The 72,089-nt window shown below is 39.4% G+C and overlaps 1 protein-coding gene across 1 annotated transcript; it reads right to left on the reverse strand.

Annotated features, from left to right (window-relative positions):
• Positions 1 to 5,551: 5,551 nt before the first annotated feature.
• Positions 5,552 to 60,228, reverse strand: LOC136872512 (calcium and integrin-binding protein 1). The gene is made up of 5 exons (XM_067146326.2): positions 59,903 to 60,228; positions 54,274 to 54,308; positions 53,939 to 54,186; positions 40,648 to 40,846; positions 5,552 to 6,339 (listed from the first exon to the last, which is right to left on the reverse strand). The coding sequence occupies exons 1-5, from the start codon at positions 59,951 to 59,953 to the stop codon at positions 6,318 to 6,320; spliced, it is 555 nt and encodes a 184-aa protein (XP_067002427.1). The 5' UTR covers positions 59,954 to 60,228; the 3' UTR covers positions 5,552 to 6,317.
• Positions 60,229 to 72,089: the final 11,861 nt, after the last annotated feature.

A 72,089-nucleotide genomic window follows, 5' to 3' on the forward strand; every position in this document is an offset into this window, starting at 1 on the left:
GGATCTTTCCCTTACACTAACATGTCGTGAAGTGCTTCATATTGAGCTTCAGTTTCCAGGTGTGTCCCTAAATTTACATAATTATTTAACCATTATGGCAGTTTCTCGTCCATTTCATTGTATTCGTTTATGTTATTTTGACATGCAGACAGTTGCGCGGTGTACTGACATTTGTATTTCATCAGGAATGTGTATTTTAAAAAGGAGTGAGTTACATCACTTTTTGTTGCACCTGCACCACCTCATCCGAGGACGATGATACCCAATACAGGACTTCAAAATTTCAATTTTTAATTGTTCAACTGTACGTCTAAATGAACTAGGAATGTCTGGACTTGATTTCAAAGGAGTTATGTTTGCTCCAAGAGACAACTTACATTAGGTAAACTGATTTAAATTAGGTGAAGTAAAAATGAAAGAGACACATGTGTATGCAAATTTTCCATTAGTGGGCTAGAAAAAGTAGGTTCAGACAAACACAGGTAATAGGACAAAGAAATAAAAATTAACCCTCAACCCGAAAGATTAGTATATTACACGTTATAATTAGTATATCACGCTGCTAAGTTATTTCATTTCTCCGATATTGGCAACAATGATTGAATGTTCTTCATTCTCCTTCAAGCTGTGTGTTCTCTGATCTTTTGTCTAATACGCTACAGTGTGTTTGTGGTCTCAAACTTGCTTAGAGCATTATTATTGCTGTTATTTTTCAAGTCTGTCATTTTTCTGTACTAAGCTTGTCTGTCTTACAGACCGCTATGTCGTATAACATAGTATTTTATCAATCGCAACATAGCTGTAAGTTCTATTTAGGATTGATTTCTCTTAGGTATTTGGTACTTATTATATTCCACAGACATGGAAAATGTCTCGCAATATTGCAATGACAACAACTTACGTTGATTTTTGCACGAGGTTGGAAGAGGACAACGATGAGGAGCAAGTTAACGATTATTCAGAGATTGACGATTATGACCAAGACACAGATTTTATCATCAACAATACTGGTGACAGTGTAACATCTGATTCAGATACAGAGTTGTTAGAAGATGACATACTGAACCCTGAAGAAACCAGCCGTGAGGAAGATGAGACAACAACCATTTCACCTGACACTCTTCCAACAAATGATGTGTATCTAGATAAAAATAACTTTGTCTTTTACAGCCAACTGCTGACTCAAAATACATGCACACACAAAATAATATTCGTGGTCTGCCTGGCCTTAGTGACTCTGCTAAAACTGATAAAGATGCTGATGGAATAGGTCTTACAGGTGAAGAACATTAACACAGTCCACCTGCCTTGAGAGTCACCAAGTTTGTACAGAAAACCAATCAAAATATAACAGGGGACAATACTTTTTCATCTGTGGAAATGGTAAATGTTTTCAAAGGTCAGGGTCTAACATACGTGGGAACTGTAAGAAAAAACAAAAGAATTCTAGCCATCACCTTCAAAAAAGGTTAGTTCTCCCATGTATAGATTTATTTATTAAAGATGACACTACCATCTATCATACGGAAAAAATCAAGCAGTAAGCTTTGGTTTATCAATGGATCAAAGCAGAAGTGTATATGAAAATGGAATGCAAGAAATCAACAGCTACTTCATTGCAACTAAATCTGGTGTGGTACACTTGACACGAACTGTGCAAATTACTCATCTAATAGAAAAACCCAGCAGTGGCTATGACAGTATTACAATGTTTTCTTTGTTCAATATAGCTATGGTCAATAGCTATATTCTATTTTTGTGCTACTCAGGGAACAAAACTGTACATAAACTTTGGATGGAAATGGTGAAATCTTTGTCTTGTGCAGTGAATTCCCATTCCAAACCTCTTACTTAAACTGAGGAACAATATCTGAGAAGTTCTTAACCTCGAAGATGAACTGCTTAATGTAGAAAACACAAAAACTGACAGACTTGAGAAGACGAAAACTTAAAGCACTTGCCCATAACAAAAGAAGAGGCAAATGGAACATAAGTGCGCTAGATGTGCAAAAGCAATATGTTTGGAATATTCCTTCAAATTCTGGCATTCCTGGTCAAAAGATCTAGGTGACATGTTGATTACAGTGCTAACTGTGCTGGAGTGAATGGATGACATCAATATGTAAATAATTTGTAAAATAGCACTATGTATCTCCAATAACCTTGAACTTGAGGTCTACAACTTTGACCATTTTGTGTATCAGTTAATTCCCTTAGAGTGTTGACACAAGCCCATTAACTCAGAAAATCACAAACACATACACTGACTGAGCAAATGTCATGGGATAGCGGAGCACTGATGCGCAGGTGTGTTTTCTGCGCACCACGCGCCCCCTGTGCCAGAGGCAGTTGTATTGGAGACCTTGTGAGCAGTGGCTGTGCATGTGACAGGTGTCATGAAGTGATGGATCCCGTCTGCCTCGAAGGTGTGGTCCAGGGCGCTGGTGTCTCTGTTATGGTCTGGGGTGTATTTTCCTGGTGTGGAATGGGCCCCCTAGTTGTTCTGGAAGAGACTTTAACTGGTACGCGGTTTGTTGAGCTGCTCGAAGACCATCTCCACCCATTTTTGGCCTTCCAGCACCCAGACGATGCTGTTTTAAGATGACAATGCGCCGCCACATCGCTCACACGTCGCCCGGAAATGGTCCCAGGAACATGCAGCGGAGGTCCAACGACTGCCATGGCCACCCAGGAGCCCCGATATGAACCCTATCGAGCATATCTGGGATGTCCTGGAACGCAGGCTCCATGCCATGGATCCTGCACCCACGAACAGACCAGCATTGGCGGCCGCTCTGCAAACAATTTGGTGTCAGCTGCGTCCAGAGGACTACCAGGGACTTGTCGACTCACTTCCACGAAGTCTCACTGCAGTTCGCAGGGCCAGAGGAGGCCCCGCCGCTATTAGGTAACTATACCATGACATTTGCTAAGTAAGTGTGTATGCACTTTTATGGTTTAAAATATATTATCATGAGCTAAACATGCATGAATTTTACAAGCTATCAGTCGCTGCATAACCCCAGTCTCTGAGACTGATCTTCCTTTAAGTGTTATTTAGAGAGGTCTTTCGAGTAGAGGGTTAATTTCAAGCAGATTTTCAATTTGCTAGGTTGTCATGAGTGTACATCAGAAGCAAGTGAAGACTCTCACTCTTCCATACCCTTTGATTAACATAACATGATTAGCTGATCAATATTCACTGCTAATGTTAACAGAATTTTCACTGCATTAATAACTACATGATTTAACTGGAATTTCATAGTTATTTCATGAAAGTACATATTTTATAGGTTGTTTTTTTTTTTTTTAAGACCAAATTATAGGGCCAGTGTTTGCACTGGGATTAAACCTTTGAGAAAAATTCATTTACACACATATTTTCAACATCATAACTTCAGTTTTACAAATACTGTATAATGTTCACAGAAATATGACAGGAAGACAAGATAACTCTAGGCCCCAGTATCAAGTGCTCTTTTTAAAAAAAAAGGGGGGGGGGGGGCACAGGGGAGAGATAATTTAATCACTAAAGCAGGTGTTGACACAAGCCCATTAACTCAGAAAATCACAAAAAGTATTATCAGAAGTCAAACATCATAAACTGTTAATTTGCCTAAAATCTTTCCCAAGTTAATTTCTACAAATTAATACTTTCTACTTACATGGTAAGTTAAATAACTGAAACATGCTAAAATTTTCAAGGTAAGATTTAAATAGAAGAGAGAAATATACACAGATGGCTATCAAAATAATGGAAACACTATGTTCTGGAAGACTGCATCTCTGTGAGGTGGTAACATTGATCATTCGTGTGCTGAGACTGTTATCTGATAGTGCAGAAAAGGCTGTTAGGCGATACAGTACGTATTCATGACTGCAATCAGCCAGGCATAGATGAGGCAAAATGGGAGACCTCTCTGACTTTCAACAAGGTCAGATTGTTGGATTGTCGTTAGTTGGAGCAAGTGTATAGAAGATAGCCAGTGTGTTAAGTGTATCAAGGTGATGATGGCATAAGATAACTTGTGGCAAGACAGCAAAGAGTAACAGTGGATGGAAACCAATCCTCAGTAATGGGGATTGCTAAACAGTGAAGAAGACTGTCTGAAAGAATTGTAGAGCTAACGCGACACAAGTGAGGTCAGAACTCGGCATCTGTTTCTGCATTCACAGTCCGACAAAAGCTGCACGAAATGAATATTCATGACTCTGTGGCAATATCCAAACCTCTGATCAACACCAATAACACTTTGGCATGGCACAAGTGGTGTCAAGACCATACGACATGGACCAACAATGATTGGAAGAAAGTATTATGGTCCAGCGAGTCATCCCTTACCTTGTTTCAAGCATCAATGTCCGTTTTAGAGCAGAGAATCCCACGTAAATTTCTTCCCCTACCATCATTGACAGAACAAAGTGCTGCAATGCATGATGGTTGGCACAAAATTCCTCTAGAAAAAAGTGACGAGTAATATGTACCCATTCCGCAATGAATCACAGCTGTACTACAGGCTGAAGGTGGTCCAACGCCGTATCAATGATGTTCATTAAAGTGTTCCATTATTCTGATAACCATATGTATTTATTGTATTGGAAATGCAATCATGTGGAAATATGCAGCAACTACATACCGATCTTAATATGCTTGATATGTTACCACCAACATTTTTCAAGTGAATCCCACTTTCTATACATGAACAAACTGGAACTAAATTAAAACCATGTAAATAAGGAGATATGTTCAAGATGGACAAATAAAAATTAAATGTAAAACATTCAGAACATCACAAACAACAAGCTAGTGGCTTTACGTCGCACCGACACAGATAGGCCTTATGGTGAGGATGGGATAGGCCTAGAAGTTGGAAGGAAGCAGCCGTGGCTTTAATTAAGGTACAGCCCCAGCATTTGCCTGGTGTGAAAATGGGAAACCACGGAAAACAATCTTCAGGACTGCCGATAGTGGGATTCAAACCCACTATCTCCCGGATGCAAGCTCACAGCCATGCGCCCCTAACCGCACAGCCAACTCACCCGGTGCACACAACAAGAAAAGAAAAAAGATATCCTGATCCAAAGACGATTTTAGGTGGTGGTGGTGGTTGCTGTAGTAATGTGTACTATTCACATGCAGTTAAGAATGACATCTTCAGCCTCTGGCAACACAAAATTATATTACAATACAAACTGCCTCCGTAGCTCACGCGGCAACGCATTGACCTCTCACCGTTGGGTTCTGTAGTTCAGATCCCAGTCACTTATTGTGAGATTTGTGCTCGACAAAGTGGAGGTGGGACAGGTTTTTCTCCGAGTAGTCTCCGATTTTCCCCGTCATCTTTCATTCCAGCAACACTCTCCATTAACATTTCATCCGTCCGTCATGAATCATTGCCTCAGAGGAGAGCAACAGGCTTCGGCGTATGGCACAATTCCTATCCTCGCCACTCGATGGGGACTTCATTCATTCCATTCCTGACCTGGTCGAATGACTGGAAACAGGCTGTGGATACACATGTACATAATGATGGTTCAAAGGCAAAAATAACTTAGGAACATAGGCTTGCTTCATATGAGAAAATAAAAAGAGAGAAAAAATTATACTGGGAGGTGTGGCCATGGCTATATAGCCAAGATCTGCATTTGGGAGACGAGGTAGTTTGAGCCCCACTGTCAGCTGTCCTAAGAATGATTTTCTGTGGTTTCCCATTTTCAATTCCAGACAAATGCTGGGACAGTTTCTATTCATAGGACACAGCCAAATCATTGTACCTCCTTACCCAATTTCATTCAGCATCACTGATTTCATCTTTAGCCCCTCAACTGAGGTTAGCGTCAGAAAAGGCATCAGGCCATAAAAACCTGCCATATAATTATATCTTACCTCATCCCCAGTCCCATATCAGGAACCAGGACTAAGGGGGTAGACATACGTACTTACATACATACAAATAAGTAAAAAATGATAGTGCAGTTTCAACACCTCAATGATACAAAATGAATAATCTGAAATATTGTCACTTGATTCTGGCAGAAATTAAAAGACAGGTAACTATGACATTATTATTACACATTTAACTGCTTACCGCAAATTTACTGATACTGTAATCTAATCGTGTAAATAAACACAAGTGGAAGCACTTTTATGCTCAATTAGTGTTGTCGAATATAAACTGAGTCAGGATGAAATGGTTACTTACATAACTACAAGACTGGCCTTGTACTTAATATCATGTTGGGTAAATTAGATTTGTGTCTTTTTGTACACTGAATATTGAGCATTCTTCTTATCACCATCATGGCATAGATCTTGTTCATAAGCGAATTCTAAATGCACTGTAAAAGTAAAAAATAAACATGAACATAAAAAATATACTGATATTAAGATAATCTGAATTACAGTGACCATATTGATCCAGTGCAGCCAAGTTGGCTTGGTTTTTGATTGGCCACACCTGGAGCTGCGCTTGATCTGCCATATTCCTCCCTAGTACTGTATTGTCAACACATTGTTTTAGAGCTTGTAGTTCAGAGAATAGATGAAAATGCCGACTGATATGCAGTCACTGTACCAAAAGGCCGGAGAAAGGATTTATCATGAAGGTATTGTGCTAAACAGGGGGGTTGATGTTGCTTACATCCGTAGGTTTAACCTCAAAATACCCTACACGTGACCCCTGGGTGGTGCTAAGCGAGCAACAATATATTTGGCAGCCAGTCTATCACTGCGATCTCCTGGCAATTACATACAATGACATATCAAACATGTCACAACAGCTCTTTTAAGAGCTCCCTAACAAGAAACATTGGACCAACCATTCGACTCCTCCAACTAAATGTCGAAAAGTATCAGCAAAGCAAAGTGTGACTATCTATCTAAACTTTTATTGGACAACAATATTGATATTGTCGCCATTCAGGAAACGCATGTTTCTAATGCAGATCAGTTTTGAAGCAGAGGTTGTATCCCTGGTTATACTGCTCTTGGAGTGACATATCACGATGTGTATGGAATAGCCACCTACATCCGCAACAACATAAATGAAACTATGCTTATTTCTGAAAATACGGATAGAAATATAAATACAGTTGTCACACAGTTACATGGCAATACTATAACAAATGTCTATAAACCACCTAACATTCCTTGGCCTGAACATGTCTTACATATTGCAAAGCATCCTGCAATTTATGTTGGGGATTTTAAGTCACCATGGACTCTGGAAAATGGTAGAATGCTCGTAAAATGGGCAGAGGAAAATGACCTCCATTTAATTTTTGATGCTAAAGACAAGGGCACATTTAGATCAGCTGCATGGAACAAAGATACAAATCCAGATCTGTGTTTTGTAAGCTCTAATGAAAGTGGTTTTCCTGAAAACATCACGAGAAAAGTGATTGGTGAATTTCAATATAGCCAACATAAGCCCATCCTAATTGAAATTGGTATCACAATCCCTGTAATTAGATCAACACCACATTCTCGCTGGAATTTTCGTAAAGCTGACTGGACCAATTTCACAGCAGAACTTGATAAGTGCATCCGATGGATTCCTCCTAAATGTAACAACTATTGACGTTTTGCTGGTGCAATTATAGGAACAACTAAGAAGTTCATTCCAAGAGGTTACCACAAAGAATATATCCCTGGATGGAATGAAGGAAATGAAGCACTACATCATGACTTTCAATGATCTGGAGATCCTAACACAGCAACCGAGCTTCTGTCCAGTCTGGAATAATCTCGAAGGCATAAGTGGATAGAAACAGTTGAGAGGATAGATTTTACTCGCTCTAGTAGAGAAGCTTGGAGTCTTCTCAGAAAATTAGCAGGAAGCTCACCAGTATGCAGAGAACAGGCTGAAGTTACATCAGATCAAATTGCCTCTCACATCACTGCAACGTCACGAGTTCAAGGTGACAAGAAACACACCAAATATATTAGACGACAACTTCAAGTCTTGAAGTCAACAGCATCTCAGTCTTCAGAATATGCAAATCCCTTCGCAGTATCCGAGACTGATACAGCACTGAAAGATCTAAAACTATTTAAAGCTCCTGGCTTCGATGGAATTCATCCTGAGTTCTTGATCAATCTGGGACAAAATGCAAAGAAATGGTGGCAACATTTTTTACAGACATTTTACTAACTGGACACTTGCCATTGGAGTTCAAAAAGGCTAAGATAATTGCAATATTAAAACCTGGCAAACCCAACTACAAGCCAGAAAATTATCGCCCGACAGCTCTCCTTAGCTGTTGCTACAAACTTTTTGAAAAACTCATATTTAACAGAATAAGCAGTGCCATTTTACAGCACATTCCCATGAATCAGGCAGGCTTGAGACCAGATCGCAGCTGTTGTGATCAAGTTTTGGCACTTACAACATTCATAGAAATGAGGTTCCAAAGAAAATCGAAAACATCTGTTGCTTTTGACGATCTCACTGCTGCATTTGATACCGTGTGAAGGGAAGGTATGGTCTATAAACTTCTCCGGGTCATACCATGCAGAAAGACAGCAAAACTTATTAACAATATGCTGAGCGATAGGAGGCTTCAGGTTATCATCGGGAACAATGTGAGCAAGGAGAGGAAGCTTAAAAATGGTTTGTCTCAAGGTTCAGTCCTATTACCACTCTTGTTCAGCTTATATATATCTTCCTGAAGATACATCACGGAAATTCTGCTACGCTGATGATATAGCATTAGCTGTGCAACGCAAAGAACTGGAGAAAACTGAAGAGATGTTAACAAGGGATTTGTCCATTTTGAAAAACTGCAGGGACTGGAGACTCAAGCCCAGCACCAATAAAACAGAGGTATCTTGTTTCCATGTAAACAATCACTTAGCAAATACTAAATTGAACGTGACTTTCTGTGGGAGGATACTTCACCACAACTGGAACCCGAAATATCTTGAAGTAACCTTGGATTGAACACTAACCTACAAGCAACATCTGCTGAACACTGCACAGAAACTGAAAACACGTAACATCATCATTCATAAGCTTTGTGGAACTACCAGGGGCTGTTTGGCAAGTGTGTTATGGTCTTCAGCTTTAGGCTTGGTGTATTCAAGTGCTGAGTACTGTGCTCCAGTATGGATGAACAATCATCACACAAGACTTATTGATACTGAACTGAATTCCACCATGCGCATAATAACAGGCACAATTCAATCTACACTATCTCATTGGCTCCCGCTTTTATCTGGAATAATGCCATCTGATTTACGCAGATCCACCGCTCTCATCAAGGAATTTAATAAAATCTTACGGAACCCAAATCTACCTGTACACGAAGATCTACGAACTATACACCAAAACAGATTACGTTCACGCCATCCAACTTTACATTACGCCTTAGACATGGTTGCTAGAGGCTACAACCCAACTACAGAGTGGAAAAGACAGTGGGGAGCAGCAATGGAGATCCACCTGCACAGTATGTTCTCGAATGCCAAACTTCCAAATGGATTCCAGCTACCACGTACAACATGGTCTGCTCTGAACAGAATAAGAACAGGCCATGGCAGATGCAGAGACATGTTGTTTAAATGGAACAAGTTGCCAACACCCGCGTGTGACTGCGGAGCTGCATGACAAACCATACACCATATTGTCAGAAAGTGTGAAATGCAGGCATACACAGGCAGCAAAGTGGATCAATGATCTTGACATTCAGTTGTAAGTAGTCTTTTCTTGTTCATTCTTTTCTTGTATGTAAATATGTATATAATTTATTTCTGTACTCAACTTGATTGTATGGGCCATAAGCTAAATAAAATGTGCTAAACAACTTCTCTCAGCAGAAAGTGCAGGAACCTGATATACCTCAACATTTCAGCAAAATGCCTAAGCTGGACCCTTAGTGAAAAGAATTCTCTGTAATGTTGGTTGGGTGATTTGATTCCCGGCAGGGTCGGAAATTTTAACCATAATTGGTTAATTTCTCTAGCATAGGGGCTGGGTGTACTATGTCGTCTTCATCATCGCGACGCGCAGGTCGCCTACGGGCATCACATAAAAAAACTGCATCTGGTAAGCCGAACTTGTCCTCGGACACTCCGGGCACTGAAAGCCATACGCCATTTCATTTTATTTTATTTTTCATTACGAACATTAAGCAGAATTCCAGGCAGTGTGAGGAATGTTTAAAAAGATTAGAGTTTAGGTAGTTTATAGCCGTCTGGCTTACCTTATGAGAAGTTAACGCAAATTAAATGTTTCAATGAGAGCTTACGTTTCAGTTTGTATTAGAAATTGAAGAATTGTTTTCTAACTATATTGATACACTGAAGTCACAAAGCAAGTCTATCGACAAAGTTTTTGGTCTCTATAGTGAAGAGGTGACTAATACTAAATAAGTGTTAAAATTTACCTATGATAATGACGACATCTACAATAAGATACAAAAGTTGAAAACTAGAAAAGCACCTGGAATTGATAAGATCTCGGGGGATATACTAAAGACAATGGGTTGGGATATAGTATCATACGTGAAGTACATGTTTGATTATTTAAGTCCTGAACGATGGACTGTCTAAAGTGATCCTATGCAGTCATACAAGAAGAAGAAGAACAACAACAACACATTTTCTGGAATTCCAGTATGTACAATGATTCATCGATCACATTCTTAACGAGGTACAGTGTAATTAGGAAAAAAATTGGCAAATCTGTGGCAGCACACACGCCTGTAATTTAAATTGTCTGATACACTAAGGTGACCAGAATTCTCCTGACCAACCCCATATATATGACTTATAACACCTATTACTCCATTTATTTAAGTAGTTTCTAGAGAATATTAACAATGGTATTTTTCCTAATCATGTAACTATGTACTGTATGTTGTGGTTAAGTGTAAGAGAGGGCCGTGAGCCCTAACTTTGCCACATACAAAGGCATAAAATAAATAATAAATAAATATATTAATGTGGAAGACACAAAATAATGTGGCAAATGTTGTCCATTGTACCTGCTTAACTTTGACTGCATAACTCAAAATGGTATGTACTGTACATGCAAATAGTTAATAACATTGCGTACTCACTCACTCACTGGGAGAATTTATCACCTCCAACAATTTGAAATTTCCTTTTGTATGATCACCTCTAACACGTCATAGATCACTTTTATCTTAAATTTCCCTTTAATCACACACCTCAGTGTCAACTACAAACATTCCAATACTGGGACACGCTCTCTCCAGGGATCATAAATATGGAGCACTCTTGCCCTGGGTTATGAGTGAAGACCTCCACGGCATATATGGCAGAGAAGATGGACTTCGGTACGGTGGAGATGGCGGAAGACGCAAACCCATAGCGTTAATACTCCAGAGGAGCGGCTACAAAAGGCATCTAACTCCATGTTGGGGACCGCCTAATTTGAACCTGACAGAAGGTAATAAAATGCCTTTGGGAGTGGCGAACCAATCGTACAAACAACCTATAAAATTAGTGAAAGTGAATAGAGGACTCTGAAAATGCTAGGGAGCCCCCCTGAAGTGACGCGCAGTTCCCGGTGCTCTGCGGGAATTGTGAGAAGTGGGCTACCAGACATTACCAGAATCGGTACCATCAATGTTATAACTTTGAATGGCAAGGTAGAAGAACTGATAGAGTACATGGAGAAGAAAGACAAAGCAATGATGGGAATGAGTGAGAAAATTATGGTGCTGCTGTTATATCGAGAGAAGACTTAGTGAAATATGTGGACAAAATTGACCAGATCAGTGACAGGATAATTAAAAGTTAAACCTGGACTTGAGAGTGGAATCAAGGATTTTATACAGGTTTATGCACCCCAATGGGGATGAATGTTTAGAAGAGTTTCTAGAAGAACTGGAAAGTTGTATTGAAGACAAAGAGGTTATAATAATGGGAGACATGAATGCACATGTTCGAACAGACAGAAAAAAGAAGAGATAATTGGCCCCTATAGTTATGCAAACCAAGATGAAGAAGGAGATTTGGTAATAGATTTTTGTAGAAGGAATGGATTGATTGTTGGCAATGAGTGGTTTAGAAAACATAACTTACAAAAAATGACTAGATATGGTTGGGGAGATAGAAAGACAATGATTGATCTTATTCTGGTGGAGAACGAGAAGCGTAGACAACTCGACGATGTGACAGCAATGCCAAGAGAAGATTTTGAAGGAAACGATAAAGTGGTGGGAGCCATATTAAGATCTGGTAAAATAATGAAGTTAATAGAAAAAGGGGAAAGAAAAATAAAGGGACGGAAGTTAAAAGAGAAATTTCCAAAGATGACGTGAACCGCGTGGAAGAGGAATGTACATGTTTCAGAAATGGTTTTCTAAAGTGTGCAGTAAACACCTGTGGGGGACTATCAGGGAGGAAAAAGGAAAAGGAGACTCCTTGGTCCAACAGCAGGGTAAAGGAAGCAGTTAAACAGAAACAAATGGCTTGGAGGAATAGTACAGAGAATTGGCAGAAATATAAAAGAAGCCAAAAAGATATGCAAGAAAATAGTACAAGAAAGAAAACAAAAGAGCTGGAAAAGATTCACAGAAAATTTATAGGAGGATATAAAGTGAAGTAAAAAGGTTTTGTATGGTTTGGTGAAGAATAGTTTAAAAATAGGGAAGATACAAAATTTGTAAAAACTGAAACAGGGCAGATATTGATGAAAAGAGATGACATACTAAAAAGATGGGAAGAATACTTCTCAGAATTACTAAATATTAAATACAGTGAACTGGTAGATGAGAAGGAGCAAGAAGAAACAATGGGGAAAGAAGAAGAAAAAGAAAAGGAAATATCGATGTTAGATATTGACGAAGCCATACAAAAGATGAAGAGCGTTAAAGCAGGAGTGGATGACGTAACTATGGAAATTATAAAAGCAGCAGGATAATAGGGATACAGTGGCTGTATAGATTATTTAAAATAATCTGGAGGAAGAGGGAAATCCCAGAAGAGTGGGGAAAGGGTTTAATTATCCCGATATTTAAAAAAGGTGATAAAAAGGAATGTTATAACTACAGAGGGATCACCCTTATTGCCCGTGTAGCTAAGATCTTTGAGAGAGTACTGGAAGGAAGACTGAGAAGGAAGCTAGAGGGAGAAATGGATGAAGAAAAGTATGGTTTTAGGAAAGACAGATCAACATTCGACCTGGTCTTTCCATTAAGACATATGATTGAGAAAAGATGGGAGTTTGGACAAGACAGGGTGATGACATTTATTGATATTGAGAAAGCTTACGACAGTGTGCCCAGACAGGTGGTATGGGACATATTAAGAAAAAAACAACTTAACAGAGTGGAAGTGCAAATAATAAAAGCTATGTACAAAAATTGTTAGTAGTGTGAAGCCTAGTATAGAAAAAACAAAATGGTTTGATATTGAAACTGGTCTCTGGCAGGGAAGTATAATATCCCCCATACCATTCATCATAGCCATGGATGAAATTCATAAGAACATTAAAAAGAGACTGGGAAGGCAGGCAACAAAAGCCATGTTGTTTACAGATGATATAGTGATATGGGGTGAGGATGAAATGAAGGTGCAAAAACAAGTAGTTGTATGGAATTAAGAGATAGAAAAATTTGGGATGAAAATAAGTACAGAGAAAAGTAAAACAATAGTGATGACACAGAAAAAGGAAGGAAAGAAGGAAGGTAGGAAGGAAGAGGAAAGATAAAACTAAATGGGAAAATTCTGGAAATGGTTAAAAGTTTCAAGTACAGAGGAAGTGTGATCACAGAAGATGGAAAGATAACCGAAGTAATTGGGAAAAGAATACAACAAGCAAACAGCTTCTACCAGAGTGTAAGGGGTATTTTGTGGAACCAAAACTTCCCGAAAAAATGTAAGAAAGTATTATTTTCAACCTATTATGAACCCATACTAACTTATGCAGCTGGTTCGTGGACTACAACAAAATGAGAGGCATCGAGGGCAAGACCAGAAAAGATAGAATTCGAAAGGAAGATGTAAGGAAAAAGACAGGAATCTTGAAACTTCAAGACAAGATAGTAACAACAAAGCTAAAGTGATATGGGCATATGATGAGAATGGGAGAAGAAAGTGTGCCAAAAAAAAAAAAAAAGCTTTTCCGGAGAAATTAACAGGAAAGAGACCACGAGGAAGACCCTAAAAGTGATGGACAGATTCAGTGTTGGAGTGGATAGAGGAGAGGGGATGAAAACCACAAGATGTACTTAAAAAAGGAGAAGAGTGGTGGAAAGACAGGCAGCGATGAAGGTCTTTGATTCACAACCCAACCCAGAAAGCTGGAAACGAGAACTGAAGATGATGATACTAAAGAAATCAGCACCAGAAATGCCTGTGCAATAAAAGATAAGGCTGACCTATTACAATCTCTGCGAATCATCCAAGTCATCACCTCACAATTAAGAAAGCTGTATGACCAAGAGAATTCTTTCCATTCAGCGTTGTCTGGCATTGAATAACTTGTGAACTAGCGTTGTCATCTATTGTAAATAAAACATTTTCTCTTATAACATATGTACCGGTATATACTGCTAGTGTCAATTTTCCTGGTTACTTTTTTAAGCAATATATATGTAATAGAAACTAACATTATGAGACTCAATATGTTTCTTTTTTAATTAATGCATACTTTCTTCTCTTTCTCTACCCCTATCCTTGCCTTGATACAATCAGCTGTTTGAGTGGTTGGGAAGAATATGGCAGCCTCACGGACATGGCCACACTGTATTAATATGGTCACTGTAATATGAATAAGGAAAATAGCAAAGCACTTACAGAAGAACACACAGCACATTAGAACAACACAGAAAAAACCCAGAAATGCTATAATTCGATGCATCAGTTTCATCCAAGAAAATAAGAAGGGTCATGTGAACAGGCACAAGCTCAGAAGTAGAGGGAGAAGGATTCAGTGTTCTCCTTACGACCTTTCTAATGGGCCCAGCTATTTTCACTGACCGCCCGGCTATCATAACCTAGATATCTGCTAGTTACATAATATTTCAAGTTACTTTATGTCACATGTGGTGGAAAGACAGGCAGCGATGAAGGTCTTTGATTCACAACCCAACCCAGAAAGCTGGAAACGAGAACTGAAGATGATGATACTAAAGAAATCAGCACCAGAAATGCCTGTGCAATAAAAGATAAGGCTGACCTATTACAATCTCTGCCTAAATCATACCTTAACAGATTATTTAGAGGTCCGTCAGAAAATCTACAGATCCACTTTCCTTACCTGATTTACTGCTTATAGCGAGGCCAGCGTGATTTCCTAAGAAACTAGTTTTGAACGGGTTTTGTCGGGTTGAAGGTGGTGACAGATGGTCTATTAAAATTATTTGTTGCTTCCAGGAGTAATGTGCTTCTATGGGTAGATTTTACTTGAGAGTTACACATAGCTATAGACACTGCCACCACTGCAATAGTTGACAACACCACACCAGAAAACTTGAAACACTCAGACTGACTTGTAACATGTTTACACAGCATTTTGAATGGCAAGTCTTTGCACATTTCTTATAACTCAAAACCATTCATCAAGCCACGGAATTTTGAAAGAGAATCTTTGAAGTATTCTGCCAATTTAAATGGGGTTTTTTTCAGCTTCAACTAAATACCGGTCAGCTGGTCATTTAGCCATGTCAGAAACTTCCACACCTAACAAAGGAGTACTAGTATCAGTAAACCTTTTCTTACGATATATTTTCCATTGTTACTCATGTTTTTATGATCTGTTCAGAAAATGCCTCCCCTCTATCTGAATTCTGAAGAGCCACTCTGTACAATTTTTCACCATCTTCTCAAAGTTCTCAAGTTATTTTCAGATTCCTTTGGACCCAGAGTTCTTAACCTTTTATTCAGCTTCAAAGTTGCATTCTACTGCACTAAATAAAAATGTTCCATTTTTTAAATACTTCTGAAAGTGGTTCGATAACATTCAAAATATAAAGTAAAATATGAAGAAATTTTACAAATCTGTAAGCCAATAAGGATTTTAGTAGTTTGTGCAGTGGCCTCCAGTACATGTACTAGCCATGCATCTTGGTAATTACCAACTGATGAGCCCAAATTGGCATACTGGTGCGAAATGCTGGCAACCAAGAATGAATTAGCTTGAAACTGTATGATTTCCAATAACTGAAAAATTATATTAGAATTTTAATACTGTAGTTCCTTTGCATTCAGCCCATCTGCTGTGTTAAAATTTGACACATTCTCGATTTCAGCTGGCCAACTAATCAATAAAGCTTCTATGGTCCTTTTATTGACAACCCACCTCAATGAGTTTATATCTTTCACTTTAAGTGGTTTCATTTCCAAAGCAGCAGGCTGCAGTTGAAATTTCTTCCAGTCTTTTTGATGACTGCCTGCAAAATCTGAATAATGTACTTATATTTTTATCACATTCTCCAATATCGGAGCAAGAATCATCACGTTGATTGTAAAATACTGCTAACAACTTTTTGCTGAATATTTTCAAATATAAAACATACAAACAGTTATTAGTGTCACTGATGCTCCATGGCTAAATGGTTAGCGTGCTGGCCTTTGGTCACAGGGGTCCCGGGTTCGATTCCCGGCAGGGTCAGGAATTTTAACCTTAATTGGTTAATTTCGCTGGCACGGGGGCTGGGTGTATGTGTCGTCTTCATCATCATTTCACCCTCATCACGACGCGCAGGTCGCCTACCGGCGTCAAATCAAAAGACCTGCATCTGGCGAGCCGAACTTATCCTCGGACACTCCCGGCACTAAAAGCCATACGCCATTTCATTTTCAGTCTCACTGATGACTATGACAGTGCGGAAGCTGCCGAAGTATGGGTGGTGCTGAGTAATGACATTCGGAGCATAACTGGTACATCAGAATGTTATGGAAGGTGCTGTTCATAGAGCAGGGTCATGCTGCAATAGCACTTTCTGGTCCAGTGGTAAACTACTACACTCCTCATCCTGCCTAATACACCTCATTTTGGCACCCCAGTCACTTGTTGTGGTTTCCCTAAAACTGCATAACCGCTGGTTTTTGGTATATGAGGATCCAACCAGCTTTCAGGCTGATGACCTAACAAACCGGCAGTTCAGTTATTGCAGTTCTCACCCACTGGAACACCAACTTTCCTGAGCAGTTCAATTTGATCACAAAAAATCTTCCAGGGGTTTAGAATGGTAAGAAATAAAATATTCTCTATGTTAAATAAAAATGTCACGTGTTTTAGTAATTCTGGAGAATTTTGAAGCATGACCTTTGGTAACAGAACTGTAGCAGGTGAAGTTTTGGCGGACCATGCTTCAATGCAAAACTCAAGCATATTACTACTATCATGCTGCTTTAACCTCACCCTGCATGCGCAGCGCACGGTGCTCTCACAGGTCTGCTACGGTCACAGCATGTATGGTGCAGTGGTATACCGTGGCATCTGAAACACCCTATGTGGATATTGTAAGAGTTATTTGCTTTGTCACAAGCTGACAGGAGAGGCAGCTTTTGGCTACAACCAGAGCTAACTATTATTGCCAAGAGAAGTTGCATATCTTGACAATCATTTATTTATTAGAACTCTACACACATGTTTGCAGTACAGAGCTGCAAGTTTTTAAACCTGGCAGGTCCTGGTGGAGTTATAGGAGATGCAGAAATAGCTAATTTACTCATTAATGGTGGCAATGAAAGTAATTCAGTGTGTGACAATGATATACAGGATGAATTCACTATAACTTCCAGTGAAGATAGTGGTGCTGATTATGTGGGAAACTGTAACAGTTTCAAGAATGAATATACCACAGAAATTGAAGAAAAAATTGAAAAGGGGTGATACAGTAAGTACTCAAAAAGGCAAATTGATAGCGTTGAAATAAATGGACAAGCAAGAGGTTGCAATGTTAACTACATCACCAGGGACACACGCACAACTGTATGAAGGCATGTGAATTGTATCATTGGGCACAAGAAATTTATGAATGGGGAAGATCTTTAGGATCAAGTTTTAGAGGCATTCCTTTCGGCAAAGAAACAAACTAAAGTTTGGTACAAAAAGAGTCTCCGACACTTCACCAATGTGATGTCGATGTTGGTTCCCATAGGAAACCTGAAATATTTGTCCCAAATGAGTAAATTTATAATAGGAAAATACCATTATAAATGGTCCATTATTGGACATTATAAATTTTCCAGCTATCTCATTCCTGGTTGCCTGCGTTTTGCCCCAGTGTGCTAAGTTGGGCTCATCAGTTGGTAAATAGCACACCCACCAAGACGCATGGCTAGTGCATACCGTAGAGGCCACTGCATAGGCTACTTGGAGCCACCGGCACTAGGACACTGGGGCGAAACACTGGACACCTGGAATGAGTTAACTGGAAAATTTATAATGTCCGATACCGGACCATTTATACTGGTATTACTTCATCAATGTGTCGATACTAAAAGGCTACATTATGCATCATAGAGCAGGATTCAAAGCGACACACTGGCATTTCAGAATGACATTGGTAGATCAAATGATTGCCAAATACTTGGGCAGGAATGTTGGGATAAAATCAGGCAGACCATCTAATGGACTCGAACGTGACAACTTACAGGATAACATTTTCTGGCTGAAAACAATTGAACTACATATAGATCCATCAGTAGGAAGAAATGTGTAACATGCACAAAGAAGGGACAGAGGAGGACACCAAGTATCACTGCAAAAACTGCCCAGGACAACCAGGGCTTTGCGAGGACTGTGCTTTGAAATCTATCACACAAAATCCCAGTATTGACATAGAGTAGTGTTATCAAATAGAGGATTCGTACTCATGTATATCATGTCCTACAGCGAAATTTTATTCTAAGTTCACTCATCTTTACATCGGGCCATTCAAAATTAATCAAATACTAGATAATAACGAATACAAGATACAGAGCTTAGACTCTAGTACTGTTTCTATTTTCAATGCTTCTAAGAGTGGTAGTACCACGTAAATTAAGATGCTGACATCTGGTATATACACAGAATGATTGGTCATGGTGGATTGGACAAATTAGTGGCTACAATACGAGAAACATTTACATGGACTGGATTCCGGAGGATTATAAGCAGGATAGTTAAGACTTGTGACACATGTCAATGCTATTTTATTGTATCAACCACCAATACCTGTGATACCAGATGGCCCTAAAGAGGTGTAAGCAATGGACTTGTATGGAGGTTTACCCATAGGTAAACGCGTAAACCGTTTTGTGTTGGTTCTCTATAAGACATCCAGAGTCTAATGCGGCTTAGTGAGTCATAAAAGAAATAGCAAAATATTGCCGAATTTTCTGTCATGAACGTCACTGGACGTGGACCTCATGTTTAACAACGATAGCTGATGGTATGAATTTCACGTGGCATGAATCCATTGGCAACATTCCAAGTGTTATTCATATGAATGAACATCTGAAGCGTCCATGGAATGACATCATCGGTAGACCAATTGAGGAGAGACCTCATGTTGAGGAAAACATAAAACAAGCCCAAGCGTGCATGAGAAAGCAGGCCGAAAGACGACTCAAGAAGCTAAGGCACAAGAGATTCCAGAAACCTTTGGAGGTTGGAACTTACGTTCTTGTAAGGAAACCGGCTATATCATGTCCTACAGCAAAATTTTATTATTCTAAGTTCGCTCATCTTTACATCGGGCCATTCAAAATTAATGAAGTACTAGATAATAACGCATACAAGATACAGAGCTTAGACTCCAGTAATGTCTCTATTTTCAATGCTTCTAATCTGAAACAGTATAATATTCCTATTGTCAATGAGGAGGAGATCAATCTCATAATGAATGAAGGAGATGATGATGTATGGGATGATTACATGTCAACGGACGAACTAGATAGTGAGTAATGTAAAAATCTACGTAAGATCGAAAGGCAGGATAGCAGACTGTATTTCAAGATAACTGTGCACATAATTGTAAGACATGTGCTGATGATTAATCGCGAGTTATTTTCAATTATACGAGACATGGTAAAAGCCTATTTCATTGAAAGAAAAGGTTATTACTAGGCTATGCATAAGTATGAAATTTCTCCTGTCATACGAAATTTCATATTTGAGTAAGGGAGGAATATAACCTTCCAATGAATGTTGGATTGGAATCGGTGAAGACATTGGAAGCTTATGGTGAAAATAAAAATCAGTGAAATCATATGTCCGATCACTATTCGTCCAAGTGTACCAGAAACCAAAATAACTCGCTCGATTAAATGAACAACAGGCAACGGATTGAAGGAATCGGCAAAAATGATAAGCTATGAACCCTGTGGTATCTCGTTAAGTTACGGTGGGTAATAATAATGTCATGGCACATAATACAGAATTAAGTAAATATCGCAGTTTCCTCAAGTAAAAGTTTAATAAATGTAACTACATGGTGAGAATATCAATGATAGAAATGTATAGGAAGCCATGGAATGACTTGAATTAAATGGGCTAAGTTCAATCTGTATATGATGGCCATACCTTGCCTATCTAGTCCAATACGATTTGATAATCGAGATTGGTGATGAAACTGTCGATTGATAACCGAAATATTATATGACAGATTATTGAATGAATTCCTTTGCCGACATAAACGATTATGTAAGAGTACTCCATATTAAGAAGTGAGGTGTTTAATTGTCAAAATCAGATGGAAAGCTAGGAAATATGGAGAAGTCTTTTAAAAGCAAACTGTCCGTTATTATTGTAACCTGGTATTAGATTTTGTTTCAAAATAAGAGAAGTTTACAATTCTGTTGGAAACTTAGAGGGTATCAGACGTGTTGCACACGTATCGGAAAGATATTAGACGAGAAGCTAGACTGTAATACAAAATTGTCAATTGTTAATTGTAATGAGAAATAACTTTTGTAAAAGAAACAAGAGACATGTCTAGTTCTCTTGAATAATAAGGCAAGTGTTGTACAAGAATATTGTGAATAACGTTAATGCATGTAACTCTACTCTAATAGTTTATTATGAGTTTCAGGTATCATGAGACCAAGGAATATTGGAGATGATTATGAAATGATTATGAATCCCAGCATGTCACGCTAAAATGATATAATAGTCTCAAAAGACCCAAGGAGAGCTGGGATGGACACCAATGGTTAAAGTCTCAATACTGGAGACGAGAGGTGTCTTCATCATGAAGCCAACAAATGGCAAGTTCTCTAAGTCGATGTTTCATTATCCCGCTATGTAGCTGCTTTTAAGTAGAGTAGTATGTTGTTTTAAATGTCAGAATTGTGACATGCTAAATCACACAACTTCAAGGCAACCATTTCATTTATTTATTTATTCACGAAGCACAAGATACAGCTACACTGAGCAAATTTCACTTGCACTGTCAACAGACTATTTAACAAACGTAAACTTTCATAATAAAATATAACAAACATAACAAAATATAACAAGATGAGGCACACAGCCTACTAATAACAACTGTCCAAATTGAAAACCAAGAGAATGTCCATGTTCATAGCCAAGTCGTCGAAGGTCAAGATGGCGGTATAATCCCTTCACATCAACTTATCTTTAAGATACTATTTACACACCTCTCGAATACACTTTTAATTGATGCTATATCAAGCTCTTGTCTCCTATTAATATTGTTAAAGAGTGCTGGGAGGCGGATAAGGAAAGATCGTTGAAGTATTGAGTGCTGAGTGTGGGGAATGTGGAGAAGGTCTTTGGTTTTGGTGGAGCAGGAAGGAACACGGAAAAACGAATGAGACAAGATGTTCCGAGCAGTAATGCCCATTTAAGATCCCGAGAAGGAAACTCAGGTCAGCTACCTGTCGCCTGATGTGCAGCGGTGACATATTCATTGCCATTAATACCTGCTGCGTAGACAGATTTCTGAGCTTGGGGTTTCTGTTCCTTACAATTGCAACAAAGAAGGACACTGCTCTGTCTAACTGCTTAGTATTGGAGGGGGAGGCTGTTGTCCAAATCGGAGAGCAGTAGTTTAAGAGACGTTGAATGATCGTGAGGAAGAAGTGACGAAGAGCAATGGGGTCAGAAATTTCTGTGAAGCGATAGAGAATGCCTAGTAATTTCATAGCCTTGGTTGTACATGTTTCTATATGGTTCTTAAATTGTAATTTTGTATTGAATATTACACCTAGGTCACGCTGTTGTGTAACCACGGTGATGGGCTTTGTCGAGTAGGTAATATGATTACAAATTGTAAGTATTGACTAGGTTGACATTAAACAAATATTTTTTAAGATTATATGTAATCACTGTCGTCAATATGGACCAAATATGAGATTAATGACTTCTAAAAAAAGTAGGTAATATGATGTCGGTAGAGGAGATTTACATAGTGTTATGGTCATGTGGCTGCATTTTTGTGGATTGGGGACAAGTTTCCAAGTACGGCACCAGTTCAAGAGGGCATTAAGTGAGGACTGTAGCAGAGCTGCATCTGCTGGATTCCTGATCTCCCTAAATATCTTGCAGTCGTCAGCAAAGAGTACGGTATTCGCTGTTTCGTTGAGTTTGGATGGCAGATCGTCCATAAACAAAGAAAACAGCAAGGGGCCAAGAGTACTGCCTTGTGGGACACCGGAGGTGACTGGTAACCATGAGGATGAAGTGCCTGATATTACCACTCTCTGCCAACGGTTATGTAGGAAGCCAGCAAGAAGGGTCAGAAGACTTACATGTATATTAAATCGTTCGGAGATTTTATGGAGCAACAGAGTATGGTCTACAGAATCGAAAGCTTTCGAAATGTCTATGTAGCAGATATCCAGCTGTGATTTAGCTGCAATGGCGTGTGATGTAAAGCAATGCAGAGTGGCCAGGTTTGTTAGACAAGAGCCACCTGGTAGAAAACCATGCTGCTTGGTTGAGATATACGGCAAAGTGAATGCGAGGAGACGCTGGTGCATAATTTTTTCAAAGATAAAGGATAGTGTGGGGAGAATAGAAATTGGTCAGTAAGATGAAACATTAAATTTGTTGCCTGATTTGAGAAGCGGAACAACATTTGCCAGTTTCCAGGTAATAGGAAAATAGCCCACGGCAAAACATCTGTTAAATAATTTAGAGAGAGGGACGCAAAGAGTGCTGGCAGTATTTTTTAGGGAAAGGATCTATAGTGTCGGCACCGGTAGCTTTGTTTGTACGAAGAGTTTGAAGAAGTTTATGAACTTCACTTGATGCGGTAGTTATGCTTGATAGGGTTCTGTTTGAAGCTGTACCAACGGGAGGGAGCGGTTGGTTTTGTAAGGGAGGGGAGAAGTTGGAGAAAAAATACCTGTTGAACAGTTCATTGCGATTCACCGTCTGCTGTTGCATCGTTGTGGTTCACGCTGACAGGAATCCGCTCCGTCCTTCTCCGTGTGTTGATGAGACTCCAGTAGCGCTTGGGATTGCTGCGGACGTTTTCAGTGACAGTGTCTACGTGTGTTTTGTAGTCTCTTCTGACCATAAACCCTCGCATGGTGGCGGATTTTAACTAAGGTATTGTGAGTGTGTGGGTTAGGGAAGTCTTTCCACAGGCGCCAAGCTCTCTTCTTATTAAATAGTATCAGTCTGGTCTCTTGTGATATCCAGTGTTGATATTTGCTGGTAGTAGCCCACTGTGCAGGTACAAAGTCTTTAATTGCAGCTTGCAGCCAGTCCTACAGCAGGTCAAGAGCCGATTCGATATCAGCTATTTCGAGCAGACTCCAGGGAAGGCATTCCAAGGCACGACACATTGCAGGCCAGTCAGCACGGCGCCAGATGTAGGTAGGGTGGTAGGATGTCCTGATGTGTGGCTTTGCGGAGGGGTGGGGAAGGAGGAATATAGCATCGAGAGACTGGTGGTCGCACAGGAAAAGGTTTCTGCCTGGGGTTATTGTTTTAAGTTCTAATGAGGAGAGTATGAAGTCCAGGGTGTTAGTCCATGGGTTGGGTACATATTAAACTGTTTCAGTCCGAGGCCATTAATAAAATTGTCTATAAAGTATGTGTCACAGTTGTTAGCTGACTGTCCGGTAGTTGGAGAAGACCACTTTATAGACAGGTTAAAGTCACCCATTAAAATTACTTCACCATGAGGGAGAGCTGCAATGACGGAGTCCAGGCACTGGTCACAGAATGAGCTGTTTGGTGGTCTGTAGTAACATCCCACAAGTACAGGGCGTCGAGGAAAGAGTAGCTCCACCCACACTAACTCGCAGTTCCGTTCGAGATCTGTCCTTTGTTTACATGGTAACGCACTGTTCACTGCTAGCATCACCCCACCACCTAGAGTAGCGCGATCACGACGGAATATGCTGTAATTAGCATTGAGTGGTAGTTCACTGTCACTAGCCCACGAGAGCCATGTTTCAGTAAGTCCAATCACGTCAACGTCTCTTAAGTCTGGCAGGGATAGTTCACAATTAGACAACTTATTGTTTAGGCTTTGCACATTCTGACAATAGATGTTTATGTCTGTTTTCATTTCACAAGTTGTGGGACCGGGGTTTAAGTGGACATCTCCAGCCAGTACTAGGAGGCAAAGCAAGCCCCTAATCGCTCAGCAACCAAGCCTAGGCTTGTTCAGCTCAGAGCTAGTAGGGAGGCGCCTATAAGTCTGGAAAATGGTGCGTCCAGTCAGAGAGAACGCCGGAATGTAGTAGTTTCTCTCAGCTAGTAGCCATGCAAAAGGAGAACTCACTTTTTCACTTGCACACACCGATTCCTTAACTCGAATAGACCCATGCAGAGAACCGTAAATTGCCACAACTCTGATTATTACCACACATCATCATCATCATCCTAAACCATCTCCAGTTTCCCGGGTGTGGTATATGAGCCTCCTCCATCTCATCCTGTCCTTGTACCATTCTTCCTCCACCAACTTGTCCCAATCATGACCTCTCAGCATTACATCGCTCTTAACTAAATCTATCCATTTCCTTCGTGGCCTTCCCACGGGTCGTCTTCCTTCTACCTTTCTGTCAAATTCCTTCCTTGCAGTTCTGTTTACTGGCATCCTCTTCATGTGACCAAACCACTTCATTCTTGATATCTGAATCTTATTTAGGAGAGAATTGTCTATTCCTACTTCTTCTCTAATTTTCTCATTCCTAATCTTGTCTTTCCTGGTTTTCTGGATCATAGTGCGTAGGAATTTCATTTCAGCTGCCTGAAGTTTGGAATTATCTCTATTGGTCAGTGTTGTGGTTTCGAGACTGTATGTAAGGATTGGTGTATAATAGGACTTGTACAATGTCATTTTTGTTTTCATGGGTATTTGCTCATCCCACAGCAGGTGTCTTACCTGGTGGTAAAATTGTGCTGCCTTATTGATTCGATTGTTCACCTCATGTTTTGCTAGGTTGTCATTTGATATAACGCTACCCAAGTATTTGAAAACTGGAACGCTGTCCAGTTGAGCTTCATTTAACATGACTATTGATTCTGCTCCTTCCCCATACACTTTCATCACCACTGTCTTGGTCTTGCTGATGTTTAAACCATATTTCTTAAACTCCTCATTCCAGCTTTGTATTCTCTCTCCCAATTCATCTTCTGAGTCACTCCAGATCGCAACATCATCTGCAAATGTGAAGGCTTTGATATCTCCGTGTTCTTTCCTTTTAATAGACTTCATTATTACATCCATTACAATAATAAATAGAAGTGGTGACAATGAGCTGCCCTGCTGCACTCCTCTCTTTGTTTCAAACCAGTCCGACAAACCACATCCTACTTGAATACAGCTTCTGTTCCCACTATACAACATTTTCACTTTGTCTATGAGGCTGTCTCGCACTTGAAGTTCTTTCATGCATTGCCAAATTCTTTCCCTTGGTACACTATCGTATGCTTTCTCAATGTCCAAAAATATTAGGAATAAAGGCTTGTTCTTCTCCCAGTATTTTTCCATTAGCATCCTAATTGCAAATATAAGGTCTGTAGTTGACCTTCCTGGTCTGAAACCATACTGCTCTTCTTCCAAAATTGGTTCAACAATATCTCTGATTCTGGTCTCTATTATTTTTTCCAATATTTTCAGGACATGAGACAGTAGTGTGATACCACAGTAATTAGTACATTTTCGTCAGCTTCCTTTCTTGAACAGAGGTACAATGATGCCCATCTTCCAGTCCTCAGGAATAGTATTTTCCTCCCATATCTTGTTGAGCAGTCTATAGAGCCATTGGATTCCTGGAACTCCCGCTGCTTTCAGTATATCTGCACTTAGTTCATCTACGCCCACTGCCTTTCCTTTCTTCATGCTCTTGAGCGCATTTTCAACCTCAAGCCATGTAATTGGTGGTTCAGTTGTGGTTCCTCGACTTGGCTCTCCTATATCCGTTGTTATGTTTTCTGTATCTCCATTCAGCAGCTTTTCGAAATAGATCTTGAGTTCTTGTTTAATTTCTCCCTCTTCTTGTGCCAGAGTTCCATCATCACGTTCTATTGCTTTTATGGTCTCTTGATCCCTTCGCTTGTTTTTCACTACTCTGTATAGCAATTTCATATTTCCTCTACTGTCCTCTTCCAGTTTGTCTGCAAACTCATTCCATTTCTTCTCTTTTTCTTCCCTTACAATGTTCTTTACAGCAAGTTTCTTGTTCCTGTATACTCCTTGAAGTCTTTGTATTTCTTGTTCATTTCGTTCTTGTCCCTGTTTTTGTTTCTCCTTGTCCAATGCCTTCTTTATTTGGTTTCTTTCTTTCACCGCTGTTTTCACTCTATCATTCCACCATGGTGTCTCCTTTTTTCTTTTGATTGAACTTGTAACTCCACATAGGTTTTTGGCTTCTCCCACAAAGGTGTCTTTGAAGGCCTTCCATTCTTCATTAACGCTGGTTACTTCACACTTCGGCAAACTCTGTTGAATCCTTATTTGTATTCTTCCTTTATTTGGACTTCTTGCAACTTCCAAGTTTTAATCCTCCCTACTAGCTCTGAGCCGAACAAGCCTAGGCTTGGTTGCTCAGCGATTAGGGGCTTGCTTTGCCTCCTACTACTGGCTGGAGATGTCCACTTAACACAAACTGCAGCAGCACTAAGCTTGCGCGTCTCCTCTAGCCGCCATCTTGACTCATCAATTATTGCCTTACTATGGATAGGAATACCATATTGTAAGTTGTAGCATGAATGATCCTGAATTATGATACATCGTACACTCTGTCGTGTGAATCTAAGCGGTCGCAGGCAAATGTTTTGCAGATAGATTTAGGCATGGATTATACCCATGTTAATATAGTGTCATTATGAAGAAATTTCAGTTTAATTCATGGTTTCAAATATATGTTAGAAGGAGTCGGTAATAACAGTTGCGTGATTTAGAATCATCTACGATTGTATTCTTATGTTAAACGTAGTGTTTGCGAATGAAATTGTGATGTTGTTGCGATTATTTGGTGTTAATAATGATGTTAAGATGTACAGTCTTTGTAATGTGAAGTGCCTGAGTATATTTCTTAATGAAATGAGAATTCGTGAGCATGACTTGTGAGTAATATGATGAAGGGTTTATTGTGATAGGGTCGTCAAAATATGTAAATGATTATTGTTATATGGGTCGTCATGAATGTGTCATTGGGATTATGCATTTTATTGACTGATGCGATGTAGAGGTCCTGATGAGATTTATTGTAGTGGATACTGAATTAGTCGTGCGTACGGATTTGATTTTGCTGATATGAATGGTAATCACTTAGGCATAAGGCGATAGTTGCAATAATACCATATTTACTCGCGTATTAGACCCCTTTTTTTTTCCACTTTTACAGTCAAAAAATGCGAAGGGGGGTCCAATATGCGATAACGTCAAATTTCGTGCAGTGAACACATGACTTCTAGGCTATAAATTGTACACGTAAACATTCTACACTATTCTTTAATAAACTTATGGAGGTATTCTGCGTTTTACTGGCTATTTTCGTTCGAAAATTTATAAATTTAAAAAGACAATGGTGAACATGACTTTTAGGCCTACATATATTTTAAATATAATCAATCACTTTTATTTACTGTATTAAGCAATATTAACACAAAATAATGAAAAAGAACTTAATGGCCAGTCATTTGTCACTGTCAGTTGTATTTGATAGTTCGGGAAACACGCGAGCATCGTCGTACCTACGTTACCAACGCTCAGCTGATGCAATACGACCGCGGAGCACAGCCCGCATAAAATGTAATACTGTACTCCAAAAGATAATTATTCATGAGGTAAAATAAATTCACAAAATATACACTTACTAACAACATCCGGCACTAAAATGAGAATACAAGAATAAAAGAGAGTGAGGAAATAACAAATTACGGTACTTACAGTTAAGGGAGGTTATGGTGTACAAAAGAAACACTCCACTGATCCGAGACTCAAGTAACTTTCTTGCCACGTGTATTTCCCGGAATAAACGAGACATGGTACACACAGAACTAGATACACTAACCAACACACAAATATCAATAAAACTACAGCTACAATAAACTATTAAACGCATAAAAAACTACGTTATTGCACTAATGCTGTGAACTACGCTATCCTAGAGAGATGAAGACTAGAAGTAATATAACAATTTAAAAAACACAAATTACTGATGAAAATGTTCAAGATCGCAAACCGTATCGGCAGCTAATAGTGCTAAAGCTACGGAAATAGACATCTCTTAACTATAAGACAGACGTATCACACGATTTTGGTGTGAGCTTGAATCGGGCGGGTCGGACGGACGAACCTTGAGCTCTCTCAGTGTAGAAAGCTGCGGTGAGTGGAGAGTTTCACTTCCGCCTCTCTTCCTGCAGGGAGGCCAACCAGCCGGCAATGGAACCAACAGTAACAAAGTTCGTCATATTGACATATATAAGGTTAAGAATTCAAAGCATATTTTCATAAACCGCCATTTGCATCACAAGTACTGATTATATCAGCTTTTACGGGACATTTTAAGTCTCAATTCATTCACTGATGGCCGATTGCGAGTCTACGAAGGAATACTCGCACCGTATTTTCTGACATGTTGGCAATTTTCCAAGACACAGACACACGTACTGTGATAGTCTGTAGTTGGAAAGTCGAGAATAAAAAAGTAGTAGGCCTATTTCTCCGTTTACGCTAATCCACCTATGAACTCGGACAATATTCTGTGATGCTGGTACCGTACTGCTGTAGTGGCTGTCGCAGATAAAGCTGTCAGCTCCGATTGTGCCGATCTGGCAAAAGGCAGCTGAGGGCTCAAGAAAATGTGCGCAAACTTGTACACACATTTGTACGACGTCATCAGAGCTGCAGTACAGCTTGTAGTACCCGCTACGAAGTGGAATCGTTTATTGGTCTCAGCTGAATTTCGTTACGGGGTCTAATATGCGAGATTTATTTTTTTCCATTCTCTTGGTCTCAAAAAGCCAGGGGGGTCTAATAGGCGAGGGGGTCTAATACACGAGTAAATACGGTATTTCGAGGCCACTGATAGTATGATCATCTAAAATGTATTAATTAAATACAGTGTAGGTGACTGCGCACAGTATTGGAATGACACAAGATCTTCACGAATTAATGATACTATATAGTTGAGAACCATGTCACAAAATGGAATGTGTGATCTTCATTTATATATGTGAGTAGATTAATTTTTCTTGCTAGCTGAATTTCTTCTTATAAACTACTGAGTTGCCACTTAGAGCTGACATAGTTTTTACAGGTTGATTTCACGGAGGACACCAGAGTTGCAGAGTCATCATAGTTTTGAACCATTGTAGTTGATGATTATGTTTTCAAATGTCCATTATTTAGGTGCAGATGCCGATGGAGCTCAGAAGAAATCAATTTAATTTCCTATTTGTTCTGTGTTATTATTTGAAGAATTACGATGTTGTCTTATGTTATTCGATCATTTTCTTGATCTAAACAATAATGATGAGCAGAGGTTACCGGTGCGTTCAAGTTCTTAGATAGATTTTTGACACAATAAGCGATTATTTAAACATAATAACGGGATGTTGAGATATTTGAGTCAGTGAATAGGTGTGCCAAGCCAACAAGAATCAATGATTTTTAACCATCAGTTTGAAGATGAATGTGGTGAATGATGGAATTGTTTTAAATTTTAAGCCTTCAGCATTGTGATATTGACTTTACTTTGATTTTTCTGATTAATTTGAAGTTGTCATTGATGTTGTGAATGAAATATTGGCAAGAGTCAGAAGTTAAGATTGTTTCTTTTTAGTTAACATAACATTCAATCATTTCCAACATCCATTTGTGTTGCTTTTTATTTTCCTTAAGCATTGTAGCTGATTTTTTAAACATTTTTTTAGTCATTAAACAGAAAATCCTTCCATAAAAGTTATATTTTCGGTATTCTCATTTGATAGTGTAAGGTACGTCAAGATGATAGCCTAGATTAAGATATTAATTACCAATCGTCTTCTCACGTCAGACGAATCAACTTAAATCCAACCATACGATTCTTTGACCCAACGCAACGAACTTTCACGTCCCTTGAGTGGAACCTCTTGTATCTCCACGTGACACCGGCCGAGGCGTAACTTTAATATCAAGAACCTTGAACTTGGAGATGCGTGAAAGGTCAGAATCACAACACCCATGTGCAGATTTTCAGTGTGAATTTTCTCGAAACATCCTTCCCCTGTGATGGCATTTTCCCTTTCTGAACCATACGAGTTTCCAATGTAGATGTGCTCAACGTAAGCCTGAATTTCCTTTGATTTTTCCTATCCAGACTAAAAGCTCTTTCCGTGGGAGAGTTATTGTCAGATACACTTAATATGCAAATACAAATATTATCTAAGGTTTCATAATGGAGAAGAGCTCTTTCAATCACAATGAATTTTCAACCCTCACAGGTAGCAAAAGGAAGTGACGACCAAAGAACTGTTGCCAACTCAAAAGCGCTGAAACGATGAGGGTTGAGGAGTAATTCTCGAAAGGATTCATTTTTCCTGCTTTCGTCTTTTGTCCCCTAGAAAATTATTTTTTGTGATATTGTCGTTTTTTCGTAATAATTTCCCCTTTGATCGTAATGCCATAATCGTGGGGTGAAATCCGTAATAGTTGGCACCTCTGGATACGGAACCCCTGGCAGACGACTCCAAGCAGTCCAAGACATAACCGGATAACAACCAGTACACTGGGCAAATGAAGGCAGCCAATAGGCAAGTAGCTTTACATCTCTATTTTTACCTTATTAATAACAACAATAATGCCATTTATTTAATGCCTGTTCTAACTGCCAATGAGGTACTAGACAGAAGTTGTTTAGTATCCTCAAAAGCAATAACATGGAACTGTCAGATTTTTTTATATATTTATTTTTTTGCTGGTTGCTTTACATTGCACCGACATAGACAGGTCTTATGGCAATGATGGCACAGGAAAGGCCTAGGAATGGGAAGGAAGCGGCCGTGGCCTTAATTAAGGTACAGCCCCAGCATTTGCCTGGTATGAAAATGGGAAATCATGGAAAACCATCTTCAGGACTGCCGACAGTGGGGTTCGAACCCACTATCTCCCGGATGCGAGCTCACAGCTGCGCGCTCCTAACCACACAGCCAACTCGCCCGGTCTGTCAGCTTTAAACACTTTTAAATGGTATCAAATTCAGCCAGCATTAAACATATAAATCGATTCGGCAGTTTTATTTTAAACGCTCGTAAAGACCAAAAGTAAATGTGCCGACCCAATCGGGACAGCACTTGTGAGCCTCTATATATTAACATTTTTGCCTCATTTATGGCTTATTACCAGTAAACATGCACAATAAAATAGGAAATAATGAGAAACCACCCTTCGTTCAAAATGGCACTTACGTGGGAGGTTGCCAAATGTAGCGTGGCAACTAACGTGTTAAACTTGAGCGTAATAATTACCAAGAAATCATCAGGAAAGTGTGTCTCCAGGCAATTTTTCTTTGTGCAAATTAAGTCTGATAACCTTAGGTTTGTGGAAGCATAACTGTAATTATTTGATCCTATATTTGAGAAACCAGTATACTCTGTTCCATAAAATCCAATGAGGCTTGCAATAAAATGAAGGAGATAATTACTCTCTGTACAAGCGTATGTAGTACCTATCTTCTGAAAGTTTCAAATAACAATCATCATCATAATTTCCCCTTGTCCATCTGACGAATGGGGGCAAATATGGTTCTACTCCACTTTGACTTGACTCTCCAACATTCCTCATCCAACAGTGTTCCAATCCAGGTTCTATTGCCATATGCTGTTCTTCACAGAATCTATCCATTATAATCTTGATCTTCCCCATCCTCTTTTCCCCGTCACCTGTCTTTCCAATGCTTGTCTTGGCAGTCTTGCTTCTTTCATCCGCTTGACATGTTCAAAACACCTCAATCTGTTCTATTCCAGATTGTCACTTAGTTTGTGCACATTTAGCTCTTTTCATTTGTCTTCATTTCTCAGTCTACCTCTGCTTCTCTTCTGTACCATGCTTCTCAGGAACTTTATTTCAGTTGCCTGTACCCTAATTTCATCTCTCTGAGTCATTATCCAGATTTCTGCTGTACATGTCATGATAGGTAAGTAGTATTCATTGTACATTACTTCTTTTACCATCACTGGTACATCATTATTCCATATTAACCTCCACACCTGGCGGTAAAAGGCACTTCCCAGTTGTATCCTACTAATTTCCATATCCCGTCTTCCATTTTCTGTCACTTCACTTCCCATGTATTTAAAGTGTTCTACTATTTCCAATTCTTTGTCTCCAATTATGATAGCTCCTTTTCCTTTTTTTAATTCTATACTCATCACTGTCTTGCTCTTCTCCATATTGATCCTCAATCCCCACTGTTCAATCTTATTCAGTATATTCAGCTGTTGTTGTACCACCTCATCTTCCCAGATCACATCATCATCATCTGCAAACATCATTACATTCATTATTTTCCCTCTATAATCTTCTCCTGGAGGAGGCTCATATACCACACCCAGGAAACTGGAGATGGTTTAGGATGATGATGATGATGATGATGAATCTTCTCCTGCTGCCCTTACGATGTCATCCATCACCATTATGAACAGTGACAATATACTCCCTTGTTTTAGCCCATTGTGAATTCCAAACCATTCTGTTCTACCCACTGCTGTCTTCACACAGCTGTAACAGTTATCATATACTGCTTTTATCATTGTTATTAGTTCCCTGCCAATGCCCTTGTATGTCAGGCTTTCCCAAGCTTTTGTTCTCAGGATGCTGTGGTATGCCTTTTCTAAGTCTATAAAAGTCATTATCCTTCCCATATTCCCAGCTCTTTTCCACAATCTGTCTTAGAATGAAAATGGATTCTACTGATGGCTTTCCACTTCCAAATCAAAATTGCTCCTCTTGCAATTAATTTTCTACCTCTAATTATTCTTTCCAATATCCTTTCCACTATAATGGCAAGTGGGAGATGACTATGATGCCTCTGTAATTTACTGCATATCTTATCTTCTTTCTTGAATATTGGTATTATAATCCCCTTTTCCCCATCCTCAAGCAGTTCTCTCTCTCTCTCTCTCTCTCTCTCTCTCTTCATACACACGTGAGTATTCTATGATCCATTGGAGTCTCAGCAGTTCTGCACTCTACTTCATCTATTCCCATCTTCATATTTTTAATTGCCCATTCCATCTCTGTAATATCAGATTCCTTCTCTGTTACTTCTTCTGTTCTTCCTGCCTGGATATCTTCTCTACATGTCTGGTTTATCACGTTCAGCAGTTCACTAAAATATTTCCATCTGTTCATTATCTCTTTTGGTTATGTCAGTATTGCTTCTTTATTCTTCACAAATCCTGTGTTCAATGTTTCATTCCTACAGTTTCTTATAATTCCAAATAATCTTCTTTACTTCCTGGATGAATGTTTCCCAGCTTTTCTTGGGCTACTACTTTTCTGAAAACTCTTTTTGCTTCCATGTATATGACTCTACTCTCTTCATTCTTTTGTGTTTTCTATTATTTCCAAGTTTTTCCTTTTCCTTTACTTCATCTTCCACTCTATCATTCCACGATGTTGTCCCTTTCTCTCTTACCTTTTTTGATGTTCTGCCCCATGTTTTCTCTGCACACCTTCCAAAATGCACTCTTGAAGTTATTCCATTCCTGTTCAACACGACTAATATCTGTTCTTGGAATCAGTTTTAATTTCTGAACCTCCTTTTCCTTCAATCTCCAGACCCTAATCTTTCTTTCTCTTTTCTTCTTGTAGTTCTGTGACCTTACCAATTTTCAAATATATACATCAGAACTCTGTAAGAGATTAGCCAGGGTGTGGTATCTGTTGCAGAAACTGAAAACCTGCATCAGTCGGGATATGGTACTTGCAACCTATCGTGCTTTCTTTCACCCTCATACACTGTATGGGATCAGGTTATGGGGCAATTGTCCTTCATCAAATAATGTATTTATTTGGCAGAAAAAGGGAGTCCATCTAATTGCTGGATTAAAATTTAGAGATCCCTGTAAAACTTCCTTTGTGAGCCTACAAATTATATTCTTACAAATATTATGCATGTGAAAGAGAATCTTTCCGAATTTAAAGAAAGATCTACCGTTCACATGCACGACATAAGATACAAGAATGATCTGGATACTCCTTACTCCAGGCTTAGTAAAAGCACCAACAGCCACTGTTATCAACAGCTTAAGATGTACAATAAGCTTCCACTACCTGTTAATAGTGCATTTAACAGGGTACTGTCACAATTTTTAAGGAAAAAGGCATTTTATGGTGTAGAAGAGTATCTAGAATGTGGTATTTCAAAAACTGACCTACTATAGGTAGCTAAAATAATTTTTCTAATTATTCAGGCATTATGGCTAAGATATTGTCTATAGATTATTTTTTTAAATACTGACAATACCTAGTGTACATTTTCTGTACTTGATAGTGGAAGCAATAAAATATCTAAAAAATATCAAACTTGCTATCAATGCTCTTTAGTCATCCCCATAAGATCTTTCCAATGTCCTTTTTCCACTGATAAGTAATCAATCAATGTTTTCTTTCTTCTGTCTCTCGATCCATACCTGGTGATTTTCTGGCTATTTTTCTTCCTGAACCATGTGTTTCCTCTCATTAGTTGGTTCCTCTGTCAGAAGTCCATTAAAATATCCCCTTCTTGATTCTTGTTGCCATATCCATATGGACCCAGAATCTCTTCTCTTCCCATTTGTCCAATCAGATCTCCCATTATAATTACTTCCCTGTCATCTATATATTTCTCTATTTCTTATGGTAATTGTTCTGTGTTCTTTTCTTTATTTCCAGTTTCTGGAGTATATACCTGGAACAGATCTTGTGCTCTTGTCTCAAACTGTACCCTTGCAATGATCATTCTGCCATTGATCACCACCTCCTCCACATATTCCAGCACATCCTTTCTACTGATCATCCTACTCCATTTACTGCATCCTGTCCTCCACTGTAAAACATCCTGTACCCTTTCTTCTGTTTTCTTTCCTCTCTTCCTCTCCATTTAGTTTCACTAAGACCACGGATGGATTTGTCACCCCTCTTTCATGAACTCTATCAGCTCTTCCATCTTGTCTGTTAGGGTTAGGATGTTGACTGTCCCAATCTGGATACACTGTGGTCACCCACTTCGCACAGCTCTTCCAGTACCTGAAGAACTGCGCATCACTCACAGGGAATGCCCTGTTGAAGCCGTTGGTCCTCTTATGGGGTAGCGTTATTTTGTGCCGCCCGACACTTGGCACACAGTCACTGGCTGTACAGTCTACTCTAATACCGTAGTGGACTTGATGATCAGCCAGACATTATCAAATAACCATGTGATTTGCAGTTCCCTCCTATGGAACCATTTAGTATAAAAATACTCAAGTATAAATCTGCAAATAAATACAGTAAAACCTCGTTAATTCGAAGTCGTTGGGACTCAAAAATCGGACTTCGAAATACGTGATTTCGAATTAACCGCTAATTCGCAATTCAGAGGTACCTACTCTTGCCGCGTTACAAAATGTTCTAAGGTCCGTTATTGCATGCAGTTAACCTTGATTCACAATTTATACCTTTCATAAACCATGAAAAAAGAACTATTTCCAAAATGTATCCAAGAAGGTGCATTTACAGTATTCAAAAAATGCACTTGGACATCTCACTGGCAAACATAACTTCACGCAACGAAAGGAAGAGAAAAAAAAAGCATGATTCAAAGACGAGGAGAAATTGTACTGGCTCCCATTTGCAAGTGCTTTATTTATTGGATTACTATACTGTATGCATTTTATATGCCTTGTATTTACACAGAAAGTACCCGATGCCCTTATACATTGGTGTTCGGTGTTAAAATCGAACTTCCTATGACTCTATCCTTGTACGATTTCCTGCCATGGCACTTCTCTCGTACTTCAGAAATGTAAACACTTGCCGCGTCACAATGTGTTCTAAGACCCATTAATACATGCAATCACCCCAATTCACAGTTTAAACCTTTCAAATGCCATGGAAAGAACTATTTCCGAAATGTGTCCAACAGGATGCATTTACAATGTTAAAATAATGCACTTGGATAAATCACTGAAAACATAACCTCACGCAACGAAAGGAAAATAAAACACAATTCGAAGACGAGGATAAATTATGGTGGTTCCCCTGTGCAAATGCATTATTTTTTGGATTTTTGTACCGTTTCCATTTGTAGATGCTTTGTACTAGCATGGAAAGTGAGCGACGTCCTTAAAACACTGTGGCTTATCGAACTTTCCTATGACGAGGGGACAAAGTTTCTTGCTTCCATGTGCATTGCAACACACTACAATGACCCCATCCACGACCTTTGTACGATTCCCCGGCTGGCACTTTCTCCTTTAAAATAATAAGACCGTTTGGGCTCGCATTAAAATAAAGCAATGCAGTTTCGTCAGCAATGACAATATTGTTCAGTGCCTACGAATTTATTATATGAGCCACGTTTTTTCGTCAACTGTCGGCATCGCCAGTGTTCGCGGATTCTGTTTTTCCGCACGCTGCCCGTTGCATGATATTATAGCGTTCCTTAAATGAATACAATAGAATTCCGATTTCATTCAACTTAGCAATCATGAAGCGCACTGTAGACCCACCGAAGTGAGTGTAAGTGCGGATAGCTACCCCTCCACGTTCCGGAACACGCATTCTATTATGACGCGAATAAATTTTGAGTTGAAATTACTCCGTAACATAACTTACTATTGTTTTAAACTGTACAGGCAGTTTCGAATTACAAGTCTTAATTTCGGTAATGGGGCCGACATTGTACTTCGAATTACGAATTATCCGTATTTCGAATTAAACCATTTAAATAACATGCAAAACTGTATCTTATGTTTCCGGGAACGAGACCTTCTTCGAATTAGGCAGGATTCTGAATTAACCGATTTCGAATTATCGAGGTTCTACTGTAATATGAGTTTCTCAGAAGGGAACAGGACAGCAATATTTTGTGAGGAAATAATGATATTTGGTATACTTCCTCTAAAGGTCTTGATAAAACTGTAGTGCTGATATTTTACCCTAACAGAAATTCCTTAATCAGCAACTAAATCTATTAACTGTGGTTTCTCACTTTTGTGTGTTCTTATATGCAGGTATACTCTGAACATTATACCTTCTAAACTGACGTTTTGGCTAATGTTGGCTCTATCTGGGGGCTGTGCATGGAAACATAGACATCCAGCCAATCCCAAACAGCCATTCATCTATATATATAAAATTAAGAGTTTTGTCTGTACATTGCTCAAAATTTAAAAAGGATGGTATTTCTGTATCAGTCGTGTCCACAGTAACAAGGAAATGCATTTTTTAATTTTCCGTAATTTCTGTCTGTCTGTATGTATGTATGTACACGCATCACGAGAAAACGACTGAAGAGAATTTATTGAAAATCGGTATGCAAAGTCGGGGAATAAGTCGCTACAATCTAGGCCATAAATAATTTTATTGACGATGAGGGAAATGGTAGTTTAGGAGAAGGCCTAAAAGTAAATTATGAAATATTTATGTCATTAATGGTTTTATCTTGATGAAAATCGGTATACAAAGTTGAGAAATAAGTTGCAATAATCTAGGTCATAAAAACCTTTATTCATGCTGAGTGAAATGGTAGTTTAGAGGCAGGCCTAACATTTAATTCTCAAATATTTATGTTATTAGTGGTCGTATCTTAATGAAAATCGGTGGGCAAAGCCGGGAAATACGTCACTATAATCTAGGCTATAAAATTGTATTTGTGCTGAGAAAAATGGTAGTTTAGGGGAAGGCCTATAATTTAATTCTCAAATATTTACGTTATTAGTGGTCCTATCTTAATGAAAATCCGTAAGCAAAGTTAGGGAGTAAGTCGCTATTATCTAAGCCATAAATGATTTTATTCACGCTAAGTGAAATGGTAATTTAGGGTAAGGCCAAAAATTTAATTCTCAAATAATTATGTTGTTATTGGTTGTATCGATAAATACTACGTAATTAAAGTTATACAGTATTGAATTTCCGATCATTTATGTCTTACACATTGTTACTGTACCGCCTATGATCACAGAGATATTCATGAAATTGAATTTTTGTTACTAAGTCTATATCAGCACCGGGTCACAAGATGGTAAACAGAATTTAATGAAAATTGGTATGTAAAGTCGGAGAATAATGAACTACAGTCTACGCTATAAATATTTTTTTAAGACACCCTAATATCACAGAGTCGAAAGAAAACTAAATGCGAAGGCCTACAATATAGAAAGCTCATAAAATTTATCAACAATAACTTTGCATTGACAGTTGTTTGTTGTAATGTGCTTTGTGTCTGCTGTTGCCACTTATCTCCGATAGATAGGATTACTGCTGCGTACCGTATATTTTTAAAAATTTGCTTTACGTCGCACCGAAACACATAGGTCTTATGGCGACAATGGGATAGGAAAGGACTATGAGTGTGAAGGAAGCGGCCTTGGCCTTAATTAAGGTACAGCCCCAGCATTTGCTTGTATGAAAAAGGGGAAATAACAGAATGCCATCTCCTGGGCTGTCGTCAGCGGGGTTCGAATACACTATCTCCCGGTTGCAAGCTCACAGATGAGTGCCCCTAAGCACACACCAACTCGCCCGGTCGTACCGAGTGTAACAGCCTGCCTGAATATTGGCGGGAAGTAGCTGGGGAGTTAGGTAACTTTCATCTTTAGCATGCCATTCCTCTGGTTCATAAATTTTCTGATACTACTGGTATGTAACACACTGGTTCATCATAGCATTCGAGCTATTCAATTCCTACTCTGAGGCACTGCTTGGAATGAGCAGTGTGCACATTTAACGGAATAAGGGAAGAGGAGTGTTCACGACTGTCCGCGGCCTGGTCATTCCAGCTCAGGAACTTTGGATGTTAGATCAGCACTGTAGTACTGTTCGTTAAAAGTGAGAAAATGTGTGGTTTTTCATTTGATCAAGTGTTTTATATGATAACATTGCTTTTAATCGCTACATTCCTACTGACTTCAGTTAGGAAAACCACAAAGTCAGTCTTGCTGAGAATCAAGTAGCGAAGCACGGGTACATAAGCTAGTAATTTAATCATTTAATTTTAATAATTTTATTAATTTAATCATTTAATTTCATCGATTGCAAATATTAATGATGATCCATAAGTAATTGGTTATAATGCATAGGTCCATCATTTAATGCAGTTTCTCTTTGCAAGGTCAAGAAGTAAATAACAGTTCAAATTGGTTCATGGTGTGGGTTACTGTAGCCATGTCCTAGTATAGCTTTATATCGGTTGAGCACGATCTTCAAACCTAGTTGCCAACTTAATTGTGTACATCACCACATGGTTTAGCTACCTCACTTGGCGTATATGGTATTTGGTACGGTTTGCAATCTTTTGCATTTTCTTCAGTAATTTGTGTTTTTCATATTGTCATTTCTAGTCTTTATCTCTCTAGTATAGTATAGCGTAGTTTACAGTTTAGCATAGCATAAATTAGTAAAATAGGCTAGTTTTTTTAATAGGTTTAATAGTACAGTGTAACTGTAATTTTATTTTCATCTGTGTGTTAGTGTATAGTTCATCTGTGTGTAACATGTCTCAGTGTAGTTTGTGAAGGACAAACGTCATGAATGTGACTCTGAGATCAGCAGAGTGTTCCCTTTGTAGGCCATAACCTCCTTCCTGTGCCAGCCATTGAATGAATAAATGAGCCTGTAGTGTCCCATGAAGGACAAAGGCTTCTCTCGGGACAGGGAGTTCTGTTCAATTGATCTACGAGTAAAGCCATGCGGAGCATAGGTTATATCACAACTTTATTTCATAACCTTGAACACCTAATCTGGAGTGCTACAAAGTCCAGTTTTGAGAGATTCTGGAACTTTAACAGGTCTAAGCAATGTGAATGCTCTAACAGGAAGTCTTTGTACTACTGAATGAGTAGAAACATGATTGGCATAGTTCTATCAAAGGTAAATTTGCACCAATAGTAAAAACTGAACATGAAAACTTCTCAAATTTCTTGGATGACAATTGTAATAGAAAAGACTTACACGATTCTTACTGAAAAATGAACATGAATTAATTAAAATGTTAGTCCTGCTTTCTCTGACCAATACGCATATCAAAATTAAGAGGTGTAAGTCAACAATGAATTATATATGTTGACAGTAAAACATGCTTACCTAGCAAAGTCTGAAGACTTTGAGATTATGTGTTCAAACTCTGCAAAAGACAGAGCCCCATCATCATCCAGATCAGCTTCATCGAGCAGATTTTGAATTAGATGCTGCATGTCTTGTTCACTCAAGCGTTGTTGACCTGTCAAGCGATCGACCACCTGCCGCAAGTCAGCAACACCCAGCATGTCATCTCCATCAAAATCTGGAGACAATCACATGATTACATCGATATGAAACTACATGCTTCTCTTTTATATGTAAACTAGCATTAGCTCTACTCTTCACTGCACATACAAACAGCAATAAGTTTTAAGAGAGAAGTTCAACAAAAAATGCATGTTACAAATGGAAACGACTAGGTTACACAATAATGTTATTAATAAACAGTGGAACCAGGTCCATAATGTTCTTCATACTGCCGTAGATTTATCAAGTGTTTTGTTCTGAAGCACATGACTTCAATTTTTGAAGAAAATAATTCAAACTGGGTAAAATTATTTGGCCTCTTAAAATTGTTGATGTCAACGAACAACTTGCAACCTTTTTCTAGGAACAATTTCCATATATCAACAAGTGTGACTGTCTTTCTCTAGATTTACTAGCTAGAGAATGGAATGCACAGCAAAAGCAAAATTAACTGTATTAGGCGAGTTGAAAAGAAAAGTGAGAAAGAAACTGTTACTTGGTAGCCTCCACCCAACAACCATAAACACAACATTATTTTAATTTCAACCATTAAAAACTATTTTTAAAATTTGGCTCCCAGACCTTAAGTCACTTCCTTTTGTCTCCCCTAATACTGCCATATACCTATCAGTCACCAAATCATCCACAAGTTTATTAAAGTTCACATACTGTATATCCAGGATCAAAAAGAGTTCTTGAATATAATGTCCATAGGCGCATAGGTAACAGATATTTCACTCATTGTGTATATGTGGTAACAAACATTTTCGGAGTGATGCAAGTGTGTAATGGACTAGTGTAACTCGGAAACAATTCTCTAAACCCATGGGTAAATAGTGAAAATATCAAGCTTGATTAGTAGATAGTGGAGGTGGTATTATTATTATTATTATTATTATTATTATTATTATTATTATTATCTACGTAGTTATGCACGACAGGTTGTCAGTACGGACTTTACTTGGTATCAATCATGGCTGTATCATTTATTATTTGTGTGCTGTATGATCTGCTTTTGTGTAACAGAACATGTGAGGTTATGTCATGATACTTCTGCTGTATGTTCATCTGTGAACATGACAGGAGATATGAACTCAATTTCTTGTCATCCAACAATAATGAATTGTAAATATTTTGTTTATTGTGGAAATTAACTGTTTGATTTAATGAACATCACATTATGGCGTACTTCATTTCAACTTTTTTTTTTAAAACAAACTTTTAGTCCACAGTTCTCTACGTCTTCTTCTTCTCCAAACCTTATCCATGCAATGGATCATTGTCCTCCATCTGCTTCTCACATCTCCCTGGAAATACAAAAGGTGCAGTGTTGCTTCTGAGGATTCCTTAGCTCTTTGCCCTGATCCACTATGATGCCTCATGCAGGTTATCATCACAGTGGGCTCGCCACACATGAAGGCATTTTATACCTAACTGCCAGGTTTCAAAGATGCCGTGCCTAATGTGACAACAGACACCTTTTCTGGTCTAGAACAGATGCTCCCTGCTGGATTTCAAAGCCATTTCTTCCACTGAGCAACAAGCATCCAACTAAAGCAGCTCCTACATCTGAAGCCATTGGCCCCTTTAAAGAGTCGGATTATTTAGTCGACGGCGAGTCCCTGGCTGTACAGTTTACTCCATCCCATAGCAGGTAACCCTTTCAAATTGACAGGAAAAACGGCAACACGAAGAACTGGAGAACGACGACACATACAATGCAAGGTATGTACCAATGCCAATGTTGAAAATGTTTTTTAAAAAAAGGGGTGCCAATAAAATGTATACACACTTGACAGGGGATATTTATTTAATATATTAAAAAGCTGGACAAAAAAACCAGTAATGTGTAGTATGATTTTCTGTAAACAAATAGACTGTATTTTTAGGTAGGTATGTATCTATATATATATATAATTAGGCATTTACTTTATGTCAAGTAAGTTATGTGAAATTCAACTCGCGTGCAGGTATTTCCTCTAGTGCGTGCCGTGCACCACGGCAGCACACACTAATTTCTTGCATTGCATTCAGACAGAAGATTGTGTTAAGTTGTTGTGTAGTTAATCTACAGTAGTAGAGGCACGTCAGTGTTAGAAAACTGAGCAAAAAGCACGGGTACGTTATGCTAGTGCTGCTATACAACAGGCAACAACAAACAAATGAAGCCAAGATTATCATATGATGTTCTGTAAACAGATGTGACTCGCATGACATTATGCTAGTGTTGCTGGAACGAAATGAAGCCAAGATTATCGTTTGAACAGCGGAAAGTAATTTTGAAGTGGTACTGGAAAACCGAGAATGTTGTTGAAGTTCAACGGCAATGGAGACGTGTGTACAGAACATGTGTACAACAGGAGTGACAACTGCATGCATTCGAGACAAATTTGAAACTCTTGGTACCATATGTGATGTTCACAAGGACAGATCTGGGAAACCTCGCACAGCAACAAGCCCCACGTCCTCGACTATGGTTTTTGAACACTTTGACCACTCACCGCAGGAATGTACAAAGCAATGTGTGCGTGAGACTGGGATTAGCAGAACCAGCATACACAGTATTATTAAAACACCAAAAATGAAAATTTTCACCCCAAGAATTTTGCATGCATTAAATGGAGATTACCCTAATCAGAAAATTCAGTACTGTGAGTGGTTTCAGAGCATGGTGCAAGAGAATGAGGCCTTCATAAGGAAAGTTGTTTGGTCTGATGAGACACAATTTTAGGTTAAATGGAACTGTTAACAAGCATAACTGCGTCTACTGGTGTACAAACAATCCACAAGTTTTTATGGAAAAGGCTGTTAATTTACCTGGAATTAATGTTTTGATGTGGGTTATAATCTAGGGGTCTAATTGGACCATTCATTTTTAGGAACAGTAACTGGCCAAGTGTACCTGAACATGATATGCACATCCATCTTACCCACCATTCACAGACTCTATGGAAATAAGGAATATCACTTCCAACAGGATGGTGCATCACCAAGATGTCTCTGGGTAACTTTAATGACAATTTTCCAGGGCACAGGATATGATGAAGAGGTCCAATTGAGTTTCCACCGCATTCTCCAGATCTAACTCCATTGGAGTAGTTCTATCTATGGGGGAACACTTAAGGATGATGCACACAGTAAAAAACCAACTTACACTAGCAGCACTTCGCGAAAAATTGAAACGACATGTGCTGCAATCGCTGAGAACACTTTAGCAAACATTGCTCGATCAGTAGTTAAATGTAGTCAGGAGTGTATAGACGCCGATGGTGGGTATTTTGAACAACTGTCGTAACTGAAAAACTGGAAAAGTCAAAGACGATTAGTTGCTTATCATTTTCTGTTTGTGTGAATTCAGCTTCATTATGTTGACACATCCTCTGCAAACCATGTGGGGAGGTTTGCGTGTCCCAATGAACACAGATAGCTGAGCCGCAGGTGCAACCATATCGGATGTGTATCTGTTGAGAGACCAGACTAAGGAATGGTTCATTGAAAGAGGGGTAGCAGCCTTTCGGAAGTTGCAAGGGCTGCAGTCTAGATGATTGACTGGTATGGCCTTGTAATAATATTCAACATGGCTTAGCTGTGTTGATACTGCCACACGGCTGAAAGCAACGGGAAACTACAGCCATAACTAACTCCCTAAGACATACAGATCTCTCCATATGAATGATGCACTGAGGATGGCTTCCTCCCGAGTAAAATATTCCAGAGGTAAACCAGTCCCCCATTCGAATCTCTGGGTGGGAACTACACGACAGGGAGCGATCATCAGGAAGATTGATACTGATATTCTGCAAGTCGGAACGTGGAATGTTAGAAGTCTGATTCATTGTGGTAGGTTAGAGAATCTGAAAAGGGAGATGGATAGACTAAAGTTAGATGTAGTTGGTATAACTGAAGTACGTTGGCAGGATAAACAGGATTTTTGGCCAGGCAACTACCGAATTATCAACACAAAATCAAACAGGGGAAATGCAGGAATTGGTTTAATAATGAATAAGAAAATAGGGCAACAAGTAAGCTACTACGACCAGCACAGTGAAAGAATTATTGTCGTCAAGATAGACACCAAACCAATGCCCACCATAATAGTGCAGGTCTATATGCTTACTAGTTCAGCGGATGATGAGGAAATCGAAAGAATATATGAAGAGAGAGAAGATTTAATACAATATGTAAAAGATGACGAGAATCTAATTGTGATGGGAGACTGGAATGCAGTGGTAGACCAAGGAAGGGAAGGTAATACAGTAGGAGAATTCGAATTGGAGAAAAAGGAACGAAAGAGGAAGTCGATTGGCTGAATTCTACACTGATCATAATTTAGTCCTTGCCAATACTTGGTTCAAACACTACAAACGACGGCTGAATATGTGAACGAAACCTGGAGACACTGGAAGGTATCAAATAGACTTCATTATGATTAGGCAGAGATTCAGAATACAGCCCCATATCCAGAATCTGACATTTATAACCCTCGTACATATCTTTTGTGGCCGGATGTTATTTCAAATGAAGATCTATGGTAAGCAACTAATCGGCAGCCAATTGAAATGCAGATGAGGGTGAGAAAATGGCGCTGGATAGGACAAACTTTAAGGAAGCCCGCTGGAGCCATTGAAAAGACAGCGCTCGACTGGAATCCCCAAGGCACTAGAAAGCGTGGACGTCCAATGAAGACCTGGAAAAAGACGATCGACGAGGAATGTCTAACAGTGGGGAAAACCTGGAATGAAGTGAAGAGGTTAGCCAGCAATAGGAACAGATGGAAGTCTTTCATGGAAGCCCTGTGCTCCAGGAGGAGCAACAGGAAATAAGTCAAAAGTAAGTCAGAGATTCAGAAACCAGGTGTTGGATTGAAAAATTTTCCCGGCAGCAGACATGGACTCTGACCACAACTTGTTAGTCATGAAATGCCATTTGAAGTTCAAAAAATTGAAGAAGGGAAGGATTGTAAGGAGAGGGGATCTAGGCAAGTTGAATGAAAAGAGTGTGAGGGATTGTTTAAGGATCATGTTGCACAAGGACTGAATGAAAAGGCTGAAGGAAACACAATAGAGGAAGAGTGGACAGTAATGAAAAATGAATTCGGTAGAGCTGCTATAGAAATGTTAGGAAGGAAGAAAAGATCAACTGATAATCAGTGGATAACTCAGGGGATACTAGACCTGATTGATGAACAATGAAAATACAAGAATGCAACAAATGAAGAGGGCAGAAAAGAATACAGGCAATTAAAGAATGAAGTGGATTGAAAGTGCAAGGTAGCTAAGGAAGAATGGCTGAAGGAGAAGTGTAAGTATGTCGAAGGAGAAGTGTAAGTATGTCGAAGGTTGTATGGTCCTAGGAAAGATAAATGCTGCATACAGGAAAATCAAGGAAACCTTTGGAGAAAAGAAATCTAGGTGTATGAATATTAAGACCTCTAGGAAAAGGAGACAAAGAAGAAAGATGGCAGGAACATATCCAACAGTTGTATCAAGGTAAAGATGTAGATAATTTGGTTCTAGAACAAGAAGAGGCTGTTGATGCTGATGAAATGAGAGACCCAATTTTGAGGTCAGAGTTTGACAGAGCTGCGAGCAACCTAAATAGGAACAAGACACCTGAAATTGATGACATTCCCTCTGAATTACTGATTGGCTTAGGAGAAACCAGCATGGCAAGGTTATTCCATTTAGTGTGTAAGATGTATGAGACAGGAGAAGCCCCATCCGATTTTCGGCAGAATGTTGTTATACCTATTCCCAAGAATTCCCAAGGTGCGGTGTGAAAACTACCGCACCATTAGTTTAGTGTCTCATGCCTGCAAAATTTTAACACCTATTATTTACAGAAGACTTGAAAAACAAGTTGAAGCTGAGTTGGGAGAAGATCAATTTGGCTTCAGAAGAAATGTAGGAACATGTGAAGCAATCCTGACTTTACATCTGATCTTAGAGGATCGATTCAAGAAAGACAAGCCCATGTGCATGGCATTCCTAGATCTAGAAAAGGCATTCGATAATGTAGATTGGACCAAGCTATTTAAGATTCTGAAGGTGATTGGGATCAGATACCAAGAACGAAGAATTATCTACAATCTGTATAAAAATCAGTCTTCAGTGATAAGAATCGAGGGCTTTGAAAAAGCAGCAGCAATCCAGAAAGGAGTGAGGCAAGGCTGCAGTTTGTCCCCTCTCCTTTTCAATATTTACATAGAACAGACAGTAAAGGAAATCAAAGAGGAATTAGGAAAGGGAATCACTATCCAAGGAGAGGAAATCAAAACCTTGAGATTTGCCAATGATATTGTTATTTTATCTGCGACTGCAGAAGATCTCAAGAAGCTGCTGAATGGTATGGACAAAGTCTTGGGTAAGGAGTACAAGATTAAAATAAATAAGTCCAAAACAAAAGTAATGGAGGGCAGTCGAACGGAGGCAGGTGATGCAGGAAATATTAGATTTTTTAATTTATTTTTGCCATTTGCTTTACGTCGCACCGACACAGATAGGTCTTATGGCGATGATGGGACAGGAAAGGGCTAGGAGTGGGAAGGAAGCGGCCGTGGCCTTAATTAAGGTACAGCCCCGGCATTTGCCTGACGTGAAAATGGGAAACCATGGAAAACCATCTTCAGGGTTGCCGACAGAGGGGTTCGAACCCACTATCTCCCGAATACTGGATACTGGCCACACTTAAGCGACTGCAGCTATCGAGCTCGGTGATATTAGATTAGGAATTGAAGTCTTAAAGGAAGTAGATGAATATTGTTACTTGGTTAGTAAAATAACTAACGATGGCAGTAAGGAGGACATAAAATGCAGACTAGCACAAGCAAGGAAGAGCTTTCTTAAGAAAAGAAGTTTGCTCACTTCAAAATTAGGAATTAGAAAGATGTTTTTGAAGACTTTCGTGTGGAGTGTGGCATTGTATGGAAGTGAAACATGGACAATAACTAGCTCAGAAAGAAAGAGAATAGAAGCTTTTGAAATGTGGTGTTACAGAAGAATGGTGAAGGTGAGATGGATAGATCGAATCACGAATGAAGAGATACTGAATCGAATTGGTGAGAGGCGATCGATTTGGCTAAATGTGATTAAAAGAAGAGATAGAATGATAGGACACATCTTAAAACACCCAGGACTTGTTCAGTTGATTTTTGAAGGAAGTGTAGGTGGTAAGAACGGTAGGGGTAGACCAAGGTATGACAAGCAGATTACAGCAGATGTAGGATGCAATAGTTACGTAGAAATGAAAAGGTTAGCACAGGATAGGGTGGCATGGAACGCTGCATCAAACCAGTCTGCGGACTGATGACTCAATATGTTAACACAATTTTTAATAATAATGTTATTGGCTTTACATCCCACTAACTGCTTTTATGGTTTTGGGAGACAGCAAGGTGCAGGAATTTAGTCCCACAGGAGTTCTTTAACGTGCCAGTGAATCTACCGACACAAGGCTGGCGTATTTGAGCACCTTCAAAGAACAGAGGTTGAAGTGAGGACACTTACCAATCGAATCAAACGAAGAGTAAGAGAGAATTCAAACAAACCACCATCTGCTATTCCTAGGCAGGAATCTCAGAATGTTGAAGATGAGAAAATACTTTCAGCCATGCCAGCAAGAAACACTCTTCCATGATGTGTTAACAGAGCTCAAAATGCAAACAGGCTCCATTGTCTGGATCAATCCAGCCATGTAAAATAATACCACACCTACCGGAGAATCCTTTTCACAATTTGACAGTGGAATGAGTTATCATTGTCACCATTATATTTTATATACATCAGGCATTACCGACTATATACCATCCGCAGTGTTATTTATAATCATGTTTTCCTACTGGTTTTCTGCCTTTGTGCAATGAAGGGTCAAGCCATCTATAATTGAGTTTTCTAGAATGAGAGGAATTCTACCCAACACTCTGGATTGGAACTAAACCCACAGTATTTCATGATGGATTCAGAGATCAATGAATGCAATCCGTTTATTATTTTGGAACTCTTCAACAATGGCTGTTTGTTCCATTTTACACACCAAAAGACCATTAACCATGGCCTGAAGTAACTGTACAATGATGATGAAATGTGATGAACTTCCAGAAACTTGTTGCTTTATCCTTCATCCCTATAGATGATTTGGAAGACACATTCAATGGCCTCTTGGACATGAACCATGATGAATTAAATGATGTTGCAACATACACAGAAAATACTTTTATCAAAAGATGTCCCGCCATAGCTACAAGACGAGCTCTTTTATCATGTTTTGGACCTGAAATCTGGAAAGTACACGATTAGGTAATAAACAAGATACAACGTAAACAAACCTTCGTTGAAGGTTGCCATTCTAGTTTTCAGAGAATATTACGTACACATCACGCATCAGTGCTGAAGTTCCCAGAACATATACAGAAAGATGAAGTGAACAATTTCGTGTTACAGTTACAACTCGCTCAAGGATATGGCAGTGACCCAATATTTTTAAAATCATTTTATACTACCTAAGCAGCTAATTGAAAGAACTGTTGGTAGATATCAAGAATATAAGAGAAACAATGACACCGACTTGTACCTGCATGCAATCAATCATAAATTATATGGTGTAGAAACTGAAGAGGAAATCCAACACTTGTAAGAAACTTGTAAGAAGTTCAGTTACTGCACCAGCTTTTCAGAGCAGACATCTAAGCGCGATTGCACTGTCATTTGTTTCTTTCTCGCTGACTTCTCACGGTGAAAGTGATCATGCGATGCACAAAGCTGTCAACCCTTGACCTTAAGAGCTAGTAGTACATTGTTAGGTGCGACAACGCTACTTCTGAACTTACGAACTAACGGATTGGTTTGGTCCGCAATCAAGTAAAGGGGGTCTGGGGCCGTAAGCCCCCAAGTTAGGGCCGTGAAGTGGCTGTTAGGCCTCTAGCCTTCCACATGGCTACAGCAGTGCATTCTATGCTGGTCAGTAGCGAAAAAATTAATTTATCATTCTGGCTAGCGACAAATCCATTGATCTGGATTGGTTAGGTCCGGTTAGTGACAAAACCATTAGACTTATAAGCGAAGCAGGTCTGGGGGTGCAAGCCCCCAGGTTAGGGCTGCGAAGCGGCTGTCCAATAACGGACCGTTATATTGTTAGGCATCTAACGTTCTGTACAGCGATTTGTGTTTTTATTGTGTGGTGGAAATGATGACATATCCAATTGTATCTAAGCCAATGGAAATGCTACAGTGTGCTTGAGCAATGCATTATGGTGTGTGCCAAAAAACACACACGTACACACGCGCGTGCGCGCGCGCGCACACACACACACTCCTAAACCACTGGTGCAATTTCAAGTAATCTTGGTACATTCATGATTTACTCTCTGGAGACAAGCACTGTTGGGGTAAGCCATTCCTAGCACCCTCAGGGGTGGGGGTTGGGGGTAGGTATAAAAATAATCTAAAATAGTGTTGAATCCATAGCTTTTGGGTCGCTGAGAAGAACAGTGACACTCCAGATTTTTGAAGTCCAATTTCAACTCCCTTCTACCTCGGGGGTGAGAAGATGTGAAGAGAAAAGTCCAAAGTGACCGAGTCACCCACAGAACCCCTAGGGGAAGGGGTGAAATATAGAGATAACTAAAAACGACTGATGTTATTGTTGAATCCAAAGTTTTCGGAAATACTGGAGTGATTTCTACCAAACTTGGTAAACTTAATACTTACTATCTGGAGACAAACTACATGGAGGCATGACAACCATAGCATGCCTACGAGTGAGGGTGGTAGCAGGTGTAATACAAAAATAATTGAAAAAAGTGCCGAATCCTTAGTTTTCGGGGTTGCTCATATGAATAGTGACACTCCAGACTTTTTTTAAAGTCCAGGTTCAGGGTCCTGTGGCATAGGGGGTGAGAAATGGTGAAAAAAAAAAATTACCAAAGCGACCGAGATTAGGGATGTACAGTATAATGTGTAGACTATGTTCCAATATTGCTGTCAACTAAACTTGGAACAAATATTACTTACTATCTGGAAAAATTACTGTGGGAGCAAGATATCTCTAGACCCCTAGGAGAGGGTTTGAAATTTAAATATAACGAAAAAGACCAATATTGGTGTTGAATCCATAGTTTTCAGGACTACTGGAGCGATTTCAACCTAACTTGGTACACTTATGACTTACTCTAAGGAGATAAACCACGTGGAGGTATAACAACCCTAGCGCCCCTAGGGGTGGGGGTGAGAGGGAGATATAATAATAATTGAAAATATTCTAGAGTTCATAGTTTTCAGGGTTGCTGAGATGAACAGCGACACTCTGGATCCTGTTGAAGTACAAGTACAGCCCCAATCAGAATGGGGGTTTGTTTTTTACAATTGGTTTTACATCGCACCAACACAAACAGGTCTTATGGCGACGATGGGATAGGAAAGGCTTAGGAGTGGGAAGGAAGCGGCCATGGGCTTAATTTAGGTACAGCCCCAACATTTGCCTGGTGTGAAAATGGGAAACTACAGAAAACCATCTTCAGGACTGCCGACAATGGAGCTCGAACCTACTATCTCCCGGATGCAAGTTCAACCACACGGCCAACTCGCCCGGTGAATGGGGCTTAGTAGGGGTAAAAAAGGAATGTCCAAAATGACTGAGATTATGGACGTATGTGTATATGTTTTAGCATACCTCTCAACCAAACTTGGTATAAAGATGACTTCTTATCTGGACAAAAAGTTACTATAGGGGTAAGATACCACTAGCTGTCCTAGGGGCAGGGTTGAATTATAGAAAATACGGAAAGAGGTGTGAAATATAAAAATAATTGACAAATATTAATGTACAGTCCATAGTTTTCAGGGTCACTGAGGTGAAGGATGACATATTCCGGATGTCGTTGAAGTCCAAGTTCGGCCCCAATCAGCATGGGAATTAGAGGGAGTGAAAAAAACTTCAAAAATAACCAAAATTATGGATGTATGTGTGTTTCTTCCAGCATAGCCTTCATACAAAATTGGTACACATATAACTCACTATTTAGGAAAAAACTGTGGGAGAAGACTCCCCTATGGACAGGTGTGGAAAGGGGTGAATTTTAAAAATAATAGAAAACGACCAAGTTTAATGTAGAATAGTTTTCAGGGTCACCAAGATGAATAGTGGCAATCTGGTTATCATTTAAGTCCATGTTGAGAGAGAGAGAAAGAGAGAGAGAGAGAGAGAGAGAGAGAGAGAGAGAGTGTGTGTGTGTTTTTTTTTTTTTCAGAATAGGTCTCAAGTAAAATTTGTACACATATGACTTACTACATGAAAAGAATACTGTGGGAGTAAAAGACCACCAGCACTCCCAGGAGAGCGGATGAAATATAAAAATAAACTAAAACGGCTGATATTAATGTGGAATCCATTGTTTACAAAGTCGCTGAGTTGAACTGTGACACTCGGGATGCCAGTTAAGTCATACTTCAGCTGCAGTCAGAATGGAGCTTGAGAAGGGATGAAAATGAATGTAATAATAACCGAGATTATAGACGTATATGGGTATGTTCCAGAATAGCTCTCAACAAAACTTTATGCACATATTACTTATCACCTGGAAAACACATAGTACTTATCATATAGGGAAGAAAAAATTAGGAGATAAAATGAAATGGTGTATGGCTTTTAATGCCGGGAGTGTCCGAGGACAAGTTCGGCTTGCCAGGTGCAGGTCTTTTGAATTGTCACCCGAAGGCGACCTGCACGTCGTGATGAGGATGAAATGATGATGAAGACAACGCATACACCCAGACCCTGTGCCATCGATATTAACCAATTATGGTTAAATTCCTGACCCTGGCAGGAATCAAACTCAGGACCCCTGTCACCAAAGGCCAGTATGCTAACCATTTAACCATGGAGCCAGACGCTATGGAGATGAAACAGTCAAACCCCCGCTAGAGGTGGGGAATGGGAGGGGGTGACACCTAAAATAATGGAAAATAACCAATAGTAATGTTGAGTCAATTGTTTATGTGTCACTGAGATGAACAGTGATGCTCTGGATACCGTTTCCAAGTTCAGCCTCCACTAAGGCGGGAAGGGGGGTTAAAAGAGGCTTGAAAGTAAATAGTCTAAAATGACCGGGATTAGTGTTGAATTCACTGCTTTTGGGGTCGCAAGGTTGATTAGTGAGTCTCAACGACGGTTGAAATCGTGTACATCATATCTATAGCACAATGAGTAAATACATATAGTTTTTTTTTTTTTTTTTTTTTTTTTTGAATAGATATGTCCCAATCAATTCGAGCTTCCACAAGGACTAAGTTTTACTCAAAAATTAAATAATCTAAAACTTGAAATCAAACATATCTAAATAACTCTAAAACTACAAAATAGATCATAAAATATCAATCAACATCTCAACAAGAAATTCTATAAAAATTCACTTCACACATAATTAACGGGTAACTCAAATCTTAAAAATAAACATTCAAAATATATCCTGGCAATGCCAGGTACTACAGCTACTTACATTATAAGAGAAAATGTAAATCTGAGGATGGTGGGTGGGTCCCTGGGTGGCACAGTGAATACATCTATCCTCTACAAGGTATTCTATTCAACATAAGATTTGTATTATTTCAAATCCATTATAATGCTATAAAACTTAAGCTGCACTTACTAATTTTTATCGTAAGAAATTTTATGAAATGATTGTAAAACAAAGAATTATATGGAATTTGTTACAGTGAGTTCATAGTGTCTCTTGCTAACACAAGAGATAAGGGCAAGGAGAAGATGGCAGTGTACGTAAGATTTGTCCGAGATATTCCTTTTGTATTTCCATGTTTGTCCCCATCTCCTATTTCTGTTGCTCGCCCTTCCCGCACTGACTTACCATGTATTCATCCTATTATGTGTGTTCTTTCCGTATTCCCCTCTCTTTAATAGGATAACATATTTTTATTCACTTTTCGAACTCTGTTATTAGGGCTATGTTTTTTATGATCCACTAATAAGGCACAAAAAAAAGTTACATACCAAAAATTGAAAATGCATGTTCTGCTTTCATTGCTTTTGGTGCTCCATTACTAAAAACAGACATTATAACAAGGAAGTCTTCAAACATACAGTCTCCATCATGACTTACCGAAAATTCTAAATGCATGTTCTGCTTTCACAGCCTTTGGTGCTCCATCACTAAAAACAGACATCATATCAAGGAAGTCTTCAAACGTACAGTCTCCATCATGACTTGAACTGAAGACCCGACATATTCTATCCCCAAATGGATTCACCCGAAGTTCAGGGTACTGTAGTATTTTGGTCATGGGAAGTTTGGCATTTTTATTATGGCCCACCTTTTCAGGTGCCAATGCTTTGAATTTCTGATGAGCACTATAACAAAACAACAAATTATATTAATTTGACAAAATCCTAGTAATTTATCCAATTATCCAACTAGAGACAAATAAATATACTCACTACAGAACTTCCTTCTTCGTAAAATAGGTCAAATCCTGGAAATTACAAAATGGAATATTAATTTATATCATCAAGTAATAATCAAATCAAATAAATAATTCAATTGGTCATCAGAAGTTTCATATCCTCTGGTAAACATCGAGGCTGTCATCATACACCCAACTCCTATCTAAGATTTGTAGTAAACTACTAAACCATATACTGTAATATGAACTTACTTGATAGGTCAATAAGTAGGCTATGTCAAATGATAGGAAAAAAACAATTCAATAACAGTCTCCCTCAGACGTCTAATTATATAAAATTATGTCCAAATTAGGGACTGTGTGACATCATCATTACTTATAGTTCAGACAAACAGGGTCTACAAGGAGACACGATGAGTTCCATATTGTTTTCTTCCGATTCTATGTTATTAGGGCATCGAATGAGGGAGTCCTTCCTTCCTTCCTTCTTTCACGATTCCCTCTTGTCTTATTCTTCAAGCGATCATCCTTTATGATCCTTTCTCACTTTTTAGAATCACCTTCACAACTTTAATTGTCGATATGAACCGATGACCACACAGTTTTACACCTTAAGACAATCATGACCACAAACCCGACATGAACACGACTGAACAATATTTCCACCAATCAAATCAATCACTACTGATCTGTACTTAGGGCAGTCACCCAGGTGCCAGATTCCCCATCTGTTGTTTTCCTAGCCTTTTCTTAAATGATTTCAAAGAAATTGGAAATTTATTGAACATCTCCCTTGGTAAGTTATTCTAATCTCTAACTCCCCTTCCTATAAATGAATATTTGCACCAATTTGTCCTCTTGAATTCCAACATTATCTTCATATTGTGATCTTTCCTACTTCTAAAGACACCACTCAAACTTATTCGTCTCCCCACTGACAACTCGGAACGTACCGCTTATATGTAATAAATTTCATGTTTGGTCTGTATTGAATGTTAATATATTAAGTTAAAACAAATTAAGATTATTATATGGTCAGCCTTTTCAATACATTACATTCATAAAAATGCTTATGCCCACAATAAAGGTGAAACATGTCCCAATTGATTGTAATGTATAAATCTTAAGCATTCAGATGAATGTATTGAAAAGGTTCACCATATAATAAACTTCATTTGTTTTAACTTAATATATACTGCTTAGTCGAGCAGCTCGTCTCCTTTCTCCCAAGTCTTCCCAGTCCCAACTTTGCAACACTTTTTGTACCACTACTCTTTTGTCGGAAATCACCCACAACAAATCGAGCTGCTTTTCTATTGATTTTTTCCAGTTCTCAACTCAAGTAATCCTGGTGAGGGCCCCATACACTACAACCATACTCTAATTGGGGTATTATAAGCCCTCTCACTTACATCCTTACCACAACCCCTGAGCACCCTCATAACCATGTGCAGAGATCTATACCCTTTATTTACAATCCCATTTATGTGATTACCCCAATGAAGATCTTTCCTAGCTACTGGTACTTACAATGATTCCCATAAAGACTTTTCACTCCATAAATGCAGCAATTAAAACTGAGATGACTTATCCTACTTGTAAAACTCACAACCTGACTTTTAACCCCGTTTATAATCATACAATTGTGTACTGTCCATCTCACAACATTATCGATGTCATTTTACAGTTGCTCACAATCTTGTAACTTATTTATGACTCTATACAGAAAAACTCAACATAAAGGTCCAATAATACTGCCTTGAGGAATTCCCCTCTTAATTATTACAGGGACAGATAAAGCTTCACCTACTCTTATTCTCTGAGTTCTATTTTCTAGAAACAGAGCCACCCATTCAGTCACTTTTTTGTCAAGTCCAACTGCACTCATTTTTGCCAGTACTCTTCTACGATCCACCTTTTCGAATACCTTAGACAGGTCAATCACAATTCAATACATTTGACCTTCTGAATCAAGATATCTACTATATCTTGCTGGAATCCTACAAGTTGAGCTTCAGTGGAATGAGCTTTCCTAAACTCAAACTGCCTTCTATCAAACCAGTTATTAAGTTCGCAAACATGCCTAATATAATCAGAAAGAATGCCTTCCCAAAGCTTACATGCAATGCATGTCAAACTGACTGGCCTGTAATTTTCAGCTTTATGTCTATCACCCTTTCCTTTATACACAGGGACTAATATAGCAACTCTCCATTCATTTGTTATAGACCCTTCAGGCAAACAATAATCAAATAAGTACTTCAGATATGATACTATATCCCAACCCAATGTCTTTAGTATATCCTCCGAAATCTTACCAATTCCAGCCACTTTTCTAGTTTTCAACTTTTGCATCTTATTGTAAATGTCGTTATCATATCTAAAATTCAATACTTGTCTAGTATTAGTCACCTCCTCTAACCTCCCTGTAACCAGCAATCTTTTCATACTGCTGACTGAATACTTCTGCCTTCTGAAAATCCTCACATACACACTCCCCTTGTTCATTAACGATTCCTGGAATTCTTGGAACCTGTTTTTGCCTTAAAGTACCTGTACACACCCTTCCATTTTTCACTAAAATTTGTATGACTGCCAATTATGCTAGCCTTCATGTTATCCTTAGCTGACCTCTTTGCTAGATTCAACTTCCTAGTAAGTTCCTTCAATTTCTCCTTGCTTCCACAGCCATTTCAAAGCCTATTTCTTTCGTTTCTTTCTTATTGTTCATCATAGCAACAGCAGACATTGCAAACATTGTACAACATAACCACAGCAGTGTTCTCCCCAGAAATTTTCGTCAGCCGGGTGGAAGAAATGAGTAGCCGTGCAGGGAATACTACATAAAAATTAATATGATTAAATTTAAAATTATTCCCCTCAGGGCATTAACAGTATCAGATAGGAAAACATTAACTACAAAACTGAACTATTTTAGTGTTATCACGAACAAGACATACGGAAGTGGCACGTTGTGGCCAGTATATCAGTATGCTTGTAACGGATCTCATGCTTTCCGTCAAGCAGTGCATGCTCTGCCTCTGCTGACATGTCGTACTGCCCCAAGCGACAGTTCCTTTTGTGCTCCGTCAGGCGAGTCTTGAAACTTCTGCCAGTCGTACCAATATAAACAGCTCCACAGCTGCAAGGTACCATATAGACTCCAGTAGATGTTAGAGGGTCACATGGATCTTTGGCAGAATGTAGCTGTCGGGTCGGCTGAAAAATGGTCTTAACATTGTGACGTTTAAGGAGCCTTCCAATACAATCCGTAACGTCCCGCATATACGGCAAAAAAGCTATACCATTCTTCCTGGGTGGTTCTCGTTTATTGTTAGCTTGCTGTCTTCTGGGATGGAGTGCCCTCCTGACCTCTTGTACCATGTAGCCATTTGTTTGTAAGGCTTGATCAAGATGCCGTAGTCCTTTCTCGATGTACTCTGGTTCACAGACACGAAGAGCGCGATCTACCAAGATCTTCATCATGGCACGCTTCTGGCCAGGATGGTGATTGGAATCTTTGTTTATGTATCGGTCTGTGTGTGTTGGTTTTCGATATACTTGATGTCCTAGAGATCCATCGTTCTTCCTCTTCACCAGCACGTCCAGGAAGGCTAATTCCACTTCCTTTTCCTTCTTCAGAGTGAATTGTATACAAGGATGAATGCTGTTCAGATGTGTAAGAAAGCCATCAAGTGCCAATTATCCATGTCCCCACGTCATGAAAGTGTCATCCATGTACCGGAACTTTTTTTCTTGTTTTGCTATTTGCTTTACGTCGCACCGACCCAGATAGGTCTTATGGCGACGATGGGATAGGAAAAGCCTAGGGATGGGAAGTGGCCGTGGCCTTAATTAAGGTACAGCCCCAGCATTTGCCTGGTGTGTAAATGGGAAACTATGGAAAACTATCTTCAGGGCTGCCGACAGTGGGGTTCGAACCCACTATCTCCCGAATACTGGATACTGGTCGCAATTAAGCGACTGCAGCTATCCAGCTCAGTGTGTACCGGAACCAACAGCTGGGTTTATTTACAGCAGTCTGCAGAACTTCCTCTTCAAAGAACTCCATGTAAAATATAGCAATAACAGGGCTAAGTGGACTTCCCATGGCAACACCATCAGTCTGTTCAAAAACTTCACATTTCCTTTGAAAAAATGTCGTCGTAAGTACATGTTCAAATAAAACTATTGTCTCATCTGGAAAGAAATGTTGAATATGTTCTAGAGTATCCTTGATTGGTACTATGGTGAACAGCGAGACAACGTCAAAACTGATGAGTACCGGTATATCCCCCGGTTGTACTCGCATTTGTCGCAGTCTGTCTATGAAATAGGCAGAGTCTCTGACATGTGAGTCTTTAGTTCCTACGTAAGGTTGCATTACATTGCTTAAATATTTTGCGACTTCATAAGTTGGATAGCCAATGGCACTAACGATGGGACAAAGAGGAACATCTGACTTATGGATCTTAGGAAGACCACACAGTTTTGGAGATAAGTCTTCTGATTTCTTCAGTTTCTTCTGTTCTTCTGGTAAAATAGAAGATTCCTTAATCAGAGTATTGGACTTGTGCAGCATACCCATAGTCGGATTGCGAGGAAGTTTCTTGTAGATTGAAGGATCAAGAAGTTCTTTATGTTGATAATCCACAGTGTTCAAGATAACAGTAGTATTATCTTTGCCTGCCGATAAATGATAATACTTTTGTCGGCTTTTAAATTCTTTAGGGCAAGCCCCTCATTTCTGCTAAGATTTAGTTTTGATATTTTGGCCTTGCAGAGTATCTTGGAACAGCCAAATTATTTTATAGGCAAATGAACCTAAAAAAGTAAAATCCTGCAGATACCTGGGCATTACCCCTACAACCGACGGGCTCATCCTACAGAATCCACGTAAGAGAAAGAGCAACTCCAGCGATCAGAGAGATATATGACATTAAGAATTCCACTAGAATAGCACTTCGAACTACTATGGCACTCTTCTATTTGAGGATATTGCCAGTATTTTCCTATGGCATAGAGCTAATCTGGGAGAAATCCACAGTCTCCGATCCATCCACCATAAAAAATGTAAAAGCCAGATTTCTCAAGAGAGGCATTTCAAGGACTACCCCATCAAGACTAGCTTATGAATTAGCAAACAAATGTTTTCTCATTAAAGATTTGAGATGGATACAACACCTGCTGTCTACTCCTCAGAAGACTGCATTACTACAAGCTAGAATCCAGAAGAAACTGAGATTTGGTTAGGCTTTTACAGCACAAATGCCACGATAGGCAGAAACTGGATGGGAGCAAATCAGGATCTATGCAGTGCTGTAACCAGATTAGCAGTTCAAGATTTTCACCATAAATTATGTACGCGACAAAATTACCGTGATCGCACACCACAATGTACATGTAAATTATGCCAGAGGTTATGTGAACATTATCATTTCAGTGTTTGTAGCAAGAGGAAACAAATCATTAATGGAAGTTTGCAGAGAGCAATAATATGTTACATTATTATATGAACATTTGTGCGCTTTTATGTTGTTAATTAATATAAACTTGGTGCTTTACAATAATACGAACTGCATGATTACTTGCAAAACCAAAGGCCACTACGACAGGTGTACAGACTATTTATGCTTAGAATTGTGTAACGTCAATATAACTACCTGATAATCTTGCAATTCTTCTTCGGTAAACTGACTTTTTCCTTGACCCATAACAAGAAAGGCTGATCCCTTTCAATATTGATATGAGCACAGGTTTACATGAATAAGTCGTGTATCAACAGACACCTAATGCTGCAGGCTGGCCACCCACCCTATGGGTATTACTAGATTTTTATACGACCAAGACTTTGACAACTAAGCAATAACAGTTAAATCAAATCACCGATGCCAAAGGCATTCAGCATAGAGAATTCAAGTAATTGATGATAGTTCTTCCCCTTCAAACGCACTCACAAGGTATTTCCAACACAAGCTCTTTAACAGTGGCCAAACTCCATGATATAAACAAATACGATTCCAGAGAGATTACAAACTGTCTTCTTCGTCCGACCGAATACAGCAGAGACAATACGCGACACTCAGCGAGATATCGAGAGACAGCTATTGGAGCTCTCACACACTCTCTCTCTCTCTCTATCTAGCGGATTGACCTGAGAACTACTGATTCTGTCATAAGAGCACGTATATTTGTGTGTGAAATTTTTGGTGTTATTTATGCGTTTTCAATGCCTTGACATAATGAAATACTAGAGTCTCATTCCTTGATATCTCCTCTCTACTTGAGGGGAAAGGTATGTGCTGTGTTTGGCTGCAGTAACAATGAAGTAGAGAAGAATGCGCGGTCTTTCTTTCCTTATCCTCGTGACAAGAAAATGTAAGTAATATTGTGTTTGCATATATATTCTTCCAGTGACAAAGAGATTTTTATAGTACTTCATAATCATCTGACCTGCTCGACCCATAATTTAACTGGCTTAAAATATAATACGCATATTTTATTGTATAGTGCAGCAGTTAATCTTTAATTCCGATGTGTTGTTGTAGGTATGATCTGTGGGTTTTTAAATGTCACGGAAGTGGCTTGGATAAGGTGTAGGTACAAGAAAGAAGGGACGTTACGCTTATATAAGAATTATAAAATCTGTTCACATCATTTCCAGGCCAGCGACTTTAGAAATCCTCGAAAATACAGCCAAGGGTATGTTACATTTTTACTCTAATCGTACGTAAATATTCCTCAAATCATCACTATCGACAACATTTTCATACTTTTCTTTCTTTTATAACTCTTCTCAGATTAAAGCCAGGATCTGTACCAACACAGAATCTCCCAAAAGTTAAAACATCAATTGCCACCGCCCCTTCCAAAAGATGTGCTCCTTCCAAGAGAAGAAGACAGGACGATGAAACACCAGAACCAGACGAAAATATTAATTAATTTTATTTAACGCGCACAATGTGCAAAGAATTACTATATAAATCATTAGTCTTCGTTGCAAAATTTCACCAGTGATTCTGATCGCTGTTTACAATTTAAAACATGGTACCAAGTACAGTGTGCACCACATCTTAAACATACACAGTTCAAACCTGGTTCATGATGACGCTTTATATTACATAGTTTATAATGGAACCCATGAACGGAGAACCTTGTCAGCAGGTGTCGCAGTTCATATCCACCTTGAACCCACTCGCGATTTAGCATGGCATCGGTAGAGTAGAAATCTTCCCAGATGTCAGCCTTCTTCGATCGTAGGTCTCGAAGCAGATGTATATAGGGTGTTGTTGCTGGAAGTAACATCTGTAACCTTAGCTCTTCCACATAAAATCCCTCTCTGGATAGCTCATACACGAGCCGGGAAGGAGAATATTTGGAGAGGCACAGAGCCCGTTTCAAGTAGATTGCCTTCAACTTCTCGATTTTATCTAACTGTTTCATACTCAAATGTTCCCAAATGTTTTCCAAGCCATATGTTGCTATAGGGCTGATTTTTAGATGAAAGAGTTTTATGGCCGTTTCTAAAGACAAGTTTCTCAGGTGCTTAATGTCTGATATTGCTTTCATAGATGCATTTAGACTGTCTATGAGATGGAGGGTGAAAACATTACCTTGGGTTTGAAAAATTACACCCAAATATTTAAAATGCTTTACGGACTTAAGTTCTTGGTCTTCATAATAGAAGATTCCATGAGGTCCCCCTCTTCTAAACGTCATGAACACTGTTTTTTTACAATCAGTTTGAGCTCATTTTTCTTTATCCAGCCTACTATTTGGTTGAATGATTCCTGGAGTTCCTTCTCTGACGTTGATGTTAAGACCATATCATCAGCGTACATTAATAGTTTTTACGCTTTCCTGGTTTACCAAATCTACTATGTCTGCTGTCGCAATGATGAATAATAATGGACTTAACGGGTCTCCCTGTAATACCGCGGTTGTTTGTTCCAAAATAATAGATTTGGTAATGCCATCATCTACTTCTATTGAATTGTTGAGCAGTAAGTTCCTAATCAGCGGTATAAGGTAGTTCGTACTACCAATGAAACTCTCCACTTTTTCTAACAGTATGGTTCTGCTTATGGTGTCAAAAGCTTTCGAATAATCTATAAAGATGGCATGCAATTTACCCCCTGGTTTCTTTAAGGCTTCTTCTATGTCATTCTGGAGACAGCGGATAGCTAAAGTAGTTGATTTTCCTTTTCTAAATCCGAATTGCGACTCCGGTAGGTTATTTTCCACCAGTTTAATGAGACGTTTACCCACTAATGAAGTTAAAGTCTTTAGTAGAGTACATTCTAGCGCTATTCCTCTATATGAGTTGGGATCTGCGGTATCACCTTTGCCTTTATATACCATTTTAATAGTAGATTTTCTCCAGTTATCTGGTATCCAACCTTGCCGCAAGCATTCATTCATTAGGCGAGTGATGGATTCACCCAATTTTGGGAGAGCAGCTTTAAGATGTTCATTAAAAATGTGATCTGGGCCACATGCCTTGTTATCTTTAGATGCTGTAATAGTTGATACAACCTCATTAACCCTTACCCCTCGAATTAAAGTTCTCTGTGTTGCCTCTACTACTCGTATTTTAAATGTACATTTTTATCTTGTATGACCTGTATTAATCTTTCACGATTTTGGAGATAGCACTTGGTTTTAAATGATGTAGTTAGGCTATACACGTTTACAGCAAGCTATACTGGAGCAAATAAAAGCAATATGTGGAATTTAAGAAGAATTATTTTGCATTTGTATTATTATTATTATTATTACCGTTATCGCATACCGATTGGTTTCGTTAATAATTTACTGTACAAATTATCATTAAAAGCAATTAAAAAACTCTGTTCAGTCACTCTTTTCATACCTCGCAGTAGTTTGTAGTCTGAAACCACTGTAAACGGCAATTTCTTGAAATCTGAATCTGTTTATTTATAACTGAGCCAGCCGTCATCATTAGGTACATGTTGGTTTACGGTACACAAACCGACCATCGTCAGTTCACCTTTAGGTATCGTGAAATGCTATTAGATATATTCATTAGGAGCAGAGGTGCGAAAATACTGAGGTTTTGTGTGTTGCCTGACATATACAACATATATATGACTAGAAGAGCACATGGCGGCCATGTTTGTTTACTATCGCTCGAGCTTTCATGTGCGTGATTTGACAGCTGACGGCTACACTGCCATCTAAATAATGATTTTTGACTGGCTGTCGAATAGTATCTGGATTCTACAAAGTTCCACGCGGAACCAAAAGATGGCAGAACAGTATATCATCGTGTATTTTGTCGGCTAAGAGACGGCAGACGAGCGGTGGGCGATAAAATGCCATGTCGGGTCTCCCCCGACATGCGACCGGAACGGGAATATCGTAATGTCGGGCCTCACCCGACAGACGAGTGGTAAAGGTTAATTGAAAATTCGTCGATTTCAGGGATTGTTTGAAAAACTGGCACGAAATAATTAGTAGGTCGTGTGTCTCTCTCTTGAAGCACTGCACTCAAGTGCTTTTCCCAAACTTCCATTGGTAAGTTCCTGGAGAACTTCGGTTGTCTAGGCTTCAGAGCCAGGTAAGGATCTAGACTGCCACGTTCTATAAGTTTCTTTTCTTCTTCCTCTCTATAATGATTTTTGGCTTCTTTTAGTAGTAGTTTGTATGCTCTCCTTTTACTGACGAAAATATTCGTGTAGGATCACCAGTTATTCTGCCAGATGCAAGACTCCCTAAACGAAATAGTATCCAAAAATAAAAATAAAACTCCTGATAGAAAAATTGCGTAAAAGTCAAAAAATGATCTCTAAAAGAAACGCTTTGGTTTCTAAATTAAAGGGTCAAATCACTCATCTGCAGAATATTAAAGTTAAGTCGAAATTTGATCTAGTTAAGTACCGGTATTTAGGAAATTCTAGCTCAGTATCACCAATACACACTGGTCATAAGAAGAAAGGTAGGCGTTATACTGAAAATGACAAAACTGTTGCTCTAGCAATTTATTATTGTTCTGCAAGTGCATATAAGATGCTGACGAGGTTATGTTGTCTTTCTACAATTAGGTCAATTCCGAGGTGGATGCAGAATTTGGGTGTGTGTTCTGGCATCAACAGGAATGTATTATCGTTGATTAAAGTGAAAGCTGAGAATTTAATTGTCTCAGAGCGTGTGTTTTCTGTGTTGTTTGATGAAATGTCCCTTCAAGAAAATATCACGTATGATGCCAGGGCAGATGAATTTGGTGGTTGTGTTAATTTGGGAGTGCATGCATGTCATAGAAACAATCGTCTTGAGCATGCCAATCAGGCAATGGTAGTTCTATTAACAGGACTAAAATTAAATTTTAAACAAATTATAGGATATTTCCTAAGTAAAGATAGTACACCTGGAGACTGTTTAAAGGACATAGTTTTAGATGTCTTAAAGAAAGTGAGACAACCAGGATTTATGCCCAAGGGGGTTGTTTCTGACCACGGAAGTAATAATCTTAAAATGAGATCCTTGTTTGGCCTCAGTGAAGAAAAGCCATTTATTGAGGACCTTGGAAATAAAGTCTATTTCTTTCACGACACGCCGCACTTGCACAAATCTGTAAGAAATAGTTTCAAAAAGTATGACTTTGAGTGTGCTGGTGGTAAGTGTTCATGGAGTCATTTGTTGAGTTTTATAATAAGGATAAAAATATGAAACCCCGATTAGCCCCTAAACTAAGCAAGAAATGTATTGAACTACCTCCATTTAGTCCAATGAGTGTGTGTCCTGCACCAAATGTACTAAGTCATTCTGTCAGTTGTGGGATTATGACTGTTACGGAGTTATCCGTGGTAGTTAGAGGTGAAAGAAGGTGCTGGGATGAATAGGTCTCAATCTACGAAATTAAAGTTAATTTAAAATTTAACAAGGTTATATTTTCTTTTCAAGATCAGAAATAACAAATATAGCAGGTACTCAGTAGCCTAGCAACAAATCGAGAATGTACAATTACAGTGTTACAGGATTTGGGCTCCGAGAGCCAGACACACAATTCTTGAGCAATTAGCCCAACATTACTCGTATACAAGATTCAACCAAGGGGCAGAAGACCCCAGTCATGCTCAAGAGCACTTGCTCCCAATTACATAGTAAAAGCCTCCTCGAGGCACACAGAAACAATTTTTTTTGGAAGAGCAACCCGCTCTCAAGGTTCCAGCCTATCAAAGGCCACAACAAATTCCACCTTCAAGCTGTCCTCTAAGGACATAAACACAGGGGTAAAATTACCCAACCTACTGAGGCCGATTTAGTAAATAAACAGAAAAATTACAAGGCCCCAAAGTACAAACTTGAGTGGAGGCGTAACTGGCACTCCGAATATACTTAATTAAAACCTAATTTGGCCTTAGGCCGCTTATGCAAGGGCTAATCCTATACTAAGGAGGTGACACGGTAGGAAAACTATTACATTACGAAACGAAGAAAAATGGTTGAGAAAACGTAGTCACCTCAAAACAATATGAAAGGGAGCTCGAGAGGGTTAGGCACTCTCTATCCCAATTTGTAGTTACAGAGGCAGAATTTAAATCAAGAGTCTTTTACATTTTAGAGGAAAGTTACATAGTAGAAGGTTTCGAACCCGCCCCGAGGGTTAAACTGCTGAGCTGGCAAGAAAATAAGTTATAAGACGGCCATTACCTGATGGTTGAACTGCTGCCCGAAGAAAGAGGCGCTTCCCGCCCCCTGCTACATAATTTACACAACGATAGGTGTTACTGAAGTGGCGCAGAGACCCGAAAATCAGCAGTTTATATACCCTCGCGGAACATTCCAGACCTTTCAGGAATGATAACACCCGCCCACAATAATTTTATTGGCTAACAACGAAAACCCCTACACCAGATGAAGAAAAAACACATTATTGGTGGAAAATTAATTAGAGAAATTCGGGATTGGTAAATTCAAAACTAGGGGAAAGAGCAGGGTTATACAGCCAACCTAAACAATGACTGAAAGAAATTTAACAAAGAACAAACTTTGAACACAAAATTTCTCCAAAAAACAGTTCTTTCACTTCGCACTAGGGTGCACCATTGTAGTCCTTCAGTAGTGCCATCTAGAAGAGAATGTTCACACTTCTTACTGCAGACAAAACAAAAATACATCGAAAACGACACAGTTCAGAACACTTCAAAATTTACAAGTAGTGACATCTTCTGAGAAACTAGAGAATTAGCACTGTAGTTAAAGGTCAGGCTTCCTCCAGTAGAGGAGTTTCAACTGGCGCAAAGTTTGAATTAGCGGCGCGGAGGTGTACCACCCGGTACAGATCTCCCCCCCCCACCGCAAAAGTCCCTCCAAGGGGTAACACAGAAGAACATAAACTTTTGTTTTAAAACAAGGTCCAAGTTATGCTGTAGAAATGGAAATTACTTGCAGAAGGATTTACAAACAAGTTTTCTTAAAATGATTGGATCCAGTTTCAAAATTTCTTTGTAGTAACTTTTGAAGGAATGTCTTTATGCTTGTAGAAGTTGAATTCAGAAGGAAAAACTTTTAATACTTGAAAGTGAAGGAAAATTTTCTAAGTCCACCAAATATTGCAGTTGAATTCAAAAATGTAGTAATTGTTGATATTAAATGTCCATGTAGCTGATTAAGTACATTCAATGTTGATTAAGTTTGACGGCCAGACCGGCCGCTGCTGCTTGTGTCTAGAGGAGGCCGCTCGGACCTCTCGAGTACCCTGAGATACCGCTCGCCCGCACTATGAGAGGAGCCGTGGAGTTGAAGCACGCCGCGCCCGCGGCGAACATACAGGTCGCGGGCCAGTTGCAGGTTGTGCGCCGCACATCAGCCTTGGCCGGGAGGAGGGCTCCGGCTCGCCGTACGCTGGTTGGCCTCACTGAAGAGGGGCGGGCCCATACCCCACCTCAGTGGCGGTACGGCGCCGCGCTGCTGCGGGGGCACTGAAACATTAAGATCTCGGCAGCAGAATTTGTTGGACCATAATTCTTTTAGGGCACGGGCTTAGTGGTGAGGTTGAGGGGCCAGCGGCGTGGAGAAATTTATTTCATTTAAATAGCCACGGTTTCATGTAAGCAGGAGACGGAAGCATGGTAATGGCCATGGCAAGGACAGGATGGTAGTTTAACTCGTCGTGGAAGGTGTACAGTAAATGCTTAAAGAACCTGATTCCAAGAGCAGAAGGACTCAAAATGAAAACACCCCCCCCCCCAAAAAAATATAACCTTCCGAATACTTTCAAAATGTTAAAACAATTATAAAATCAGCTACGTTAGCGCGGAAGCTACACAGGTTTCACCCTAAATATCCTCTCGGTGGCTGAATTCCTTAGCAATAAGGTAACGGGTGAAAGGAAATCGAGAATAATACACGGCCCATGAAATCTGGGGGCAAGCTTGCCCGCGGGAACAAAATTCTTGACCATCACCTGGTCGCCTACCTTCAAATTGGTGGGTCTCCTTCCACGATCATATCTTTCCCTAACCTTTTCATGAGACACTTTAAGATTGGCTTTAGCCTTCTTCCAAAGATCTTTAATATTATCTGGATCTATTGTCTCGGGTAGAATGTCACTCAGAGACCAGAGGTTAGAGAGCGGCGTGTTGGGAACAAACTTGAACATCAAAGAAGCTGGAGTAAACTTATGAGATTCATGAACCGCCGAATTCAAAGCAAAAGCTAACCAATGCAGGGACGTGTCCGACCTAGAATGATCTTCATGATGATAGGCAATCAACGCGGACCTCAGTATACGATTAACCCGTTCAGCCAGAGATGGTTGAGGATAATAAGCAGAAGTTGTCACATGAGAGGTGGACAGGTCAAAACAGAATTTACGAAATAGATTAGATGTGAAAGCCTTAGCATTGTCAGACACAATATATTGACACGGACCAAAAGAAGCAAAGATTGAATTTAAACAGGTAATGGTGGACTGAGCGGTAGCCAGCTTAGTCGGGAATAACCAAGAAAATCTTGTAAAACCATCTACACATACAAGGATGAACTTGTTGGCATTCTCCTTTGACTGGGGGAAGGGTCCTACGTAATCAATGAAGAGACGTTCCATGGGGCGCGACGCTTGATGAGAAGACAAAAGGCCTACCTTGGTGGACATGGTTGGTTTACTAAGCAAACAAGATTTACAAGCCTTTACTAGTTCACGAATTTCACCGCCCATACCCTTCCAGATAAACTTTTCACGTATCTTTTCCCGGGTTTTGAAGATGCCTAAATGCCCCCCTAATGGGGTCTCATGATAGTACTTGAAGATCATTGGCAGAAGTACAGCTGAAACTACAACTTTCAGTTTTTGATCATGCCTCGACGGGCAACATAAAACACCATTCCTGAATACATAAGGGACAACATGTTCCCCAGAAGAAAGGGTTTCCATGATTGGAGCCAGCGTTGGATCTTCACGTTGATATTTCTCAATATCCCTAAAGAGCATGGAAGCATCTGTTAAGATGGCATTAACCTCAGATAGCATGGACTCGGGAGGTGATGAACTATCGACCGATTCATGGGTCGCGACGTCATTGGAAAACATACGGCTGAGTCCGTCTGCGACAACATTTTCAGTACCTCTGATATGCCTAACATCAAATTGGAAGGCAGAAATTCGGATGGCCCACCGGGCTATACGACCAGTACGACGCGGCCTACCTAAGACCCAGCTTAAGGCTTGATTATCAGTCTCCAGGTCGAATTTGACATGTTCCAGATGGAGACGGAACTTTTCTAAGGCAAATAAGACTGCCAAACCTTCGAGCTCATAGATGGAATACTTGGCTTCTTGAGCCGATAGAGTCCTAGATGCATAGGCGATGGGTCGCCTCCCTAGTTCAGTCTCTTGAAGAAGGACTGCAGCTACCGCCGACGACGACGCGTCGGTTTGGACGATGAATTTCTTCGAGAAATCTGGCATAGCAAGGACAAGGGCATTACAGAGAGCTAATTTAAGATCTTCAAAAGCGGCTTGTTGAGAAGGTCCCCACTCAAATTTGACGCCTTTCCTACGGAGTAAGTTCAAGGGCGCCGCTCTATTAGCGAAATTTGGAATAAATTTCCTGAAGAAATCCACCATACCAATGAACCTGGCAATACCTTTAGTGTCCTTGGGAGGCTTGAAATCACGGATGGCCTGTGTTCTAGAGTGATCGACTGCGACACCATCGGGCGACACAATATGCCCTAGGAATGACATAGGGGGTTTAACGAAGGCGACCTTAGACAATTTCACAGTTAACCCAGCCTTACGAAGGCTATTGAGAACTTCCTTTAGATGATCTAGATGTTCTTCAAAAGTCTCCGAAAATACGATGACATCATCCAGATAGTGGTACAAGTACTCAAATTTGATGTCGGAGAAGACCCTATCTAGTAGCCTCGTAAGCACAGCTGCTCCGGTGGGGAGCCCGAAAGGCACGCGGTTGTATTCATACAAATTCCAATCCGTGGCAAACGCTGTAAGATGTTTGGATTCTTCAGCCAGAGGAATTTGGATTATAGGCCTGATTTAGATCCAAGATGGTGAAGAATTTAGCTTTGCGAAACCATGAAAAACAAGAATGAAGGTCAGGAAGGGGCACAGATTGTAATACCACCTTCCGATTGAGAGCTCTATAATCAATGACAGGCCTGAAGCCACCTTGGGGTTTCGGGACTAGAAAAATAGGCGAAGAATACGCCGACTTAGAGGGCCTAATAATACCATCCTTTAACATCTGATCGATGATTTCTTTCAATGCCTTCATTTTAGGTGGAGATAGCCTATAAGGTGGAAAACGGACAGGAATCGAATCCGTGACCTCAATTTTGTATTCGATCAGGTCAGTAACACCAAGAGTATCAGAGAACACCTCTGGAAACGACTGACACAACTTACGAATACTGTCAGCCTGCTCCTCAGGTAGATGTCTAAGATCTAACAACATCTCATCCTGGGTAGGCGAAATAGATGAACATGGTGCAGAATTACATTTCAATAAGGGGATTTTACAATTAAAAGCAAATTTGAATGTGCATGACTTACTTTGAAGATCGAGCACGAGACCAGAACGGGACATGAAGTCGGCTCCCAATATAATGGGGCAAGATAAGTGCTTTGCCACAAACAATTTAACTTTCCAAGTAAATTTAGAAATACGAATTTTGGCTTTTAAGGAACCTAAAATTTCTAATGGAGATGAATTAGCCGAAATATATTGAACAGAAGATGAGCAATAGTCAGGAAGTTTACAAACTGTTTTCAATTTGGAATACCATTCAGCCGAAATAATAGAACAAACACTGCCTGAATTTAATAGAGCGGTTATAGGCTCATTATTTAATTCAATTTTAAGAGAAGGCACAGGTGCGGGGGTATCCGCCGCAATCCTGAGGCATTCTTTGGGAGCTTCAAAAGATAAATTTGACGCCTGAGTTCTCCCTGAAATTTCGACATGTTTACAAGGGGCCGAGCCTCGGGAAGATGGATTAGTCAACTCAGCCGAAGCCACTAGTCACTTATTATTATTGGAATTGGTGGAAGTTGCACCAGAAGTTGAGCAGGAGGGGGTGCTATTTGAATTTGGGCAATTCTTGGCGATATGTGAGAAAGCCCCACATTTAAAACAGCCTTGTGATGAACCTGCTCCATTATTTGTCCTACTAGATTTGACCAATGGACATTTATTGCGAAGATGGTCAGGCGACCCGCAAGCATAACATTTACGGGGTGTGACTGGTCGGCGAGGTGGAGGCCGAGGATTACTAAAAGAAGGAGGGGGTTCTTTCGCGACACGCAAGGTATCGGCGTATCTGACTCCTTCGGCTGAGACAGCCATAGCCTCTAACTCGGCAAAAGTTTGCGGACGCGACGCAAAACACAAGTATGATCTGTAAGATGGAGAAATGCCTTCCACAATGGCCTGTACAATCTCATCTTCATGGAAGTGAAGAGCAAACAACCTGGTATAAAATTTAATGTCTTGTATGAAATCAGCAAGATTTTCATCCAGTCTCTGTACTCGATAATAGTACTTCTGAATCAGAGATGACCTCGCACGAGCAGGGATGAAATTAACAAGAAGGTGTGCATGAAAATCTTCAATAGATGACTGTTCCGCTATTGCCCTAACAATTTTGTCTGAGAGAACACCAACTGCATAGGGATAAATGATCTGCAAAATTTGACACGGAGAAAGAGAAAAAACAAGGGCATGATCCTGAAATTCAACTAAAAACCTTAAGAATGAAATAACTTCACTGGTAGAGTTAACCGAAAACTTAGAGATACCTCTGAGTAACATTGCTAATGGATGAGGCAAGCTGCTGAACCCGGGTGACATAGTACGTAAAGGTTTTTATTTTTGCTATTGGCTTTACGTCGCGCCGACACAGATAGGTCTTATAGCGACGATAGGACAATAAAAGGGCTAGGAATGGGAAGGAAGCATCCGTGGCCTTAATTAAGGTACAGCCCCAGCATTTGCCTGGTGTGAAAATGGGGAAACCACGGAAAACCATCTTCAGGGCTGCCGACAGTGGGGTTCGAACCCACTATCTCCCGAATACTGGATACTGGCCGCACTTAAGTGACTGCAGCTATCGAGCTCGGTACGTAAAGGTTTAAGTGGCGAAGAAGCTAATTCAGAACGTACATTATTCAATGAGGTACGTCGTTCAGATTCATGGTCTAATGGGGCAGAGGTTTGTTGAACTCCTATCGATTTAGTACTTTCTTCCCCGGTGGGAGAACGGTCTCCGCTGACTACATTTACCGTAGCTGGTTGGTCGGTTTTGGGAGGAACCTCCTAAGTTAACAATTGGGAAACCTTACTGGACAATTCAGAAAGATTTTCA

Source organism: Anabrus simplex, chromosome 4 (assembly GCF_040414725.1).
Source record: "Anabrus simplex isolate iqAnaSimp1 chromosome 4, ASM4041472v1, whole genome shotgun sequence".
In the NCBI taxonomy this organism is placed as follows: domain Eukaryota; kingdom Metazoa; phylum Arthropoda; class Insecta; order Orthoptera; family Tettigoniidae; genus Anabrus; species Anabrus simplex.

Coding starts and splice junctions, on each gene's coding strand:
- LOC136872512 (XM_067146326.2), bottom strand. CDS start 59,953: ATGGGTCAAGGAAAAAGTCAGTTTACCGAAGAAGAATTGCAAGATTAT. Junction 54,187..54,273: donor ACGAAGAAGGAAGTTCTGTA/GTGAGTATATTT, acceptor GTTTTGTTATAG/TGCTCATCAGAAATTCAAAG. Junction 40,847..53,938: donor ACATGCATTTAGAATTTTCG/GTAAGTCATGAT, acceptor GATTGTCTCCAG/ATTTTGATGGAGATGACATG.